Source organism: Monodelphis domestica, chromosome 2, assembly GCF_027887165.1.
Source record: "Monodelphis domestica isolate mMonDom1 chromosome 2, mMonDom1.pri, whole genome shotgun sequence".
Classification (NCBI taxonomy): domain Eukaryota; kingdom Metazoa; phylum Chordata; class Mammalia; order Didelphimorphia; family Didelphidae; genus Monodelphis; species Monodelphis domestica.
The window spans coordinates 164,995,561-165,060,829 of NC_077228.1; the positions used below are offsets into that span (position 1 = coordinate 164,995,561).

The 65,269-nt window shown below is 44.6% G+C and overlaps 2 protein-coding genes across 6 annotated transcripts; both read left to right on the top strand.

Moving 5' to 3' along the window:
• The first annotated feature begins 8,743 nt into the window (after positions 1 to 8,743).
• Positions 8,744 to 33,396, top strand: IGSF9 (immunoglobulin superfamily member 9). Of its 2 annotated transcripts, none has more exons than XM_056816174.1 (20): positions 8,744 to 8,896; positions 9,219 to 9,407; positions 17,087 to 17,239; positions 18,461 to 18,615; positions 18,914 to 19,031; positions 23,131 to 23,272; positions 23,722 to 23,867; positions 24,073 to 24,215; positions 24,369 to 24,509; positions 26,157 to 26,273; positions 26,502 to 26,652; positions 26,860 to 26,983; positions 27,582 to 27,757; positions 28,189 to 28,442; positions 28,968 to 29,052; positions 29,206 to 29,376; positions 29,945 to 29,987; positions 30,587 to 31,438; positions 32,450 to 32,577; positions 32,912 to 33,396. In XM_056816174.1, exons 1-20 carry the CDS (start codon positions 8,845 to 8,847, stop codon positions 33,088 to 33,090), a joined length of 3,519 nt encoding a protein of 1,172 aa, XP_056672152.1. In that variant the 5' UTR covers positions 8,744 to 8,844; the 3' UTR covers positions 33,091 to 33,396. The 2 variants fall into 2 exon arrangements, with proteins under 2 accessions (XP_056672152.1, XP_056672153.1); XM_056816175.1 differs by having other exon boundaries at positions 28,192 to 28,442.
• Positions 33,397 to 34,841: 1,445 nt separating this feature from the next.
• TAGLN2 (transgelin 2) lies at positions 34,842 to 43,170 on the top strand. 4 transcript variants are annotated; one of them, XM_001369750.4, is made up of 5 exons: positions 34,842 to 34,984; positions 40,612 to 40,820; positions 41,426 to 41,600; positions 42,002 to 42,104; positions 42,266 to 43,170. In XM_001369750.4, the coding sequence occupies exons 2-5, from the start codon at positions 40,641 to 40,643 to the stop codon at positions 42,405 to 42,407; spliced, it is 600 nt and encodes a 199-aa protein (XP_001369787.1). In that variant the 5' UTR covers positions 34,842 to 34,984; positions 40,612 to 40,640; the 3' UTR covers positions 42,408 to 43,170. The 4 variants fall into 4 exon arrangements, with proteins under 4 accessions (XP_001369787.1, XP_056672156.1, XP_056672155.1 ...); XM_056816178.1 differs by lacking the exon at positions 34,842 to 34,984 and adding an exon at positions 35,056 to 35,077; XM_056816177.1 differs by lacking the exon at positions 34,842 to 34,984 and adding an exon at positions 36,138 to 36,203.
• The last annotated feature ends 22,099 nt before the right edge of the window (positions 43,171 to 65,269 follow it).

Below are 65,269 nucleotides of genomic sequence, written 5' to 3' on the forward strand. Positions count from 1 at the left end.
CCCACTAAAATCCTACCACCTCTTGCCAATGAGTCTCTGTGTCCTTTAGCAAGTCACATCCCCTAAATGATTTAGCTTAGATCTAGGTGCACAGGGGATGCTCAGTAAATGCTGAGTCAATGTAATCATTGTGTCCTTGTGCCCATCCCATTGATCTAGCCCAATAGTTTTGCCAGTTAGTGGAAAGAATGCTGGATTTGGAATCAGAGGATCTGGCTTCTTATCTCTGCCCTGCTCTGTGTGTTTCAGTAAATAATTGAGAGTCTGAACCTCAATTCTTCAGCTTTAAAATGAGGAGTTGTTAGATTATAGGTACAAAATCTTCCAGTTATCTATGTTCCTATGAAGCTCTCACATACATATTTTTCCTAAATCACAGCCTTTGGATTAGACAAGGAAGCAGGGACCTATTATGGTATTTTAAAAAGCAGTAGGATCAGATCAGGGCCACACCAATACTTAGAACCCTCTTGTAGAGCTCTACTTGTATCACCCTCTCACTGATGGTTTAGACCTAGAACCTGTGTGGGGAAGGAGGAGAGTTGACCCAGCTGCTGGAGCACCAATCAGCTCCCCTGCCTCATGGGATGAGTAACTAGGACACCAAAACCTTTGGAGACTGGTGAGCTTTATATTTCATCTGCCTCTCACTATTATATCTATAGCTAACAATTTCTCCCCTCCTGATTCTCTCCCTATTGATTTATTAATCAGTCCTTGACTATAGAATAGCAAACTGACCTCATTCCCCACCTCTTGTTCTTATTCTCACTTGTTTCAGCCCTTCTTCACAACCATTTTCTATTCTTCTCCTTCCCTCTGGAATTCCTATTCTATAGTGAACAAATTTTCCTTGACCTAGACCTCTTTCTTCCACACTTCTGTCTACTAGCCTTCACTGCTGGCCCCCAAATGTCATTTCCCCTTCTTTTCTCAAGTTAAACACCTTGGTCACTGTCTTTTTTCCTTCCCTTTGCACTATTGGTCTTCAACATCCATGTTCATTCTCCCTCAAAGTGTTTAACCTGCCAAATCCTCAGTCTCATCAGACCTCATAAACAGTATGCTCTTTTACTTCACATAGGAATAGTCATAAACTAGGCTACACCATTACTCACAAGTATACCATATTCCTAATTAAATAACTGTGACATTCCTCTATCTAATGATGACCTCCTATAATATTCTATTTCTTCCTATGCTTTGCCCTTCCTAAACTCATTCTTCTCCCCTACTGACACCTCTAATCTTTTGCTCTCAATACTTCCTCAGGCCCTTATTCCTACTTTGATTCCACTTTTCTTCTCCATTCTTGACCCTAGCCAATTCAGCTCTACACTATCTTCCACTCTCTAATCCCTTACCCTCCTTGTCCTATCACCACTTACCTTTTGGTGACTCTCAGTCCTTGATTACTCTTACTATATGTGCCTACTTTTCTCCTCTTTGTGTGTTGCCAAATAGAAAGAGAGGAAGCCATACAACTGAGCTCAATGGTACATTATAAATTAATGATATCCAATTTCAGCTGGACTCTCATTGCAGGAAGGTAGTTCTTCTCTATCTAAATCCACATAAAAATTTACAAAATTTCTCTCTTCAAACTTCCTACATTTCAGCCCTTACCACCTTTCTCAGCTCAGGAGATCACCTGATGTACACTTTCTCTTCTCTCCTTCTCTTCCTCTCAAAACCTCCTGATATCATTCTCTATTCTTTTCTTCTTTGTTCCAATCTCTGAGAAGGAAGTGGCCTTTCTCCTTTTGAGGGCCAACCTCTCCCCAAATGCATTTGATCTCATCCATTCTTCTCTTTTTGAACATATTACAACTTCACTTATCCCCACTAATCTTAACTTTTATCTATCAAAACTTCCTCAGCCGAACTCCCAGAAAAAAAAGTGAAACAAAACATCTATATCTGTTCCCTCCACTCCTTCTCCTCTCACTCACTTCTAAAACAACCCTTTGCAATCTGGCTTCCAATCTGCTCTTCTCAAAGTTACCAGTGATCCTTTAATTGCTAAATATGATTGTCTTTTTTTTTCAGCATTCATCTTTCTCAACCTATTTGCTGCATTTACCACTGTTGACCACTCTTTCCTGGGTGTTCTCTCCTCTGAGTTTTCTCTCTGGGTTCTTCTACTATTTCTCTTCTGTCTCCTTTGCTGGTTCATTAGGCAGATCTTACTCCCTAACTGTGAGTATTTTTCAAATCACAGTCCTAGGCCCCCTACTCTTCTCTCTGTCTTTAACTCTGTCTCTATCTTCCTATCTTTCTCTCTTCACTCCCTCTCTCCCTCCTTCCCTTTCTTTCTTTGTTCCCCTTTTCCTCCCTCCATTCATTCTCTCCTCTCCTCTCCACTTTCTCTCTCATTTTCACAGGTTTCATTATTACTATTTCAGTGACTCACAGATCTAAATGTTTAGCCCCAGTTTCTAGCTGTAATAAGTATATCACCACCCATTATTGGACATTTCAGACTGGCTGTCCTGGAAATGTCTCAAACTGAATATTCTAAAAAAGAGAACTCATTATCTTCCCCCCCCCCACTCCCTTGTGAACTTCCCTGTTTCCATCAAAGACACTACTACCTTGACATTATCCCCAACTCCTCACTCTCCCTCATCCCACATAGTCAATTCCTTGACAAATCGTGACAGTTCTAAGTCCCCTCACCCCAACACCATTCTATCTCTCTACTCACACAGCTACTATCTAGCGTCACCTTGATAACTTTAGTGGCCTCCTAACATATCTGACTCAGTCCCTCTCAATTTCAGTTCATTCTCTACACTGTTTCCAAAATGATTTTCCTTAAGCATATTTAACTCTATTGTTTCTTAGCTGAAATACAGACAACTCTGTTTAGCTTTGCCCCAACTTATGTTTCCAGCCTTTTTGTACATTATCATTCTTGTTGAAATCTGAGATTCAGTCAAATTAGCCTTCTCCCTACTCCTTATACATGACATTCCATCTCCCATCTCTGATGTCTGGAATGCACTGCCTCCTCATTTACTCCTCATAGAATTCCTTTCTTCCTTCAAGATGCAACATGACTCCAGCTTTCTACATGAAGTCTTTCCCAATTCCCTCTTCTGCTACTGTTCAACTACTTTGTATATGATGTGTGTATAAATATTGTATATATTGTATATGTTTTATATTCATTTTGTATATACACATATCTATATCCATATGTATATCGATATAAGTACTTCCCTTCTTAGATTGTGAATCCCTTTTGAAAAGTTTTATTTATTTAGTTGTATATACATTATCTACATTGTTGAACTTCAAGATCCAGCCACACTGGGTTACTCTTTCTTCATTACAGAAAATATTCCATTGCCTATCTCCCATGTATCATAATACATAATACATTGTAGACACTATCAACAGAGCCTAGCATACAGTTTAGGCACTTAATACTTCATTGTTTGGCCTGGACGAGGGTGAGATAAAAAGGGGGGGACTCTCATTTTGACACAGATGATTTGTGATAGAATTAAAACTCAGGTTTTGACTTTTAATGTGAACCTTTAAGTTCACCTTCTTTACAAGACAGTGATTTTGACACTGGAAAATAACTTAATCTGTCTGAGTCTCAGTAACATCTAATAAATGGAGGGGAGAGAGGCTGGATGGAGAATGGGGTTAAATTAAATGATTGCTAATATACCTTCTAGTTCTAACCATCCCCAATTATAGACCTGTTTTCTCATCCTCAAATAGGGGAAAATAATATATGTACTACTTATCCCACAGTTATTGTGAGGAAAAGGCTTTATAATGCTAAAATGATAGATAAAATTTTGTCATTATTGAAGAATTTGTTCAACTCAACAAACCAAGAGTAAGGTTGACAGACAGTGATATGAAGATAACTAAGTTCTTCCCCTCAAGGTTATTACAATCTAGGAAAGGAGACAAGGCTTAGAAGTGAAAATGAAATCTCTTTGAAAAGGAAAAAGGTGTGTATATGTGCACACAGAAAAACATCATTGATTATAGGTTCTATTCAGGTTACAAGGGGTGTCATAAAGCAGTAAATGATAATTACCAGGTGAGTGACAGATACAATAAGGGAGAAATGCATGTTGGTGTATGAAAGGTCAGAAGAGGCTTCGTGGATGAGATTTGACTCGGTCTTGGAGGGTAAGTGAAGGATTCAGGGCAAACGGGAACCCCTGAGAACTAGAGTTTTCAGGTGGGAATAATGTTCACTCAACTTCCATTCTTTGTATTTAGAGCTGGAGAGGAGAGGTATCAGGATTTAGGACTGTATAGTCCCTGGGCGAGGCTGGGAAGCAGCGGGTCCCGCCTCTATACAGTACGGGTGGTGGGAGAAGGATTAGGGCTCTTGCCAACACAGACAGGTATTTCCAGTCCAGTAAGAAAGAGGGGGGAGAGCAGGAGGTGTGGTGCGGGGCGGGGGGAAAGGGGGGAATGGAAGAAGTGGGGACCAGAGGCGGGGAGGGGATCGGATGTGCTAAAGAGCAGGGTGGATCTCCTGGGAGAGGGCGGAGAGGTCTGCACCCTGCACGCAGTTCTTGCCCCTGGGGCTCAGATTTCAGCGCTGGCCCCAGCCCCAGCCTCCGCCACTCTTTCCCCCAGGGAGTAAAGGACAGCAGCACGAGATTCCAGACTGCGGAGCCAGGAGGAAGGCATTAGTAGGACTGGGACAAGCTAAGGAGTTGGCTTCTCCTGTCCTGTCACCACGAAGGACAAGGACATTGTCCGAGCTGACCCCGGCAGTGGCTGTCAAGAGCACCACGAGGGGGCGCCGAAAGTCTACGGGCCACGCTGCTAACCCCTAGAGAAACTACAACTCCCACACTAGGGCTGGGACCCGGTCGACCCAACCCCTCCCCTCACAGGCTCCCATTGGCGGCGGGCTAAGGGGGGGATCGGCGGTCTCCAGGGTAACTAGAGGCGCTCGGAGGCCCGGAGGCAGGGAGGCAGGACCGCCCCCTATTGTGTGACCGGGAGAGCGGGCAAGCGGAGTGCAGCAGGTGAGGGAGGGGGTTCTCTGGGGGAGCAGAAGTGGGGAGTGGGAGGGGGGGTGTAATGGGGAAACTCTGAGAAATGGGGAGCTCGGGTGGAGTGGGGGATGGAGGAGAGATAAAAGTTTTGGGAGAGAAAACAAAGATCAGTTTTTGTGAAGGGAAGAAGGGTTTTAACAGATCAGGATCATTCTTGGAGAGATCACAGGAAAAGAGAAGCGTTCAGAACACGGGCATAGGAGAGTGCTAGGGGGCAAGAACTAGAGAAGAGAAGAGTTCTCTAGGAGACAACCGGAGAAGAGAAGAGAACTAGGAGAAAACAGAAGATGGAGAATTAGGGGATAAGAACAGAAAGGGGGAATGCTCGGGGAGAGAACCGGAGGATTCTAGGAGGTGAAAACGTAAGAGAGAAATTCTGTGGGAGAGAATGGAAGACGGGGAATACTAGGAATACTTGAGGAGAGAGTACAAGAAGAGATGGGGACGGGAGGAAGTCCTGGGGATCAAGAACAAGAGGAGTGAGTTCAGGTGGTGAAAACAAAAAGAGGAAGTTTGGTGGAGGGAGAGAACAAGAAAGGAAGGAAATTCGGGGGGAAAGGGAACAGAAGACGGGGTTCTAGAAAAGAAGAGTCGTTCAGGAGCCAATAGAAGGAGAGAAGATCTGAGAGAGGAGAGAGCACAGGAAAAGAAAGTTCAAGGGGGAAATAGAGAAGACGAGTACTGGGAGGAAAAATCGCCGAGAGCAGTTTTAGGAGATTACAGAATAGCGTTCTAGGAGAGAACGATAGTGTTTCTAGGGAGAGGGCAGACGAAGGGAAAGAAAAAAAGGAGATGAGGGGAGTTCTGGGGGGACAAAAACTGGAGAAGGGGTCCTAGGCAGAGAGAACAGAAGGGGAGAGTTCTTGGAGGAGAGACAACAAAAAAGGGGAGCTCTGGAAGAAAACAAAAGAGGAATTCTAGGGAAAGGGAAAAGATAAAGAGAATGGAGGGGGGAGCAGAATAAGAGGAGTTCTGGGGGGGAGAAAACAGGAAAAGAAAGGAATTCTATAGAAAAGAACAGGAAAAAAGAATTATAGAAGAGAACAGAAGAAAAGGGGGGAGAAAAGTAAGTTATTGGTGGGGCAGGGGGAGACTAGAGCAGATTTTTCTAGGGGATCTGTTGGGAAAGCAAGGGAAAAACAGTTTTAGGGATTCAAGACCTGGGGATTGAGGGGGGAGGAGGCAGGGAGATTCCATGAACCTCACTATTGTTTGTTTTGGGGCTAATGGTGTCTATCATCTGGACAGTTCCCACGTTAAGTACCAAAGAATTTACTTCACAGAAAAGAGAAATGAAGTAAATTATATTGGCTTCCAGCAGGAGTCAAAACCTAAGGCTGGGGTATACTTATCCAATAGGGGAGGAAGGGTATAGAGAGGTGGAACCCTAGAGGATGTTAAGGGGACATTTGAGGTTAGACAGGAGATGAAGTGGAAATATGGAATGTTGGAACTTGGCAGAAGGAGGACTAGGCATCCTATAGAGTCAAGAAATGGGGAGGAGGGGAAGCAGCTAAATTGCTCAGCTACCTACCTACATGGAGGGAGGTTCTGCCTGTTCCCCCTCAGCTTGTGAGAGGGTGGGGGAAGTTGTCTCTACCTATTCCCTGGGGAATATGATTCATCTTTGAAATATGAACCTTTTGGGGAGGCCTTGGAGAAAAGCAGAGAGTCTTGGTACAGTTGGAATCTTGGGTACAGTTGGAATGTATCATGAAGCAAGGAGTGAGAGAGTAGCTCTTAAAAGGTATCAAATTGGCTATAGAGAAGGTAGGAAGGCTTGAATTGAAGACTAAGTGCAGGCTAATGTGATTTTTAAGCTGAGATTTTCTCACACTGGACTAGTTGGTAATCTTAAAAAAAATTTTTTTTCAATTACAAGCATTCATTTTCTCTCCCTCTTCCCTTTCTCTTGAAGTGGGAGAGGAATTTGTATCAAATATGCCTAGACAAGCAAAACAAATTTCCACATTGGCAGTGTCCAACACTTTGCCTCATTCTGCTTCTTTGGACTATTATCTATCAGGAAGCAATTAGTATATATTTCATCATTAGTCCAATGGTATCATAGTTGGTCATTTTGTAGGTCAGAGATCCTAAGTCTTTCAAAGTTGTTTGTCTTTACAATTTTATTGTTATTGTATAAACTGTCCTGGTTCTGCTCAATTTATATGTCTTTCTAGGCTTCTCTGAAATCATCTCTTTTTTTTATCATCTTGCATATATCATAATTTGTTCAGCCATTCCCCAAAGGGCATCTCCTTAGTTTTTAGTTCTCTGACACTAAAAATAACTGACATACCTATTATAAATACATTGCACATTTAAATAGATGACAATTTTTTTGCATGAGTGGTGGTAATGGAAGTATTGAAAAGATAATTTGAATAGAAACTGAGAGACTTGAATGTTTTATCTTTGACACCATTTTGTATGTTTGGGCACAAGTAAGTAATTTATGCCTCAATTTCTTCTCTCAAATTAGGGTTATAATAGGTTTTATAATCATCCTCCCTAAGCTGCTCCTCTCCAAATTTGATGATACCACAAATCCTCCCAGTTTTTCAGGGTCACAAACAGTCATATTTATTTCATCCTTGTTCCCACTCCTTACATATAATCAGTTGCCAAATCCCATTGATTCTACCTCTATAATCTCATATCTGCCTGTGTCTTTTCTAGATTCTTACCATATCACATCTGGACTATTTTAATGTCCTCCTAACTGTTCATAATCTGTTTTCATTCTCTTTTCTCTCCAATATGTTCCTCATACAAGTAATAAAATAATCTTCCTAAAGCATAGACTTGACTGTTTCATTCTATGAATGATATGATTCTATGAATCAAAATCTTTTTCTGGTTCCCTATTTTTGGGAATTAGCATTAAAATGCTAATTCTAGATAGGCACATAAAATTCTCCACACTTCGACACCAACCTATACTTGCTAGCCTTACTTCCCATTCCTGTCCTCCACTATTTATTCTAAGACTGTCTGTGTTCCTAACTGGACTTCTGTTTTTTCACTTCTTAGCTTTCTCACAAATTGCAATCCATAGCTATAGTGTCTATATATTTGTATGTATATATATATGTGTATATATATATACATATATATATATGTAATCCATGTCTGTAGTCTCCAATGTCTGCCCTTCAGAATCCTTTCCTTCCTTTGAAGTCTTTTTTGATCCCTTGCCCAAAAGTGTTTCTTCCCTCCTTTGTCCCCTCTCTACCTTATATATTTAGCTTCAAACCCATTGTATCCTCACTCTACCCCCCCCCCCAAAGAATGTAAACTTCTTGAAGGGAAGGGCAGATAAAGGCAGATATCCTTTACAGATAAAGGATAATATTGGGAAACAAGAGGCAGGAATTATAAAGTCTGGTCTTGGGAATTCAGAAATATTTGTGTGAGCTAGAGTCTCCTAGTTTTGTATTTCTCAAGGCATTCATTTTGTACTGCCTAGTATATTATCAAGTTCACTTATATATTCTTCTTTCCAGCCTGGTAGATTCTCCCTTGACTGACTTGCCTTGTTTATCCCTTTGCATTTTCTTCTTCTTTCAGATACTGGTTCCCCAGTGTGCCCCCATCCAGAGTCACCTGGGCCACGGCCCTGAGCCTTCCAAATACCAAATTTTACCAGAATCACAACTCCTGGGTGGCCACATAGAGGAATTGAAGAATTTGCTGGAAAGCAGAGAAGAGCACCCCTCAGCCAGGGACCATCCCTCGGCCCCTCCATCAGGGCTCCTTGGGGACAGGAGGGGCCGGGTGTGACAGCTGTGCTATGATTTGGTGCCTGGCCATTCTCAGCCTGCTTACGAGTCAGGGGGCTGACGGTGAGCTCCTTCTGGGGTTCATGAAGCCCAGAACTCCACATTAAACTAGAGAAATATAACAAAGGTCCAGCTTGTGAAGGAAATGAATCCCTAGTACTAGTGGGTCCTCTGGCCTTTTTGAAGGACTATAGGACCTTGAATATATACCTAGGTCAGGAGATACTCTCTGTTCCAAAGTCCAGAAAGTTGAAGGCCATAGCTCTAGAAAGAAATGTTTCTTAATTTGAATTAAAGCCTTTTCCCTAAGTCACCTACCTGTATAACCATGAACCAAGTACTGCCTGCTGTCTTCCCATTGCCTCTCTCCCCTCACTTCCCACAGGCCGTGTGAAACCTGAGACAGTGACAGTGGTGGGCCGTACTGGGGAGAGTGCCTTGCTAAGCTGTGACCTACTGCCCCCCACGGGGAGGCCCCCCCTGCATGTCATCGAGTGGTTGCGCTTTGGCTTCCTGCTTCCCATTTTCATCCAGTTTGGGCTGTATTCCCCCCGTGTCGATCCTCACTACGTGGGTAAGAACCATTCCTTAGCAGGGGTAGCCATGGCATAAAGATGGGGGCTTCCTAGCTTTTTAATCATATTCTCTTAACTCTCATCCCATTGTCCTGACTTACAGCCCTAGTGCCTAACCTTAGATCCCTCACCCTATAACTATCTTTGTTTAAATCAATAATACCCCATCTTTGGGTATTCTGTACAATTTCTGTCTCTTATCTTCCACACCTCTCCCCTTCAAACTTCTAAACTAATTCCATTCTGAAATCCTATCAGACCCTACTCCAACCTCTCAAGTTCTATCATAAACCCAATTCTCCTGCCCTCTGGACCATCCTCTGATTCCTCAACTCTTGACATAGAACGGACATAGCATTCTAGTTTGTGTCTTGGAAGTTTCCCGGGCGAAGGATGCAGAATTAAAGATCATCTTTTTGGAATTGGAAGAAACCTTAAAAGGTCATGTAGTCCAGCCCCCCAATTTCAGTTGTCAGAGCTCCATTCTATCACAAAATTAGGGTGCAGCTTGACCATGAGGGAGGAGGTACACCTAGGTTAGTGGGAAGTGCCTAAAACCTGTGGCCCAATGGTTAAATAGGATAAGGCATGCATTTCTTTCTTTTTCATGCCCTTGGACTTAGGGTACTAGACACCAAAACTCTTCCTTTCTTTCTAGGCCCTTTACTTCATTTCCACAGCTCCCAAATGACTGTTTCCTTTTGGTTCTCTGGCTGGAACCATAATTCTGTCTGACTGGAGCCTGGACCCAGGAGAAGGCTCAATCAGATGTCTCTTCTGAATTTAGGAAGTGGAGGAAGGGGGTATTTCCAAGGAAGAAAAGACAGTCTCCTTTCTCCTCACTTACCCCTGTGAGCTTTTCAACACCAGATAAGGGAAATCTATTGTTTACTGACCCATTCAGTGAATTACAATTGAAAGTATTCCCTTATAGCTATTCCCAGAGCTAAAGCCTTGGCATGGCAGTGATGAAGGCTGGAACAGGAGCATATGAAGACAAGAACTGGAAGTGATGAGGTGTCATGCAAGGGCTGGGATCCAGGAAAGATTGTTACAGCAACCACTGTTGGATAGGGATATTTTCAACCTTGATGGTGGTGGAAAAGGGGAGAATCCTAAGACTAAATAACCTTTTCCTCCACCTCTCTCTCTCCAAAGTCTTTCCATGCTGAACCTCTCTAGGAGTGGGATCCTGAGAACCCAACCTCTTTCTCTAATTTGAATCCTGGAGGGAGCGATGGGATTGGCTGAGGTTTTTGGGGGTGGTGCTAGTGGGCGAGGAGGAGACTGACAGGTAGTAGTGTTGGAATACCCAGTGATTTGCTTCTGTTGCTGTTGTTGTTGTTGTTTTTTAAACTAAGGCATCTGTTGGCTTTGGGCCCAGTTAGGGGGAAGGGACATGATCAACTTAATCGGACCCCTCTTCCTCTGTGCTTGCAAATTGATGCTCCAATTAGGACCAATAGCATACAAACAACTCCAGTCCAGCTTCACCACTGTCTAATGTAGTTAGAGTCTGTGAGGAGATCCAAACTTAAGAGTGAGGGGGCCCTCCTTGGCTGTGTAAGAAGGGCCTGCCTGGGCAGCCTCTCCTATTAGAAAGGTGGGGCTGCCTGCTAGCTGCAGAATGTGGTGGGGGCCAAGGAGCTCTGGATAAAAGAGAAAAAACTTTCCCCGTGATTCCCTTAGGGAACTGTGAAACTTAACTTCCTATCTTCCCAGCCCCCACCTCGCATCACCCACCACCACCAACACCCTTGTTTGGATGTCAGTCTCCCAAACAGATAATTTTCCCCCTGGGGCTCCTTATGGGGGTGGAGGGATGAGCAGAGATATTTTGCCAAGCAAACACCCACTGTCTACCACCTCCCACCCCTCATACACACACAAACATACCTTTTTTTCTCTCTCTATTGTTCTGGTTTCTTACTCTGCCTACTTACCTGGCTTTGTGCCTTTCTTGGCCTCATTTTTTGTTACTCCTTTTGTCCTTAAGGGCTTCTGGGGGTGATATCTCTGAGGAAAGGGCTTGGGGAATAAGGGAAGTACCTTTCCCTACTGCCTTTTACCAGAGGTGAGAAGTTGCCAGACTATAGATTGGGTTAGAAAGTCAGATAGGTTAGAGATACCTGCTGCCTGTTAACCCCTAGAAAGCACCATGTAGGCCTTCCCTTTCACCACCACACCCCCTTCCCCCTCCCACTCCCGACTACCCCTGAGGCCTCTTTTGCCTTTGTGTGGGGACTCCCAACCCCTGAGTTGCTAAGCAACAGGAGGTGGAAGTTGTTTAGGACAATGATGCTTTGTTATAAACCCTCTGAGCTAGTAAAGGGGAGATGGGCACAAATTCTGTGCTGTCAGTTGGGGGTGGGACTGGAGAGACCTGAGATCTAGGGTATATCTATAGGAAGATCAATTTAGGACCAGGATCTGGGTGGGTGGGAGGGGAATTAGTGCTATATACTGAAGAATGACAGAGGACCTGATGTTACCAGGGGAGGAGGAAGGGTATGAAAGGGAAAAGGCGTTTGGAGAAAGCTAAGATGGGGGGAGCCAGACCTAGGATCTTTGATGTTCTATGAAGAGTCAGCCTCTTTGGAGTTTACTTTGGAGTTTGGAGCTCCAGAAATTTAGAGGGATTGGAAGGGAACTTGTAGTGTTATGGTGGGATAAACCAGAGAGAATCTGCCTTATCTCCTACCCTAAAGTAAAGAAGCTCCCTTTCTCAGTTCAGCTCAAACATGGGTTTTTCAATTGGAAGATATAATTTAATTGAACAAAATTTGGTTAAATGCTTAGCAGCAATGTATATGGATGTGTGAGAATAAAAATAGAAGATAGGATGACATATCCTTGAAGTCTTTTACAGATATATAGTCAAACAATCTGAGCTCATTCTCTTCTTCAATATTTCAATGTATTCCTGATTTCACTGGCCTAAATCTAGCTGCTTCTGGTGCAGACAGATTACTACAGCCTATTCTTTTCTTGCCCCAACTTTTCCCCTGTTTGAAAAAACCCAGCACTGAGTGATACATTTTTTTCTGAGTAGAAGATGGGGAAAAAGAAGGAAGGAACTCATCCTCATCCTCACCATGAATGACGTTTCTTTGAGCAAAGGCCCAGAACTAGATTTCTTCTTTCAATTAAATAATTTATTAATTCCATCCTTCAAATGTCAGGTGCTTTACTAGGCACTGGCATATACAAAAACAAGAAGGAAACAGCCTTCTAGAAGCTGAGTCTTTTGGAGGGAAATAATGTCGCTAAATAAATATAAGTAAAAAATATTTTTTGGAACAAATTCATGATTTCATTGGTATAGAGAAATCCCCTTGAGAAAACTTCTTCTAATGCAGATAAGCAACTGCTCTATAATGTAGACTCTTAGAGAGTTACTCTGCTCGAAGTTGTTAAGTGACTTGCCCAGAGTCTCTTAGTCAAGATAGAACTTGAACTCAGAAATTCCTGATTTGATACCAGTTTCTTATCCACTACTTCAGACTGTCTCTCTGCATATATAAAATATGTACAAAGTAATTGCAGAATATTGGGAAGTGAGAGAAGTGGGAACCGCACAAATCCTAGGGGTGTGAGATCAGGGAGAGCCTCCATTAAGGAGGTAGGACTTGATAGGCTTTCATCTTTTTACTTTTATCTTATTGAAAAGGCAGTGTACCATACAGGATTATATAGAGAGCCCTGTAATGCTTTTATCAAACCAGGTTAAGGTATAATTGGGAATTTTTTAACAAAATAAATAAAAAATACAATGAAGTATAGATAATTCTAATATGTCGTTTTCAAAATCAGGATGCAGCTTCAGAGATCCTTATGTATGATTCAGTAACCCCAGTTTATCCTTGAATTTTACACCTGGCAGAATAGATAGAGAACTGGCCTAAAAGCCAAGAAATCAGTTTTAGGTTCTGCCTCTGATGCATACTGGCGGTGTCCCCCGAGGCAGTCATTGAACTTCTTGGTGCTCTAGGTAACTCTAAATTTCAGAAAAAGTACTGACATGCAAGGGGAGAGGGAATTTCGTCATGTGGGAATTCATTCCTTCTTCTGATGAAATTACAAGTCTAATCCTTACCCTAACTAGTATTTGTTGTTTAATGGTTTTTCAGTCATGCCTGACTTTTTGTGATCCCATTTGTAGTTTTCTTGGCAAAGATACTAGAGTGGTTTGCCATTTCCTTCACCAATTCATCTGGCAGTTGAAGAAACTGAGGCAAACATGGATAAGTGACTTGTTCAGGGTCACACAGCTAGTAAGTGTCTGAGACTACATTTGAATTCAGGAAAATGAGTCTCCCTGAATCCAGGTCCAACACTCTCTCCACTGCACCAATGCCAGGTTCAGAAATACTCAAAGCTGAATGCTGTTGAAGTATACCAGATTAAGGAAGTGGCTGTGTATTCTCCCTGTCCTGGGTAACTTGAGAGCTCAAATGCTTTCTTCTATTCTCTCCCACCCAGAATGCCCTTTTTCTCCCCTGCAGTCCTTCATGTGTGTCTTCTTCAAAATCCCAAGAATTTATTGCTTTCAGGAAGCTTTCTCTGGCCTCCTTTGTATCTCTTTCTACATTATTTATTTTTCATACCCTTTACATTTAACTACACAATTTGTAGTAGATTTTCCTGTATTCCTTCCCCTGTTTCAGTGGTCTTATCTTTCCCATGACTCTCTAAGGCCAAGTATTATTTCCAGCTCTTTGATAACTAGTACAGAGCTGTGCCTACCTGAGTTGCCTCCCCAAGACCAGGAAAGAGAGACCTAGTAACAGTCATCCTGTGGGGCATAGCTCAGAGGACATATGAGGATTACTGCCCCCAATGTAAGCCAGAAGGCAGGTATCATCTGTTCTGCTCTGTCAGGATGGTCAAGTGTTCTGCCTCACCAAGTATTCAGGTTAACTGAGAGTTACCACAGAAACCCTGTGGGACCAAAGGTCATTTAAATATACTCCACACTGACATTAGGAAACACAATTTGATCTTTGATAAGTCAAAAGGCATATCAGTGTCCCGAGGTCACCATCATGACATCTGTGACTAATTTTACAACCTTTTGAAGCAATCTGGTTACTTGAGATTCCTAGTGGTTTTGAGTCTCTGTTACCTGGAGTTCATGGCACATTTATGGGTTTTAGGAAGCTGTCTATAGACCTATGTTCAGGGTACTCAATAACCAGAGGTGTGGGGATATGGTTAAATATTTACTTGCCCAGCCAAGGCTTATCACCTGGGAGGGGAATCAAACAGAAAACCCTTTAAACAGGTCCACCCCATTCTGCACTGTCACAGCTCTGCAACCCAGAGCCCATCTGAGAGTGATTTACAAAGTGACAGCCCAACTGAATAAACACCTGTTAATATGGCCTTTAATATTATGAAATGGTTACATAGCAGAGTAGGGTGCCAGGCCTGGAGTCTCTTCTTCCTGAGCTCAAATGCAACCTCAAACACTGGCTGTATGATCCTGGGCAAGTCACTTAACCCTGTTTGCCTCAGTTTCCTCATTTGTAAAATGAGTTGGAGAAGGAAATGGCAAACTTCTCCAGTATCTTTGCCAAGAAAACTCCAAATGGGGTCACAATGAGTTGGACGTGACTGAGACATAACTGAACAACAATAATTAACTCTCCTTAATATGAGGAGTTTCTCTTTACAGTCAGACTATCCTAGATTTGGGATAGCAAGGGATGTGATCATAATTTTGCTTAGTGGGAATTCAAAGGGATAGAAGGAAGCAAAGTATTATAGGGAACAAAGAGTTGGAGTTGAGTTTTATAAATATCTTTGGATGCATGTGTCTATATGGAGGGTATACTTTTGAGTAGTGAGTCTACATTAAGCCATGTCACTTGTGTATCTGTAACTTAGTTTACACATTCATTCACTATGCCTTTCAATTAACAAGTATTTATTAAGGACCTACTATGTGCTTACTATTACAGCATTGCCCTGGGCTTGAGTATCCAAAAGGAAACTTTGATCCCTGCTCTCAAGGAGTATAAATTTTATTGGAAGATGCAGCACTTTTATGTTTATATTTATTTCTGTACAAGTCTAGACTTCTACTAGTCTGGAAGCTACTTAGGTCAAGAGGCTTTATCACTCCCTTCTCCCCCCCATTGTATCCCCTAGCCTGAAGTAAGTGTTTAATGCGTATGGAACTGAAAGAAAGCCGGAGTCTTTGCTTAGAATCAAAGACTGTGGGAGGATGAGAGAGGAAAAGGAGAAATGAGTCTAGGAGGTTTGGTTTATGTTAGTTTTTCTGCTACAATTCCCATAAATCCCAGTGTCTTGCCTCTGGGAATGGTTATAGGAGTTGTGTGTACATTTGAGTCAAGGTGTCTGCTTCTCTGCAAGCATGCTTGGGTATGTCTGTATCAATATCTGTGAATTGGACACTTTGAGAGCGACTAGAGGATGATGGAAAGCCTTGAGTCCATGCCCTAGAGAATCCATTGAAGAAACGAGGCATATTTCACCTAGAGAAGAAAAGAGAAGGTGGGTTGGTGAGGGCAGAGCTCAGAGAATAGGAGGAGAGAAAATGATACCTGCTTTCAGGCATCTCAAGGGCTGTCACGGAGGAGACATTAGACTATTTCTATGTAATCCACGATGGGGGAAGTCACAAAGAGGCATGTTTAAATGTCAGAAGTCCCCCAACCCCCAAACAAAAAAAAACACAACACAACTCTTCTTTAACAGAGCTCTCCAGAAGTGGAATGGATTATTTCAGGAATTGGGGGGAGAGGAGCTTCCTCTTTTCTTGGAGGTCTTTAAGCAGGGGTTAGATGATCATGTGTGGGTTGTTAGTGTTAGTTTATAGACTAGACTAAATGGTCCATGAGATCCCTTCCAGTTTTCATGTTCTGTGATTCATGATTCTTCAGATCAGTTTAAGATATGAGCATATTGGAGGAAAGGAGCCCTGTGAGGTAACCAGGCATCTGATTTTGCTTCCAGTCTGTTTGCCTGACTGACCTGGGCTCTGACCACCCTAAGGCGCTTAGGCCTCTGATAATAGCTCTGGGAGATTAGGGGCTTTGGCTGGAAAAACTTGGCTTACAGCCAGGACAACCAGCTCTATTAGAGTCACAGGGGCCCTGGTTCCCATGGTGGAAGGATATAGGTGGCAGGGTCAATAGGGGAGGGGGAATGACAAGAGATGGTACCCTAGAGGGTCTCTAGGAAACAGTTTCAGCCTCACCTCTATCACATTCATGAAGGTCTTTAGAGGCAAGGATCAAGAAGGATAATGCCTGCAAAAAGGTGAAGAAACTTAGAGCTAGTGTCTCTTTTCTCTTTCTGACTCCACTCCTAAAGTGGGGGGCCCTGTAAGTAGCACCTGGTCTGTCTGCCTTCTTATCCTGGGGCTATCTGTGTTGGAGCAGGTGTGTTTCCTTTTGTTTGGGATGAGTCCCCAGCTGCAGAAACAGGAGCTGGGGGAGGAGGGGAAAGCACATTTTTGGAAGGGGAGATGGTGAAGTAGGCATTCTGGACAAAGGGACCAGCTTTTTCAGACCTTTTTTCCCCAATTGTGGTAGTAATGCTTTGCCAGGTTTCCCAAGGTCCAAAGGGGCAAAGGGCACTCCTGGGTGTCTGTAAGGAATTTTTCAAAAGATAATACAACAACCCCTTACCATGGTTTTTCTTCTTTTAGGGCGTGTTCGGCTACAGGAAGGGGCATCCTTAATAATTGAAAGGCTTCAGACTGAGGACCAGGGTTGGTATGAATGTCGTGTGCTCTTCCTGGATCAGCCCAATCCTGAAGATGACTTTGCCAATGGCTCCTGGGTGCACCTCACGGTTAATTGTAAGGGCTGGGAACAAAGCAGTCAGGGGGAGGAAGGAAGTCTAAGATTAGAGGAAATGTCGGAGGGCAGGGGAGCTGAAAGGTGGGAACTGCTCAAAAGGGATAACAAGAAGAGGCTAACCTCCTTTCTATATAAAGTACAGTTCTCTTTTATAGCTTTTCATGGCATATTCCCCACATTTCCATGGTCTTCTCTCCTTTCATTCCTTCCCCTCCATCTTCTCTCCAATTCTGTACTCTCCCTTTCTCCTCTGATCCCTTTCTTCCCTCCTTGCACCGATAAGACAAATTCCAAGTTTGGGGTGTTAGGCACCAAATATTCGTGTATGATCTTAACCCTCTGCAAAGTGCCTTCACACACAGTATCTCCTTTGAATCTTCAAAACAGGATAGGGAGGACATTTTTATCCTCATCTTGCAGATGAGACAACTAAGCACAGATTATATATGACTTGCCCTGACTCACCCAGCTCTCCTGGAGGGATAAAGACTGGAATTGATCACTACTCTCTCCATTACACCATACTGCCTTCCCCTGGCACTTCCTCCCTCTGAAAAGCCCTACTCACCCCTTTGGCAATTCCAAACAGGTCTGATATGGGGGAGGGTGTGGATTCAGCCAGCCTGAAGGTCCCACTAATCCTAGCCTAGCTCTCAATGACAGCTCCACCCATCAATCCTGGCCCTGGGCCATGGATTGCCAGGGCTGGTAGGGAGGAGCCCTTGTGGATACCGTCCCTCCGTGGGGAGCCTTTGTGGTTTAACTGAGGGCTGAAGTAGAATCCAGAGGGCCTGGGGTCAAATCCTGCCTCATATTTTAGTGGCTGTGTGCCTGGGCAGGTTGCTTGACTTTTCTTGGCATATGTTTTCTCTTTTGTAAAATGAGAGCCTTGGACTCGATGACCTTTAAGGTCTCCCTTCTTGGTCTAAATCTGCTATGGATCCTATTGTGTATACAATTTAATTAACCTTAGGGGCAGTGGGGTTTCTGCTGGGAATAATAATACTTACATTTTTGTTGCCTGTCTTGTGTGTTGCCTTCCCCTGGTGGGGAGAGGCGGGGGCAATTCACCCAAGGCACCAGATGCTTCCTGGGCTGGTGATAGGGCGCAGTGGGGGGAAGATTCTGCGGACTCCCCCAAGATAGAAACTACTTCTTCCTCCCATTGATTGATTGACTGTCCAGAGCCTTGCACCCTCTCATTGCCTCTTTTTCAACAGCGCCTCCCAGATTCCTGGAGATTCCTCCCACAGAACTAGAGGTTCGGGAGTGGGACCCAGTGACCCTGCACTGTGCAGCCAGTGGCAGCCCGCAGCCTCATGTGGCCTGGAAGCGTGATGGGCGAGACTTGGGCCAGGGCCAGGGCCAGGTGCAGGTATGGAGCAGGAAGGGTGGAAAAGGAAAGGAATTGGGAAAGGGGTGTAGGGATTGAGCAAGCAATGGGCAGAGAGGATGAACGGGGCTGTGAGGACACCCCACCCCCCAACCCCCTGCTGCTGGAAGCAGGAGGCAGTTGGGTGGGATCTGCTCCTGGAACTGAGTGCTGTAGTCACCGGGTCTCCCTGTTCTTGGGATTCTTCTGCCCTCTCCTGGTCATCCCTGGTATCACATGACTAAGCTAGGGACTAAAGCGGAGATGAGAACTCTGTTCCTCCCTTCCATTCTTCCCCCAGGTGCAGAATGGAACCCTTAGAATTGGAAGAGTGGAGCAGTCCAGTGCTGGAATCTATACATGCCATGCCTCCAACACTGAGGGCAGCGCCACTCATACGACCCACTTGCTGGTGCATGGTAAGCAGTAGGGTTGAGAGTACATAAGGACAAGGGGGATGGGGGGGAAAGGAAAGAGATGATGATGTGATAGGAACTGGAAGAAGAGCTAAGGACTGGAAAATCAAAGACACTGACTCCTATAGAAAGGACACAGGGTCTGGGGTGAGAAGGAACTGAATATGAAAACTTTTGTGCCCTGATCTCATCTTCTCCTGTTTCTTAGAAGCTTAGCCTTTCCATCCCCTTGCCACCATCTTAATCTCTCCCTGTATAAAGGCTCCTTTCCTGTAGCCTATTAGCATGCCAATATCTCCCCCATCCTTGAAAAAACTCATCTAGCCCTGCCATCTCCTCAAGTATACCCTGTATCTCTTTTTCCTTTTGCAGCCAGAATAAATCATCCATATTCCATTTATCCTTATTTGCTCATTCTCTTTCTTCTTGACCCCCCACTACTTGAAACTGCTTTCACAAAGGTTACCAATGATCTTTAAATCACCAAGTCTAGTGGCCTTTTTTCAGTTCTCATTTTCCATGACTTCTTGGTAATTTCTGATACTGTTGACCACCCCTTCCTCCTGGGTATTCTCTTCTCTCTTTTCTCTTAAGACACTGCACTCTCCTGTGTCTCCTGTGTCTCTGGCTACTCTCCTCTTCAGTCTTCTTTGCTGCCTTGATCATATATCTTCAGCCACCTATGTACATATTCTCTCTCCCTTTATAATCTCACCAGCTTTCATGGGGTCTTAGCCTGGGGTCCATGAATTTATTTAAAAAAATATTGTGATAACTATACTTTGATGTAATTGAATATAATTTATGTCAGTTTATACATTGAAAAACACTTCTGAAAGGAGTTTACCAGATTGCCAAAAGATTCAATGACTCATAAAAGGTTAAGAATCCCTAGATTAAATTGTTATCTCTATGCAGGTGCATCTCTACCCCACATTTATAAATTTAGCCCAAATCTCTCTTCTTCTTGATTTCCTCCATTGTTAATGCTCTCTCCATCCTCAAATCAACTTGTATTTATTTACTTTTCTACATGTATTTTCCCCTATAGGCAATGAGTTTTTTGAAGATAGGGACATTTTCCTTTTGGTTTTTGCATTCCCAATATCTAGTACAGTGTTTTGCGCATAGTGAACACCTAATGTATTTTAAAAGTTCAAATTGAATATGATGTTGAGAATGGAGAAATTTTTTTTTAAATGAAGAAATCAGAGAACATATAGAGCTAGTGTCTGAAGCCTGAGGTTTGTGAAGAGGGGCCTCTTGGGCTAAGCCATTATCGTAAAAATATTATCTTGGTTTCAGGGGCATCAGTTAATCTATAAATAATTATTGAGTCTCAGCTATGTTCCCAGTCATGTTATATTTGTCATAGGAGAAACAATAGCCATGGGATCACAGGATTTAGAGCTGGATGGGACTTTTGAGATCATCTAGTCTCACCTTTTCATTTTATAGTCCCAGAGAAGTTCAATAACTTTTCTAAGATCACTCAGATGGTAAGTAAGCAAGTGATCTAGCTCCAGATTCAGGGAACATCCAACTACATTACCCTTAAGAACTAGCAGTCTGATTAGCAAGCACTAGCACACATAATGCCACTACAGATACAAGTGCTTAATAGGAAAGTGTTGGCTAGGAGTGTATCGGGACTTTTCAGGAGGAAGAATGGCTTCATAGAAGTGGTGGGACTTCAGCTGGGAATTGGAGGATGGATTGGATTTAGATAAGTGGAGAAGAGGAGGAGGTAAGGAATTTCAAGTAGGTAGGACCGATGCTGAGCAAAAGCATAGAAGCAGGAATGAATGAATGAATATTTTGTGTGCTGGGAGACCAGAATGGAATTGTGTGTTGGGGAAAGGAATAAAGTTGGTTTCATAGATTAGATGATTACTTTTTAGCACTTTTAAGGAAGGGAGGAAGGGTTCATTACACATTGTGTCAGGCTCTATACTAAGCATTTTACAAATATCTCATTTGATCCTTAAAACAAAGTTGCAAAATAAGTGCTATTATTCCCATTTAGCAGTTGAGAAAACTGAGGCAGACAGGTTACTTTTCCAGTGAGTAGGGGTCTGAGGCTGGATTTGATCTCATATCTTCCTGACTCCAAACCCAGCAATCAATCTACCACTTAGCTGCCTCAGAAGGGTTTCTTGATCAGGTATAAATTTGATTAGATGTCCTCTGAATTCCTCTGCATTTCTGAGATGATCTGACGTATATTAGGAATGACTTGAAGAATTATGATAATAGTTAGCACTTTTATAGTGCTTTATGGTTTTCCAAGCACTTTACATATATTTTTATTTGAACCTCAAAACACCCAAAGGAGGTAGGTACTATCATTATCACTATTTTTACCAATGAGAAAACTGAGGCTGAAATGTTAAATGACTTACCCCTAGTCACAGAGTTAAAATTTGTGGAGAAGAGAGAAATTACAAGGCATGCATGCCTTGTAATTTCTCTCTTCTCCACAGATTCCAACTCAGTCTTCTGAATTCTAAATCCGGCACTGGAACTATCACCTAACTGTCCACTTGAGAGCCAAAGTCTTGATGCATTAGAAATATTTAACTTCTCTGGGCCCCAGTTTCCTTATACATAAAGTAAGGTTATACTAGATGAAGCAGAGGTATCCAGGGCACATTTTGATGAAGGAGAAACATTCCTGGGGTGGAACCAGGGAATTTGAGACTCCAGCTCTGCCACCTGAGTGACCATGTACTAGTCACTCAATCTTTCAGGGTCTTGGTTTCCTCCTGCTATAAAATAAGAGGATAGGACTAGATAGCCTTAGAGTTCCTCTAGTCAAAGCCTATGATCTAACTCTTAGAACAGTGCCTAGAACATAGTAAGTGCTTAATGAATGCTCAAGGAATTGAATTGAATCTTATAATTGCTAAGATTTCTCCCACCTTTAGCTCCTATGCTCCTTTTCTTTAACCCTTACCTTCCATCTCAGAATCAATAATGTGTACTGATTCCAAGGCAGAGAAGAGAAGTAAGGGCTTAGGCAATGAGGGTTAAGTGATTTGCCCAGGGTTACATAGCCAGGAAGTGTATGAAGCCAAATTTGAACCCAGGATCTCCTGTCTCCAGGCCTGGCTTTCAATCTACTGAGTCACTTAGCTGCCCCTACTTCCTATGCTCTTAAGGCAGTTAAGAGCCATGGAATATTCTTGAGTAGCAAATGACGTGACAAAAGAGAGTTTACAGATGTTTAGTCTGGCAGTGATTGATATGCCTCATAGTTTGAGGAAAAAGGAGAGATTGGAATCAAACCATCCAGAAGACCTCTGTAGTGGATAGAGCACTGGGCATGGAGTCAGAAAGATCTCAGTTTAAATTAAGCTTTAAACATTTACTAGCTATGTGATGCTGGGCAAATCACTTAACCCCTCTTGGCCTCAGGTCTTCATCTGTAAAATGAAGGCATATTGGCGAAGGAAATGGCAAACCCCTCTGGTATCTTTGCCAAGAAAAACTCATGGACAAAAATTCATGGGGTCATATAGAATCAGAGGCTCCTATACCACAGCAACAAGGTGATGAGAGCCTGAGCTAGGGCAGGGGAAATAGGGACAAAAAATAAAAAGGGAATCTGAAAGACATTTTGAAGGAAGGAAGGAAGAAGACTGAGGATGGACATATGGACTGAAGGAGAGGGAAGGATCAAGGACAACCTCAAGCTTTGTGGACTGGGGTGGGGAGATAGAAGAATGCCTGGACTGTAGCCCTGAGTTTCTTTATGGGTTGATGGGAGCCTCTCTCATTGATCAGCCTGAGGATGCCATGGGCCATGGGTTTTACTCAAGCAATGCCCTTTGTCATCCATCTTCACTTCTGTCTTCTCCCTGATGAAAAATGGGAGAGTTAGGAAGGGGCACTGGCTTGTAGGGGAAATTGTGATTATGTATAGTAATCCAAGTGGAGATATCCTGTTGCTCTTCTATCTCCATAACAAACTTTGTAATCTGTCTGAGAGAGAATGTTGAAGGGATGGAGACAAAGATAGGGATTGGGTAGCAGAGAGTTCTTTCTTCTATGTTGAGGAGATGAGTATGGTAGAGTCCCCTTTGATGTGCTAATTCCACAGGACCTCCAGTCATCATCGTGCCCCCTGAAAATAGCACAGTTAATGCCTCCCAAGATGCCTCCCTGGCCTGCCAGGCCCAGGCTCACCCTGCCAACCTCACCTATAGCTGGTACCAGGGAAGCACCAATGTCTTCCACATCAGGTGAGACCTAGGGAGGGGGAACCCCTTCTGGATGGGACAGGGACCCTGACAACCTCTGTAAGAACCCCAAACAGCAAGGGAGGGGCAAACAAGTATTATAAAGCCAGCCCTCCCTGAATCAGTTTTCTTTATTCTTGTAAATGGATCCACACCTCAAAGCTGCCACCAGTCCCCAAATTTACCAGCTTTTCACCACTAACCCATTTTCTTGGCCTTAGGGGACAAAGTTGTCCCCTTTAATTTCCCTTGTTCACCAGAACTAAAGATTGGAAAGTTTTGTATTTTTTTCTTCTACCACCGGTCCCTTCCTGGCTTTCAAGGTAGAGATGGGAAGAAATTCACATGAGGAAAAAACTTATGGAGAACAGTCTGGGGTCCAGCTGCAAGTGCTATTCCCCCCACCTGCTCTAGGATTCTTTTACATACTCTCCACACATACTCCATTGCAGCCGCCTGCAGCCTCGAGTTCGGATCCTGGTGGATGGGAGCCTCCGGCTGCAGGCTACCCAGCCGGATGATGCTGGACGCTATACCTGTGTGCCAAGTAATGGCCTTCGCCACCCACCCTCAGCATCTGCCTACCTCACTGTCCTGTGTAAGACTTTCCCCTAGAGTTCCCTGTTCCCTGTGGCTCTGGCCTTTCCTTCTAATGCTCTTTTCTCATCACTCTCAGTGTATCATCCCTTGCCTCACATCCCCAGACTCCTGTCCCTACCCTTTCTCCTCCTCCACACCATAGTGACATAGGACATTCTGGTCCATATGTTTTTTCCCTCCCTTTGCTGCCTACTTGCCTTCAGACCCTGCCCAGGTGACAGCAATGCCCCCAGAGACTCCCTTGCCTGTGGGGATGCAAGGAGTGATACGATGTCCCACCCGTGCCAATCCCCCTTTACTCTTTGTCAACTGGACCAAAGATGGCCAGGCCCTGCACCTGGACAAGGTACTGGATTGGCGGAAGGGGAGAAAGTTCACAATGGGAGCAGGATGGGAGTTGGGGAGAGGGGACTCCGTAGAAAATGGGAGGGGGCAATATAGCCTTGCAATGTCTCCTTCAATCTCTGCCATTCTGTGCTTCCTCTGGTCCCACCCCCAGTTCCCAGGCTGGTCCCAGGCTTCAGATGGCTCCCTAGTCATTGCTCTGGGGAATGAGGATGCCTTAGGAGAATACACGTGTACTCCCTACAACAGCCATGGCACAGCTGGGCCTTCCTCTCCAACTCGTGTGCTGCTCAAGGTGAGCGATGGTGGATTTTGTCCATGGCATCTCCAGCCTCTCCTTATCCTCGGACACCTGTGGCAGAAACTCTCTGATGCCAGCTCTCCCAGACAGTGTTCCCAGGAGAGATAAAGTAGGGAAAGGGACAGAAACAAGATCCATTCTGTACAGAGCCAGGAAGTGTGGCACTTAAGACATCATCCCTGCCTTCATGGAGTCTACAATCTAATAAGAAAATGAAGTACTGCAGCCCACTGGAATACACAGTGATAAGTCACTGCCTTAGAGAACTGCAAAATAAAGGGCTAGATGAGATTTAAGCGGGAAGGTTAGTCCTGGCAGGAGGGCTGGAGGCCCTCCCCTGGAGGGCTTTTGTGGAGATAGCCTTTGAGTTGGATTTAAATTCATTTCAACAGCCTTTCAACTGAATAGTAATTTACTCAATGTTATGTATACGTACATCTTATACATAGACAAAAATCAAACAGTCCCTGCCCAAAAGGAATATTATAGCCAACTGGCTTCAAACAAGGGGTAAAGAATTACAACTAGGTGGCTCAGGGGATAGAGCACTAAGTCTGGAGATGGGAGGTAGTGGGTTTAAATTTAACTTCAGACATATACTAGCTGGGTGGCCCTGGACAAGTCATTTAACCCCAGTTGGCAACCTTACTACTCTTCTGCTATGAAACTGTTACTTAGTATTGATTCTTAGACAGAAGGTTTAAAAAAAAAAACAGTAGGTAGAAATTAAAGAATTGAAGGAAAGTAAGGGGGGCATTCTGGAATTATAAACATTATGAACAAAAGCGTGGAGATAAGAAAATGCAAAGCATGCTTTAGCTTGGCTAGAATGCATGGAGGAGGTGAGGAACCTTAAAGCCTATTCTGTTTAAGACACTGTGCTAAGTGTTATCTCATTTGATCCTCAGGACAGGTGATATTATTCTTACTTTACAGTCAAGGAAACTGAGGCAAATAGAAGTTACATGACTTGCCCAAGATCATACAACTAAAAAATGTGTGAGGCCAGATTTGAACTCAGGTCTATCTTGATTGAAGGTCCAGTGCTCTGCCCACTTCACCACTAGCTGACTCAGATAAGGGTGGTGCTAGATTGTGGAAAGACTTGAAAGCTTGACTTGGTTTAATAAACTTTCCTTTGTACATAGGGAGTCACTAAAGATTTTTGAGCAGTTTTGATATGACTTGACTTAGGCACAAGGTAAATTTATCTGGTAGGGGGAAGGAGGAGGATGCAACCCATTCTCCCTGACCATTTGAATTATTGAATAAAAAGCTGGCATTGAAGTCACCAAATCAAGAATTGGAGAACTGTTCCTGCTTATTCCTCCTGACCTGTTGAAAGCATTTTGCTCTCTTCTGTAGCAAGTGCCCTCAGTTGACTATCTATCCCAAGGAGTTATCTCCCTCCCTAGAAATAACTTACCTTCCCATATTTTCTGCCACCTCAGCTTGTGGGGACTCAGAAAAAATTAGGGAGGCTAGTGGGAGAAGAATGTGGAAAGAGAGAGAGCTAGGTGATGAGAGAGGCTGACCCATAGGCATATAAGACAGATGTATATGTTAAGAATGAGTTGGGGAAGGAGATGGGGTGCCCCCACCCCTGTCCTTCCTCCCTTCAAACCTTGACCTTCATTGCAGGCTCCTCCAGCTTTCATTGAACAACCAAAGAAAGAGTACTTCCAAGAGGTGGGGAGGGAGTTGCTCATCCCTTGCTCAGCTGGTGGAGATCCACCCCCTGCCATCACCTGGGCTAAGGTGAGACACCCAGACTGAGGGCCCCATAGTACTCAGTATTCACTTTCCTCCTACCCTTTCATCCTCAGGCATCTGGTGGGAAGAAAAGACCCAAAGGCCTCCTCTGAGGAGGAGGAGGAGGCAGGGATTCCAGGATCTCATTCTCATTTATGGGGTGGAGTAGTGTTAGGGAGGTAAGGGGTGTATGGCAGGCTTTGTCACTGAGAGTGATGGACGGTTTTTCTGCAGGTGGACCGAGGTCTTCGGGGTGAGGCCCAGGTGGATAGTAATAGCAGCCTGGTCTTGCGGCCGTTGAGTAAGGAAGCCCATGGGCGCTGGGAATGCCGTGCCAGCAATGTTGTAGCTCGTGTGGCAACTACTACTAACATCTACGTGTTAGGTCAGTGTCCACGGGGCAGGGCTTGGGGCAGAGAGCATGGGGTAGGAGAGATGGGAAATCTGGGCAGAGGGGGTTTGGCTCCAGATTCAGAATGCTGGAGAAGCACGGAAAGGGGCTTCAGGATAGAGGGCCTCTAGCAAAATCCTGCTCTAAGTCCTTCCAAATCTACTAACCCTAATTCTACCCTTTCTCCATCCTCCGAACAAGGCACCAGTCCCCATGCCGTCACCAATGTGTCTGTGCTGGCTTTGCCCGAGGGGGCCAATGTCTCCTGGGAGCCTGGTTTTGATGGTGGCTACCTGCAGAGATTCAGTGTATGGTATACCCCTCTGTGAGTATCCCCTTTCCCCCTGCTTCTTCCTGGCCAGTTCCTTGAGGTTTTTCTCTTTTCCTTAACCGCCTCAATCCCACTGCCCTTCTCCTTCATGTTCCATCCCCATTCTTTATCCCAAACTTCCCCAAATCTCTTATCTCTCTGTCCCAATGGTTCTACATCTGTAGCAGCAGTTGTGAACCAGGGACCATTGGAGATCTCCTAGATTCTTTCAGTGGGTCCATAAGGTCAAAACTCTTTTGGTAATGCTACTGACTTTCTAATTTCTAATACAGTAAATCAATACCTATAACCCACTTAAACAAAAGTTTGAGAATACTGCGTTTATTCAATGGGTTAGTCTCAGTTCCCTCAGTGAGAATGTGATCAGGAGCCAAAAGCAGAGAAGGGAGGACACTTACAGAAAGGAGTGGGTTGAAGAGACTAGAAGACATAGACTACTTGTTTGTCCTGGAACCTGAAGGCTCCTGTGGTTCTGCCACCTCCTACCCCATCCCTTGCCCATCCTGGAGGTTCTGTACAGTATTGTCTCCTCACTGCCTCTGTGCTCCAAATTCCCCAGGCCTTCGGTCTCCTTGAATCTCAATTTCCACAGGGCCAAGCGTCCTGACCGTGCCCACCATGACTGGATATCTCTGCCAGTGCCTGCGGGTGCTGCCCACCTCGTGGTAGCAGGTCTGCAACCCCACACCAGCTATCAGTTCAGCGTCCTGGCCCAGAACAAGCTTGGGAGTGGCCCATTTAGTGAGATCATCTTGTCTTCCCCTGACGGTGAGGCTTCTCATCCTAATGAGAGCTACAAAGATAAAACTGGGGTGGAGGAGAGTGGCAGAGGTAGAGGTAGGGGTAGGGCAGGGATGTGGGAAGGGTCTGAGAGGGGCTTGGGTTGGGGCAGTGAGGAATTGAGAAGGGAGTGAGCTGTTTGGGAACTTGGGCATGGAGAGGCAGTTGTAGAGGGGGCTATTGGAGAGGGGTGTTATTGGCTTACCCTATTTGCAGTCACTTTAAGGGGATGAACGTTAGGGGGAAGAAAGATCTACAAAAAGGAATGTTGGTTCAGAAAAGACAATGGGAGCTTGGGAATTGTGGCAGGATTGTGGAAAGAGAAGAGATGAGTGCCAAGGAATTGGAAGTCTGAAGAAGTAGAAAGGTTTTGGGGGTAGTGAAGCAGCTTTCTTTCCTGAATGTCCCTCTGTTCCTAGCAGGGTTCCTAACCACTGAGGAGGTCCCTAGGCTACACCCTACGGAATCCCAACTACCTCTGTCCCCACCCAGAGGGCTTGTGGCAACAAAGACACCGAGGGGTGTGCTGCTGCACTGGGAGCCTCCCTTGCTGGCACCTGAAACACTGGCTAGCTATGCCCTGGAAGGGCGGCATGGCTCTCATGGCTGGGAAGTGTTGGACAGGGCCATCAGTGGAGCTGACACTCAGCTGCTGGTGCCTGGGCTCATCAAGGTAGGAGAGAAGAGGGAAGAGAGACCAAGAAAGAGAGACAGAACCAGAGATGGGGAGACAAAAAGATGTGGAAGGGAGGGAGAAGGGAGAGGGGGAAGAGAGGATGTACTTTTAGGCACTTATTTATATGCCAGGCACCACTATATGCTAGGAATACAAATAGAAGCAAACAAGATAGGCTCTACTCATAAATGGGGAGCTGGAAGTGGGGAGAAGGGTTAGAGGAGTGGCGTGGGGGCAAGGCTGCAATCAGTGGGTGGAACAATCAGAGAGAGACCCAGAGAGAGGGTCTGGAGTGAAGTGAGCATGGCCGGGCCATTTGGAAAATGTTGGTCTGGGCTCAGGAGTCACCAGTTGGGAAGATATATCCTTTGACATTTTCCAGGCTAATCTGCTCCTTATTCACTGTTTCCTTCTCCCCATCACCTTCAAAAAGGCATTTGATCATGCGCCTGCTCTGTGTAGACCACTGAGCTGTATCTTCCTGTCCTTTTGTATCTTCCCTGTCCTTTTGCCCCAACATAGGATTCCTTCTACGAATTCCGTCTCGTGGCTTTTGCAGGCAGCTACATCAGTGACCCCAGCAACGTGGCCAATATCTCTACAGCTGGTGAGGCCTGGGGTGGGACTATCTTGGGTTTTAAGGAGCAGTAGAACCTCCTCACCTTTGGGAATGGTGAGCCCTCAGAATCTTTTGGCTTGTTCTGTTGGCATCAGCTCCCCACACTGACTTCTCTTCTCCTCTCGCTACCTCCACACTCAGGCATGGAGGTGTACCCTTCTCGAACACAGCTTCCAGGCCTACTTCCCCAGCCTGTGCTGGCCGGTGTGGTAGGTGGTGTTTGCTTCCTGAGTGTAGCCATTCTCATCAGCACAATAGCTGCCTGTGCCATGAACAGACGTCGGGCTGCCAGACTCCGAAAACGCCACCAAGGTAGGTGCTGCACCACTGCAACCTGGATCCTGTTGCCCATCTAGACTGGTTTCTCATTTGTACCTCAACTGGGGGTGGGGAGATGTACCCTAGCCTCACTTATCCTTTCCCCTAGGTCCTCCTCTTCACCCCCAAGAAAGGCTCCTCTACCCACCTGGCCCCATGCCTTGTTAAGCCCCTACCCCTTCACCTGGCCCCACTTCCAAGCCCCAGGGCAGCTCCTATTCTTCCAGGTGGTTTCCCCTAGTTTAATTCCCATTCTGCTTTAGACCCCAGGCAGAGGTTTCTACCCCATGCCTATACTTGTGATGAACAACTCCTCTTTTCCCCTTCTCTGCCCCCTACAGTTCTGTGCCATGTCCTATCCCAGAGTTCTAAAGATCCCTGCCCTGTCCCCTGCTCCTTCCCACTCCATCTAGAGGGCTTTTGGAGCTTCCCATGTTGGGGCTGGGGGCTCCATGGGGTGGGTAGGAGGAGCATGTCCCAGGGACTGGAGCATGGAGTAAACAAAAGACCAGAGTCCTCTTTCCATGGCTATCATCATGCCCCTGTTCTCACACCCTTCCAGATCTACCACTCATCTTCTCCCCCCCAAGGAAGTCACCTCCGAAGTAAGTTCTTCCATTCCCTAGTCCTGTGACCCTGCTGTGCCCTGGGCTGTGCTACTTCCTTTATTCTTCTTCAACTTAGGTGGGGAAGCAGCCAATGGGGACTTGGGGGATGGGTGGGGCTTGATTGGCACAGAGGAGTTTGAAGGGGGGCCCTGAGGAGAGGAAGCTTCACCTTTGGCCTTCCCACAGGCATTATACCAATCAGTACCCAGTCTTACCACCACTGCCATGCTAGCCTTCTCTTTCCTTTAGACCAGGGGTTCTTAACTCAGAGTTCCATGAACAACATCAACAACAAAATTATAATAGTTGCAATAGAATTGATTTCTTTTGTAATCTGTCTGTTTTATTTTGTGCATTTAAAAACATTATTCTGAGCTGGAGTCCATAGGTTTTCAACAAAGTGCCACTGGGTTTTTTGACAAAAATGGTTAAGAACCCCTGTTTAGATGCTCTGGCTTTGCCTTCTGCCTTTGTCTCCTTAGTACTGTCTTGTCCTATTCAAATTTCCCATCTCCCATCTCTGGCTCTTGGGTGGTTGGAGTTGTCCTTTGTCTCCTCTGTGCCGACATGGGCACTGATGCCCCATCCTTCCCCAGTTCTGCTCCAGGCTCGGGCAGCCCTGACAGTATGGTGAAGCTCAAACTCCAAGAGTCCCCATCTCTCAGCCTCCGACAAAGCCTGCTATGGGGGGAGCCTGCCCAGCTCCCCAGTCCTCCTGCTGCCCAGCTCCTGCCTAACCCGCTTCCCCTGGAACCAATTTGCCGAGGCCCTGATGGGCGCTTTGTGATGGGACCAGGTGCTGAGTCCCCCCAGGTTTTGCTGACCCAGATCCAAGATGAGCCCCAAAGTGAAGACCATCGCCAGGCTCGATCATTTGACTGTAGCAGCAGCAGTCCTAGCGGAGTGACCCAACCTCTTTACATTGCTGACATTAGTCCGGTGGGCCCGCCACCTAGCCCCCTGCCAGCCCCTGGCCCCCTGCTGCAGTATTTGAGTCTCCCCTTTTTCCGGGAGATGAATGTTGATGGGGACTGGCCCCCTGCTGAAGAACCCAGTCCTGCCTTACCCCTTGACTACATGGATACTCGGCCAGGGACTGAGACAACTCAATCTCGACCTCTAGACTCATCATTAGGCCTTCCTAAGGCAGTTCTGCCTGGGGGTGGGGTCAGTGGTGGGGGCTCTGATTCATCCTACACTGCTTTGGCAGACTGGACACTTCGAGAGAGGGGGCTACCTGGGCCAGCCCCTGCTGTGCCCAGAGGCAGCCTCACCAGTCAGAGCAGTGGGAGGGGCAGTGCCTCCTTTTTTCGCCCACCCTCACTGGCCCCCTCTCTTGGGGGCAGCTACCTCAGTCCCCCCTCAGGGGACACTAGCAGTTGGGCTAGTGGAGGAATTGGCCTTGAGAGGTGGCCACGGAGGGAACACGTGCTGACTGTCAGTAAGAGGTAAGGATGTTTTGTTTTGTTTTCTCAGACCAGGATCTCAATCCCAGATACCCTTTCCCTTTTCTATTGCCCTCTTTTCTCACTCTTCTCATTCTTCCTCCCTTGGGCCAAGAACTTGATTTACCTATCTTCTTCTTTTTATTTTTGTCATGCAAAACACACTTCTATATTGGCCATCGTTATAAGAATGAGCTCATACAAAACCCAAACCCCAAAAATAAAACCATAAATACTCGGATGCCAAAGATAGTATGCTTTGGTCCAAATCCATCTGACTCCAACAGTTCTTTCTCTGGAGGTGAATAGTGTTCTCCATCATATATATGTCTTTCAGGATTGTCCCAGATCGTTGCATTGCTGAGAGTAGCCAAATTTTCACAGATTAATCATCATTCAGTATTGTTGTTACTATGGACAGTGTTCTCCATGTTCTGTTTATTTTGCTCCACATCAGTTCCTGCAGCTCTTTCTAGCTTTTTCTGAAACAATCTTGCCTATCATTTCTTAGAGCACAATGGTATTTCATCACCAGCATGTACTACAATTTGTTCAGCCATTCCCCAGTTGATAGACATCCTCTCAATTTCCAATTCTTGACCACCACAAAAAGAGCTGTTATAAAGATTTTTTGCACAAATAGATCCTTTCCCCCTTTTTATGATCTCTTTGGGATACAGATTCAGTAGTGATATTGCCAGATCCAAGGGTACACACTGTTTTATAGTCCTTTGGGCATAGTTCCAAATTGCCCTCCAGAATGGTTGGACCAGTTCGAAACTCCACCAACAATGCATTAGTGTCCCAGTTCTGCCACATCCTCTTCAACATTTATCACTTTCCTTTACTGCCATATTGGCCAATCTTCTTAAATTCACTGAAGGTAGTGGCTAATCTCTGATTGTGCGAATTCCTCTGAGCCTAAGGGTACTTTCCATCACCAATCCTGGATAAGGGAGGCCATACTACCCTAAACCTTTCTCCTCCATAACCCACTTGAACATATGTCTACAGGAGGAACACTTCAGTGGATGAAAACTATGAGTGGGATTCGGAGCTTCCTGGCGACTTGGAACTCCTAGAATCCCTGCATTTGGGACAGAGGGGTAGTGGCCTCCGGGTCCAACCTGAACTGAAACTAGGTATGTGAGATCCAGGCCAAGGGATCAGGTCCCACTCTTCATCCTTCCCAGCTCAGTTCACTGGACATCTCTCTGCCCCAGGATTGTCTCTGCCTACCTCTCCAACCATGTATTCAGCTCATGTCAAACTTCCAACAAAATTTAGTTTGGAGTTGTACCCTTACTCTCTATTCTGAGACAACAGAATATTCCTGTCTTACTCACACAAGGCTGGCTTAGTCTCTCTCTCCCTCCATGTCCCTTGCTTATCTTGTCCACTAAAGCTTTGATAACCTCTAAATCCGTTGCTTAAAAATCCTTTCATCTCTCAGTCCTCTGCTTCATGCTCTCACAGGCTCCAAGGAACCAAAGGAAGGCACCTGGGACACCGCCCACCTCCCTGGGCCAGAGGAACGCTGTGCTGCACTCCGGGAAGAGTTCTTGGCCTTCCGACGTCGCCGTGATGCTACCCGGGCAAGGCTGCCTGTTCGTCGGGATCCCATTAGCCATCCAGAGCAAGCCACATTGCTATGAATCCCCTGTGGTGGTGGGACAAGGATCTATGGGCAATGTTGAAGAGGGACACCTTTAGGGATACCAGGGACATCAGTTCCCCCAGCTGGTACCTAGGCACAAACCCTGCCCGGGTAGGGGGAAGGATGTGGGTAGTAATGTCTCCCTTAGGTTGAATTGGGTTTCCCCAGGGGGGCCTCTCCTTCCCCCAGGGCAAAGTGAGGGTAGCTACAGAGATCTCAGGGTCAGCCCCTGCCCCTTCTGTGTGAATGAGGTGTGGGGAAAGTTGGGTTTTTTTAACAGGCAATTAAAGAGAGACTGAGAATACTTTGCTTGTGTGTTGGTGCCCGGCGTTGGAGCTGAAGGAGGGGGGGGGGGTAGATCTAGGAACATGAACAGCAGGGGTGGGAATCCCCCAAGATGAAACACGAGTCCCATTCTAGCCAAAGGGCGGACTCAAAGCCGGGCTGATAGGGTGATCCCTGACAGGGAACTTCTGTCCCAGCAACTACTGTCTCCTTCACTCCCAGCTCCAGCCCTACCCCTCTGCCTAAGAAGCTTAAGTCCCTTTTGAGTTCTCCTTTGAGGAGACTTTCCTGCCCCAACCCTCCTTCCTCCACCCTGCAAATGTGTTAAGGAGTTAATAACGGAGATGAAAAAAAGTGGCAATGGAAAGTGGGAGAGGAGAGTCAGTCCTGAGCTCCCAGAAGCCAACCCTACCCCGCCTCTGGGGCCCCAGAGCGGAGAGAGTGACCTCACTCCGTTACCACCTGTCCAGGCTTGAAGAAGGTGGCAGGGCAGGGCAGGCCAAGCAAATAGGATAGGATCACCTCCTTGGCCTGAAGAGCAAGGAGTCAGTTGCAGTGAAGTCAAATCAAGCATGAGGCACTTAGCATGTACTAGGCATCGGAAACGTTTGTGATGAAAGGGCAAAGACAGTCCCTGCCTTCTGGGAGCTCACAGTCCAAGAGGGGAGACTCCATAAAAACAATGTGCAAACAAATTAGATACAGGGCAATTGGAGATAAGCTCACACAGAAGACACCGGGATCAAGCTGTTGCTCAGGCCTTTTTGATTCTTCCTGACCCCATTTGGGGTTTGTTTGGTAAAGATCCTGGAGTAGTTGGCCATTTCCTTCTCTAGCTCGTTTTACAGGTGAGGACACTGAGGTCAACAGACTGAAGTGACTTGCCCAGGGTCACACAACTAGTAAACTGTCAGGCCAGAATTTGAACTCAGATTTTCCTGATTCTAGACCCAACACTCTTATCCACTGAGGTACCTAGCTACACAAACACTAAGGGGGTACTGAAAATAAGCTTTTCGCAGAAGAGAAAACACTTAATTTTAAATCAGAGGCCCTGGACTCCAATCTTGATTCAGCTAGTATCTTGGACAAATGTCTAGACTTCTTACTCAATTCCCTCATCTATTAGCCAGATAAGATCCCTATGGTTCCTTACCACCTAAAGTCTATGATTTATGATCCTCTCCCCAATCAGACCTCACTCCTACCTACTTGGGAGGGAGAGGAGTAAAAGAATTGTCTTGGACTGTGCCTCAGTTTACCCATTTATACTTATCCATGATGTGTATACATAAGGGACGGCAAGATTTGTCATACCTAATTTTTAAACACTCAGCTCCGAAGTTACCCAGTTGGATTCAGGTCTTTAGAGTTGCTAATGGAATCTGAAGCAGGTCCCTTCCAGGAGTCCCAGAACCTACCATAATAGCTCCCCGATGCTTTCGCTGTCCTGTGCCTTTAAGTCCTCCCCCACTGCCCCGCCCCGGACCCGCCCCTCGGCTGAGGCGGGATCTGCCTGAAAACCCCCGCCTTGAGAAGCCCAGTGCCACTTACTGCGCGCCGCGCCCCAGCCCACTCCGCTCTCCATTAGCGGCCCAGCTGTAAAGGTGAGCTCCGAGGGGAGGGAGGAGGGAGGCCGACCTGGGCAGCTCCGGAAGTCCCGAGCGGAGAGGCCGTGAGTCACTGACGCGGGATTTAAGGTCGGCTCCGCTCCGCTCCGTGCCCCGTGCCTCCCCACCGTCCTCCGGGGTTGGCTCCGCGCCGGGGTAGCTGGGCAGGTGGGGTCGGGGCGGCGGTCCCCGCTCAGCGCGCGGTGCTTGGGCTTCCCCGATCCAGGGAACTTGGGGTCTGTTCCCCGCTAGGGAGAGAGATCTGGGAGAAGTGCTGACCAGGATTTCGCAAAGGGAGGTGGAGGATGGTGAGAGGCTGGTACGGGAAGGGACTCTGTCTACAGTCTGCCTTGCCCGTGCTGCCCGTTAGTGCCCTCCTTGTGGCTGCCCCCTTGGCTCTCCTTGACCTCCTGCACTTGGGCTTCCCCTCATGCACTTTTCACTTCTCTAATCGTGGTGCACGTGTGGAGGGTTGTCCTTTCTCTCAACTCTTAGCTGACTTTCTTCTGGTCCACTTTTCTCTGGAGCCCGGCACTCCCTGATTTCGGACCTCCCAACAGTGATGCCCCTATGCTGCTGCCCATTTCCCCAGAGGAACAGGGGTTCGGTCTAGCCTAGTACCTGGGATACCTCAGTTATCTTATCCTTTCTTGGCCAGCATCTTTTAGAGCTTGGCCAGCATCTCTTCAGTATTATCCGGGCGGGGTGGGGCCGGGGGAGGGTTCCTTTCATACCGAGGAGCCGGGGCTGCAGTCTGACCTGTCTGGCTCTCGTAGGGGGGGGGGGGGAACGTAGGTCTGCCCTTTTCCCACCCCCCTTGCCCCCTGCTGCTGGGAAAGCCTCTGGCCGTGGCTGTTGGGCGGGCTGGCTGCCCAGACCACTGCGTCACCCTGGCGGCGGGTGACTCATCTCTCAGTAACGGCCAGGGTGTGGTTGGGGAGGGGGGGGAAGGTAAGGATTAGGGGAGATTGGAGGCCGGACTAGGCAAGAGCGGGATTAGCGCTCCTGCAGGGATGGGTGTGCAAGAGGGTACTGAGCCTCTGGCTAAGGGTCACTGACTTCTATTTGGGGCTGGGGTGGGAATGAAGCGGACTGTGGGGATCTTAGTCCCAAAGGTTAAATAGTTCCCTTCTCCGTTTTCTTAGTACCTATCTGGGGAAGTACCCATCTGCAAACTGGATTAGGCGGGCATCTGGCAGTACCTCACATACAGCAGGTGCTTAATAAATGTTTCTTGATTCTCTGATTTAATGGAACCTAGATGAAAAGGGTAGTGGTGGCATTATGGATTTCCCCTCCCAATTCCCCATTCCGCACAGCCTTGAGTCTCCCTTCCTGTCTCCTGATGAATGGGAAGGGAGTGGATATGTTGGGGTGGGGAAGGACCTGGAGGGCCCTCTGGACCCCAGAACTAACAAGTCTTCTTTGTCTTCCTTCCCTGTCACCCCCATCCTGCCTCTGCCTTCCTGTTCCCTCAGGGCTAGATCCTGACCTCATTTACTCCTCTGGGAATTTTCTTTTGTATATATTGGTACTCTCCCTGAACTCTGCTCCCACCCCCAGAAGAACCCTGAGCCTTAGTCCTCATTCCTACAGCCGAAGGGCCTTGGGGGCCCCACTGAGGAATCTTCTCTGCTTGTTCCAAGGTCTCCCTACCTATTAAATGCTCTTTTAGGTCATGGTATCACCTCCGTGGTCCTCAAAAAGTCTGTTCTCAGAGTCTTCTCACCCTTTCTCTGCATTGGAGGGATTGCCTCTGTGCCCTCCCTGTCACCCCCATCTAGCCCCTTGAACTATGTTTAGTATACAAAGTCCATAGCAACAGCCCCCGCCTGACCTCCGGCCTCCCCCCCTTTCCCACCCCTGCACACCCTCCTCCCGCCCTAGCCTTGTGGCTTCCTGTTTGTGTATCTCGAGTTTTCTCCACTGGGGGCAGGGGGGCTGCCCTGGAGGGGACATTGTAATCCGACTGCCCTCCTATCTCCCTTCCTTCTTCCTGCTTCAGTTATCCCCTTACTCTGGGAGCAGATTCCCACTCCTTCCTTCTGTAGTTCCTTTTAGCATGGTCTGGGAAGTTGACTCATCCTTCTTTCTTCCTCCATCCTAGAGCCTCCGGGCCCTTAGTCCAGCTTTCCCTCTTCCCTAGCACTGAATCTCGGGCTGGAGAAGATAAGAGGAAGATAACATAGGCCCTTGGCCTGACTTGGGGCTGAGAATGAAACTAGTAATTTGAGGAGAACATGGATATTTCCCTACTCCTCCAGCTCTTAGTAACTTGGATGGTGGTAGGGTCAGGTTCTTGCCTGCCTTTCTAGTTTAGGAATGAGGTCCTTTCTGCCTGCCTGCCCTTCATCTCCTATTCCCATCCAGCCCTTCTCCTTGTGCAACGGTGAGTAGCCTTAGTGTTCAGATTTTGTCCCCTCCCATCTTTTTTGCTGCCCTTCCGTGTTCCTGAACTACCCAGCTGCTGCCTTTCCAATGTCTACTCTGGTTTAGGCATCTCTGAGGACCCCACACTGACTTTCTAATTCAGCATGTCCTCCCCTCTGGGCAGAAATCTACTGTTTTCTCATCCAGGGTGAGAGGGAGGGACAGTACAAAGGGGTTTACTGCCAGGGTGGGCCTCTTCACCCTTAACAGCCCAGCCGGAGCTTGTCAGCTTGTGGGCCTGTGATACCTCCTTCCTTCACCCAGGATGGAGAAGGGAGAAAGAACAGCTGTTGGCCAGGATGGTTCCTTCCCAGGGCCCCTCCCTGCGCTCTGGCACCAGAGAGTGGCTAGGACTCCAAAACATAGCAGAGACACTGCAGCTGGAGCCCCCATCCTTTGCCAGCTGTGGCCCAGGCTCAGGACAATGAAAGGAAAGGGGTACCTCTGAATTTCCCCCCTCAGAGGCAGTTTGGTACAGCATTCCCGTGCATGGTTCAACCCTGGGAGGACAGAAGGATGGGTCCATCTGGGCATTACCTTCTCTTTCTTTCCCCCTCCCTGTAGTTGTTAATTATTCTCTTGCCTGGCTCTTTAGGCAGGCTGTGCCATCCTGATTCCTGAGCCATATAGCACTAAACAGGACCCTGATTGGAGGACCAGGCATGCAAAACTGAATTGGTCCTAGAAGATGGGGTTTAGAATTCAGTCTATTGTCTTCAAAATGGATCCACTTAGAATTTTGCTCTCCCTCTCCCACTTCCCCTAAACTGCTACAGCTTTCACATTCTCTAGAAAAGGTTGGAGAGTACTGGGAATTTTTAGAAGAGGAAAGAACTCATTTGCCCTCTAGCAACCTCATCCCCAAAAAGACTTGATGGTTTTCCCCAGCTCTGTCCCCTTTCCCAGCCTCTAAAGAGGTCAGGTCAGGGCTCAGACTAGAAGTTATCTCTTCTCCCTTCTCTTACTGTCCTGGTTTTCTCCTTGGAGGAAGAGTATGTGTATTTGGGGTCTGGAAGATGCTTGTTAATGAAGTTAAAAATAGTAGATGGGGGAGAAACCTAAGCCGGAAGTAAACTGTGAAACTTGAGCTGAGATAGGGAGGAGGGTTTAGATATTGAAAGGGGGCTGAGACAGGGGTTCCCCAGGCAGAACAATTCTTTGGGGCTTGGAGATAGCCCTGTTCCAAATTCCTCAACACAGAGACCTCAAGGGGAAGGGAGGTGCAAGGGATATTTCCTTGGCCAAGAATTGGGGACCCTCATTCAGATCCCACTAAGGAGAGCTGGGAATAGGAGAAAGGGGTTAGTATATCAAGATGATTGCTCACCCTCTTAGGCTTAGTTTAGAGGCTTTTGGAGCTAGTTGCAGTAAAGGGGGTAGTTTCTTAGGACACATTTGTTCCCTCACCCTCGATACTGGCAGCTGCCCTGGCAAAGAATGCTCTTTCTGTAATCCTAGAGCTATCCTTCAATTCTGGGGATGGGAGATTCTAAAGGAGAAGTTGGGAATGGGATGGCAACAGACACATGTTTCCTTATGGGGCAGTAGAGATGTATACTCTGGGCCTGCCTAGACAGGTAGCTGGGCACTGGGCCAAGGCAGGGGGTGGGGAGAGTGAGGATAGGCAGCCCCTTGGCACTGTATGGCGGTTCTAGCTCAGGCTAGCAGACAGGAAACCACCACCTAACCACTTTCCCTTCTAGCTCTTTGACTCCTGCCTCTTCCCACTCCCAATTTTCCAATATCCATCCCATCCAATTAAATCCAACCTCCACCTGGATTCTGTAGAAATATGCCAAATAGAGTCCCTAGAAAGGAGGAGTGAAAGCTATGAATGGAGTGAAAGCTATGAAGGAATGATGAAACATCATTCCTGTCTAGGGGCCCTGAGTAAATCAGTTGTAAGCTGGTTCTATTTCCTGTATTTGGGTTGTCCTCTAGAACATTGATCTGGCCTCATTGCCTGTCCAAATGCTTCCCATTTTTGCTGGCCAAAGTAAAGTACTCTGTGTTCACTGATGATTTTCTTTACTACCTGAATCTTAATATATATCTTCTGAATGCCAATAACCTGTAGGAATCTATACTATACAACTGAGCCTAAATTATATAAAGTTTACAGTACCATTTATTATTCCATGTGTGTGGACTTTTGTCTCTCCAATCAATGGTGAGTTCTTTCAAAAAAAAAATGTAAGCTCCTTGAGGGTTGGGATTATATTATGTCTTTGTCTTTGTATTTCTAGGAACTTGCCTGGTGCTTAATTAATGCCAGGTGAATGGGCAAATGAATTAATCCTTCTAGGCTCAGGTTTATTTTACATTGCCCACAAGATCCAGCACAGAACTAGGTACATAGTCATCTCTCAGGAAATGTTTATTGGCTCTTTCTTTGTTGCAGTCATTCAGTCATTTTTTAGTCATTTAATCCATGACCTTATTTGGAGTTTTCTTTACAAAGATACTGAAGGGATTTGCCATTTCCTTCTTCAGCTTGCTTTATAGATGAGGATCTGAGGCAAATAGCATTGTGACTTGTCCAGGGTCACACAGCTAGTAAGTGGCAGATTTGAACTCATAAAGATGAGTCTTCTGGATTCTAAGCCCAGTATTCTATCCACTGGTTCCTGCAGCTGCCCTCTCCCCAGGTCCATTTGCCCAGTCATACAAACAGGCTCCATTGTCATAGCTCCCTACCCTATTGGGGCCAGTCCTTTCCCCACACACAGAAAAGAGAGACCCGAGTGAAGACGAGTGGAATCAATTACTGTTCATTCAGTTCATTTATGCAGAGTTCTCATCCCTGTGGATGAAAAGCTATTGGCCACTCTCCTTGGAGGATGTTATATGTATATGGGTTATATCATCTACCCTCTAAGGAACAGTATCAGCATTTATTATGTGGCAAGTATTGGGGATATGAAACCAAAAATTAAACTAGTGCTTGCCCTCAAGGAGATTACAGGTAGCTATCATATAATGTATAATGGAATTAATTTTGGTCTAAGAGTCAATAAGCCTGAGTTGTAGGCTCAGATCTATTATATGTGACCTTAGGAAAGTCTTTCCTCCTCAGCTTCTTCATATTTAAAGTGAGGAAGCCAAGTTACAGTTGAGCCAAAAAGGGTCCCTAGAGAATAAGTAAGGTGAGTGCTTCTAGTTTACTGGAATGTTGGGGTGGTGTCTCCTCCCAGATATCTGCATCTACACATACCATCCCAGAATGGCCAACAGGGGACCTGCTTATGGACTAAGCCGAGAGGTACAGCAGAAAATTGAGAAACAGTATGATGCTGACCTGGAACAGATCCTCATTCAATGGATTACCACTCAGTGCCGCAGGGATGTTGGGCGGCCCCAGCCTGGACGAGAGAATTTCCAGAATTGGCTCAAGGATGGCACGGTAAGAGCTGGAGTTCAAGATATGGGATGAACAGGAAGAGGATATAAAAATATAATTCATATGACAGTGGCACCTTATAAATCACAAATTACATTGTAAACAGTATCTCATTTGTTATATGGAGAGAAAAGAAAGAATTCTAGTAGTGCACCAAGCATGAAGGCTGAGCTGGGAAGGAGCGTACCCAAGATGTTCAGTTAGGAACTGGCCACTCTTCGGATGAGAAAGCTGAGATCATGGGTCCTCATTTTAAAGGGCTGTTAGACCCTGCAAGTTCCACTCTGCTCTTTCCACTGAGCATAAGGTGAGAGTGACCAAATGTTCTAGGAGAAAAGTTGTAGAAAACCAGGATGAGAGCTGGAAAGCTATTGTGTTCATGAGTGGGTGTTATTTAGACAAAAGAAATTCTTGCTTTTGGTAGATTTGACTTGATGCTCCAATAAAGACAAAGTTTTCCCTAAGGATATAGGGTATCATTTCTGCCCTGTCGCCACCTCTTCTGACCCCAGAAGGCAATCGTTGGCCTAGAAAAGGCACCCAGGGTTTGCCCCTTCCATCCACTATGTGTTGGGCATCCTTTCATGCCAACTCTTGCCTTCACCCAGGTGCTGTGTGAGCTCATCAATGGGCTATATGCTGAAGGCCAAGGTCCAGTAAAGAAGATCCAGGCTTCAAACATGGCCTTCAAACAGATGGAACAGATTTCTCAGTTCCTAAAGGCAGCAGAGAACTATGGCATCAATGCCACTGATATCTTCCAAACTGTGGACCTCTGGGAAGGTGAAGCAAAAGTTGCATGGGGGTAGAGGGGCAGGGCTGAGGGGTGGAATAACAAGCTGGATGTGGTGGTGGGAGGGTGATGGTGGGATTTCAACATTTCCTTGGGCTTGATTTAGTTCTACTTTAGCTCAGAGGATGGAGACCTGCCTAAGAGCAGCTTTGGGGGGATGGTGGCTTTGAGGTTGGGGAAAAAGGAAAAGATTCAGATTACTCATGGGCAAGGATTTAAAGGGCAGGGGAGCATTTTGAAGAAGAGAGAAGGAAGGGGTCACAGTGAGAGGGGGTTGGGGGCCAAAAAGGATAAAGAGATTCAATGGATTAGTGCCTCCTTCCTACTCGATGGGGGAGACTTAGGGCTTTCTAAGGTATCTACCTTAGAAACCTTCCTTCCTCCTCTCTAGGAAAGAACATGGCCTGTGTGCAGCGGACACTGATGAACCTTGGTGGTCTGGCAGTGGCCAGGGGTGATGGGTTCTTCTCTGGAGATCCTAACTGGTTCCCTAAGTAAGTAGTGGGGCATTCCACCCTCCCCAGGCTGGGTGGGAATATTCTTGTCCATTTTCCTTCCATAGATAAAATTTATTGTAGCATTTATTCTGACAGCCCTGGCTTCCCCATTGCCCAGAATTTCCCTTGTGGCTGACCCCTGTCCTTTCTACCTCTAGGAAATCCAAGGAGAATCCTCGAAACTTCACAGATAACCAGCTGCAGGAAGGCAAGAATGTCATCGGGCTGCAAATGGGCACCAATCGTGGGGCATCTCAGGCGGGCATGACTGGTTATGGGATGCCACGCCAGATCCTCTGATCACTACTCCTCCTTACCCTCCCTTGAATGGTTAATATATTTCTTACAATGACATTCCCAGGAAGCCCGAGGAACTCTTAAGCCCCTTCTGTTCCCACTTCTTCCCATTCTGCCCTTCCCCCTCCTCATTGATGGTGCCTGCGCCTCCTATTGTGCCTACAGCTGGTGAGCCAGTGCCTTTTCCCCCTGAACTGGTTGTAATACACTCCTTCTCTCCCTCCCCCAGTCAGCAAAACTGGACCAACTGCTCTGTCCTCCCCCTCTCCTGGACCAAAACTGAGGGGCGCCTGGCCCCGTCAACATTCCTATTCCTTCTCTCACTTGGGAATTTGTACCCTCATAGCCAATCTTTAAGCCAGGGTTCAATGCCTTGAGGGGAGCTGAACATGGGACCAATTTCTCCTCCACAAGGTTGTTTTTTCTGCTCCCGCCACCCCCAGCTTTGCTACTGTGGAGACTTAATTTATAGGGAGGGGCCCGTGGTGGCTGCTGTCCTGGCCACAGCTGGACTTTGAAAGCCACACATCTGGCTTTTCCCCCCTCGGTCCCTCCCTTCTTGGCATCCCCTCCCACCCATTCCCCTCTTTACCCAGTAGCCTGGGACACATTTATGGAGTGGAGAGGAAAGTCCAGGGAGGTGGGCTGACCTTGCCTTCCTTCTCTCCTCTCCTCCCTCCCCTCCTTCCTCAAAAGGCCCACCCAAAGTCTGGAGCTTAAGGAATGTGAGTTTGCTGATCTGAATAAAGATTCCCAGTCTTTGTAAGTCGGAGCCTGGCTGTGTCTGAGGGAGCTACAGGCGGGAGGGTGCACGAGTCAGAAATGGAATGAAGAGAAGGCAGGGGCAAGGGAAATGACCCTGAGGGGTCTGTCTCTTCGCCTGTAAAATGAGAGCATTATTCCATGCAATATCTTAAGTTCATTTTCACCTCCAAATCCTGCGCTTCAATGCTCACATTCCTTTAGGATATTCCCCACACTACCTTGGAACAAAGAGGGGAATCCACCCAGACCTCTAAATTGTTCCTGGGCTAGAAAAACGAATGTGAGCGGAATAATGAGGATTTAGGGGCTTCTTTGCTAGAATGGAATTGAGAATTGCTGGAGACACTTTCCCAAGTAGGGCCAAATGAGCTGCATTTCTCTATGCAACCTGCCCCTTACTCAGATGAGTCCACTCAGCATTGGCACAGCCCTCCAACCTGGTCACACCCTAGGAGGAAGACCTTGGGGGAGAAGAACACCTATCTGGACAAAATACTGAAAATTATTTAGAGTCAAGAAGACCTGGGTTCAAATTCTCTAATACTAGTTATGTGACTTTGGGAAAATCACTTAAATTCTCAATCCTAGTTTTCTCTTTTGTCAACTGGGGGAAATTATATCACCTAGGGGCAGCTAGGTGGCTCAGGAGACAGAAAGTCTGGCCTAGAGATGGGAGTTCCTGGGTTCAAATCTGTCCTCTGACACTTCCTAATTGTGTGATCCTGGGCAAGTCACTTAACTCCAGTTGTCTAGACCTTATTGCTCTTTTGCCTTGGAATTGATACTAAGACAGATAGCAAGAGTTTTTTAAAAATTATTACCTGTTTTCTAGGGTTTTTGTAAAGATTAAATGAAGTACATTCAAAGAACAGTGCAAATCATCAAGTAAAATATGAGTTTTAACTAATATTATTTTTTACTACCTACTTATGAGATCATTGTGAATCTCAAATGAAATTACTTTTAAAGGACACTATGATTATCAGTTACTACTAAAGATGCCCTTAGGACTAGAGAACTGGCAGTTATCAAGTGGAAGAAAAGACTGCTTGAGATTGAGAGATGGTGCTTGGGAAGATGAGGGCAGCTAGGTGGGACAGTAGATCAAGTGACAGGCCTTGAGTCAGATACCCTGAGTTCAAATTCAACCTCTTACACTTGGTAGTTGTATTACCTTGGGCAAGTCACTCTACTCTGTTTGCCTCCATTTCCTCATCTGTAAAATAAGCTGGAGAAGGAAATGGCAAACCACTCCAGGATCTTTGCCAAGAAAACCCCAAATAAGGACACGAAAAGTTGAATACAACTAAACAACTCAAGAAGTCTCTCCTTCATTTTTCCTGTGGAAGAGCTTCAGATTTCAACAAACATTGAATAAGTGCCATCTTTATGCAGAACACCATACTCTGGAGCCAGGAAATGAATGCCTACATCTTCCCTCATATAGTTAAAAGTTCATAGAATAGTGTTAATAAAGTTCATTCATCTCTTAAGGTTTGCAAAAAGTGTTTTCTCTCATAACAACCCTTCGAGGCAGGTTTTTAAGTCATATTTTCCCTTTCTTTTTATAGATCAAAAAACAGGGTGACTATTTGGCTCATTGGGTAGAGAGCCAGGCTTAGAAATGGGAAGTCCTGGGTTCAAATTTGACCTCAGATACTTCTTAGCAAGTCACTTGACCCCCATTGTCTAGGCCTTCCTGTTTTTCTGCCTTGGAACCAAAGATGAGTATTGATTCTAAAACAGAAAGTAAGGGTTATTTTTTTTAACTGGAAAATATAGAAATAAATAAAGCTCTCTATAATACAATAAATTATTTCCATGTTAAATTGAAAAAATACAATGGTGATTTTTAAAAGTTTTATGAATCCAAAGTTTAGAACCCCTGTTTAAAGTTTAAACTTAGAGTGTTAGGTTAGATAATCTCTTAAAGTCCCCTTTAAAAATCCTATCATTCCTCGAGAAAGGCACGATCTTCAAGAGCAGATTGTGACCAGCCCACAATTCAGGTGTGGTAAGCCAGTCGCTGCCCAGAGCAAATATTGACTGAGAATTGGGCCATCTCCACCTGGTACTTGCCTAGCCCTTCCTTCCTCCCATGCCCGGGGCTCCTAAAGACTTCTCCCCAGGACCAGGTGCTCTTACCCTCTTCTCCTTCCTAGCCACCCTCTAATCCTTCTAATGTTCCAACTCCATTTGTATGTACACTGTTGTTTCAGTGTTGAAAGCTCTTGGGGAGAGACTTTACATCCCCCTAGCTGTTTCCATTCCATCATTTTCTGGCGACATATTCTCCCCCAAGGGATATCTCTCCTTAAAAAGAAAAGCCATCTTCCTAATTCTTGAGACTGATAAACTAGAGGATAGCTTGGAATCGGGCCTCTTGGCCCCAAATATTTCCTCTCTTGTGAATAGATTTAGAGAAGCGTGCCAAGAGACTCAACTTAAAAGAGAGGGTGGAACTGGATGGATACAGGAAGGCCAAAAGATGTGGACACAAGACATCTAGACTTGTAGATATCTCACAGGGAGAAGGGATTAAAGTTAATATCTAGTGATAGGAAGGCAACTGAGAGTCTCGGCTTTCTTCTGCCTTTCTCTCAGAATTCTCAAGGGTTGGCTGAGAGACCTTACAGATACTTCCAACTTCCCATCCCTTGTGATTCCCATATAGGATTTGGGCCCTGGAGCCAGAGCTCTCAGCCGTGGGGCTGTTCTCTTTGGTGGCTGCTTTTCTTTAATAGATGCCAATGTGCCCTGTAAGGAAATTCCAACTTTGATCTGACTCAGACCTGGAACTAAAAATTTTGAGGCTTGGGACAAGAGGTACTAAAAGTGGAACAAGCCACTGGCATAAGGCCTTGGAGGCTGGAGAAGATCCAAAACTTTTCCTTAAAAATCTATCTCTGGGGCAACTGGGTGACTTGGTGGATTGAGAATCAGGCTTAGAGATGGGAGGCCCTGGGTTCAAATGTGACCTCAGATACTTCTTAGCTGTGTGACCCTGGGTAAGTCACTTAACCCCCATTGCCTAGCCCTTATTGCTCTTCTGCCTTAGAACCAATACACAGTATTGATTCTAAGACTGGAGGTAAGGGGTTTTTTTTGTTTTGTTTTGTTTTGTTTTATAAAAAATAAATCCGTCTCTCTTTGGAGTAGCTAGGTAGCTCAGGGGATTGAGAGCCAGGACTACAGACAGGAGGTCCTAGGTTCAAATCTGACCTCAGACATTTCTTAGCTGTGTGACCCTGGGAAAGTCACTTAACCCCCATTGCCAAGCCCTTACCAGTCTTCTGCCTTGGAACCAATACACAGTATTGTTTCTGAGATGGAAGGAAAGGGTTTAAAAAAATCTCTCTTTCCCCCTACTCTTCATATATAGGTCCTACCCAGAGTGCTAAAGCAATAGGAGGAGGGTCTTATGGTAACATCTACAAGCTCAGCTGAATAGATATTCCCAAGTAGTTTTATTTGTGTGTATGAGGGAAGAGTATAGCAGAAGGTGGTATTTTTTCTAGTGGAGGTGGGAAGTGGAGGGCACCATCTTCCCCTTTTCTTTGAGAAAACTTAGCAAAAATGGCTTAAATTCTACAAGTGTGAGGGGCTGGGGCTTTGGGCAGTGGACTCAGTTGCCAATTTGATGTCTCCTAACTCTGTGGGTGATACTTAGAGTCCATTCCATTCTGGCTGACATGAGGACTTGTTCTGTGAATCTTCTCATACTATCCTTGTCACCACCCCTAAATCTGAGCCTCTATTCCAAAGGGAAACCCCAAGTCAGACTCCACAGGATGCTGAGACCCTACTCAAGCCCATGCTTTTGTCTTGGGGCTACCCTATGCTTTTTGCTACTGCTATGGAAGATACATCTGGTACATTAGTTGCAAGATCAAGGGGTTGCCAGTTGTCCCCACTTCTACAACCAAGTATGAACTGTCTATTCATATTCTTTGATCATCTATCAGTTGGGGAATGGATCTTGTTTTTATGAATCTGACTCAGTTCCTTATAAATTTGAGAAGTGAGAGCTTTATCAGAGAAACCTGCTATAAAATGTTTTGCTATTACTTCACTGTCTCCGGTATCTTAGCAAAATGTCATTTCTCCAATTATCTCTTTTAATTAAGTCTCATTTTGCTTTTATTTGCCCACACTTTTAGGTCTGAGGTGGGTCTGAAGAAAGAAGAAATATCTGGTTCCCTTTATAATAAAGTGTAGGAGCGATATTGACCAAAACTATGATGGGGAAATCAAGTTTTCTAGAGGATCTAGGTTTTGCCAGCTAAGCCGAGGGTGTGAAATACATGAAGATATTCCTCTCACTCCTTCCATGACTCTAGCATGTGGGCTTTAACCTCTTTTCCCATACCCACAATGAGTTTGATTTTTGGTAAGAGTTCTCAGAATCTGGCAAGGTGGAACAAAGCCCCCATTGTTCCAATTAGTTCAAGCTCAGGTATACCCTAAACCAATGAGTTGTTGCAGTTTCAACTCCTTTCCTTGAGTTCTGCCCTTAAAGGGGACACTTCTGAGCCCAGATAACTGGGTGATCCTTTCCCCAGGCTAGATCTTTGACTCTCTTTAGTGTTTTTCCTTCAGTCATTTCACAGATCCAACACATCTCCCTTCTGTGTCATCTTCACCTATAGTTAAGGCACTCAAAATGATCCCAGGGCTTCGATCCTAACATTATCCTATCAATGAAGCCCCATAGCATAATGATGTAGGATCACTATGTCACAATAATCTAGTGTCCCCATAGTTTAGCAACTCAGTGTCCTGCTAATCTATGTTGAAGTAATCCAGTGTTCTTAGATCTGAGATGGAGCCCAGCTGATTCATTCTCTCTACCTGAGGAGAGCTTCTCACCTCCCATCTAATTAAAGCAACAGTTCTAAAACTTTTTGATTTTAAGATCCCTTTACACTATTTTTTAAACTTATTTATTTTTAACATTCAATTCTTTTTCAATGTTGAGTTCCATATTTTCTTCCTTCCTCCCACCCCTCCCCTGTAGGCTGAGAAGGAAAGCAATACGATATCAATTGTACGTGTGAAATCATGCAAAACATATTTCCATATTGTAAAAAAGCAAGAAAAATAAAGAAAGTAAGAAAATTACATTTTAATTTACACTCAAACCATCCTCATTTCTCTCTTTGGAGGAGGACAGCATTTTTTTACCATGAGTCTTTTAGAATTGTCTTGGATCATTGTATGGATCAGAATAGTCAAGCCTTTCACCAAGCCCAGTGACTTCTTGGATCTCACTTCACCTTGCTTCAGTTCCTAGAAGTCGTGCTACATTTTTCTGAAACTACTCTCCAGGCCATTTCTTATAGCACAATAGTACTTCATCACAATCATATGCCACAATTTATTCATCCATTTCCCACATGATGATCATCTTCTCAGTTTCAAGTTCTTTGCCACCTCAAAAAGAGCTGCTATGTGATTTCATACTTATAATTAAGGGCGAGAAGGAGGGAGAGAATTCAGAACTCAAAATTTCTAAAAAATGAATTTTAAAGATAAATGAGGGGCAAGTAGGTGAATCAATGGATAGAGACTCAGGACTGGAGATGGGAGCTCCTAGGATCAAATATGGCCTCAGACACTGCTGTCTCACCCTAGGCAAGTCATTTAACTCCATTTGTCCAGCCCTTACCACTCTTCTCCCTTGGAACCAATACTTAGTGTTGATTCTAAGACAGAAGGTAAGGGTTCATATTTAAAAATATGTAGTAAAATAATACTTTAAAATATTAATATATTATATATCATGTAATATATGTTATAGATTATATTTTATAGATACAACAGCTACAATAGTATATATAATATATTAATAATACAACATAACATTATAATATAATAATATTAATAAAAGTTATAAAATATATAATGAAAATAAGTGATAATTTTTTAAAAGCTGATAAAAATATTTTTGTACATGTAGGTCCTTTTCCTTTTTATTTGATTTCTTTGGAGTACAGGTCATAGTAATGACTTTGCTTTGTCAATGGATTGTGCAGTTTTATAACTTTTTGGGAATAGTTCCAAATTATTTTTTGGAATGGTTGGACCAGTTTGCAACTGTACCAATAGTGCATTAGTAAGCCAATTTTACCACATATACACACACCCCATCCCCTCCAGCATTTGACATTTCTGATAGATGTAAGGTTGTTCCTCAGAGTTGTTTTAATTTGCATTTCTTTAATCATGACTTAGAGCAGTTTTTCATGTTACTAGAGATAGCTTTTATTTCTTTTTTCTGAAAATTTGTTGTTCATATTCTATGACCATTTATCGATTGAGGAATGGACCTTATCTTTTATAAATTTGCCTCAGTTCCCTATAAATTTGAGAAATGAGGGCTTTAGCAGAGAAACTTACTATAATGTTTTGCTATTACTTCATTGTCTATGGTAACTTTTAGCAAAATGGAATTTCCCTATTTATCTTTGTTTTTATTAGATCTGTTTTTGCTTTTACTTTAGCTGAGATCATGATTACCATCCGTGCTTTTTTTACTTCAGTTGAAGCAAAATAGATTTTCTGCCTCCACCTTTTATTTTAATTATATGTGTCTTTAGGACTTAGGTGTGTCTCTTGTAAGCAACATATGTTAGATTTTGGTTTCTAATCAACTATCTGTTCCATTTTATAGGTGAGCTCATCCCATTTATATTCACAGTTATGATTGCTGTGTATTTCCCTCCATCCAATTTTCTTCTGTTTCTTCCATTTCTTTTTTTGACATGTTTCTCTTCAAAAGTATATTTTGCTTCTGATCACTGCTTCCCTGGATTCACTCTCTCTTTTACCATGACTTCCTTTCTATTATCCCCTTCCCTTCCTATTTCCCTATTGAGAAAGATAGATTTCTATACTCAGTTGAATTATATATATATATATATATAAACCACATTTTGTGTGGTCCTGAGTATTATTCCATAATATTTTAATTGTTTCTTTTTGTCTGCTTCCAATAATATTTATATAAATTCAACTGAGTATAGTATGTATGAATGTATGTATTCTTCTCTTTTTTTAGCCAATTCTGATAATAGTGAGACTCGATCATTGTTTGCCATGCCTCATTCCCATTTCCCTTTCACTGTAAAAACTCTTCCTTGCTTGCCACTTTTATATGAGAAGAATGTCCCCCATTCTACTTCTCCCTCCCTGCTTCTCCTAGTGCCTCCTTCCTCAGTACATTTTTTAAGGTCATCTCAACATAATTGGTTCACAATCATACCCTCTGTTTATACAGACACCTTCTAACTTCCCTAAAAATGACAATGTTCTTAGAAGTTCTGTATGTGTATATATAGACACACATATATCTTGTCTTCCTATTTAGGAATGTAAATAGTTTAACTTTTTGAGTTCATTATGATTACTCTTTCATGTTTACCTTTCTATGTTTCACATTAGTTTTCTATTTGTTATATTTTCTATTCAGCTTGGCCTTTTCATTAGGAATGTTTGAAAATCCTCTATTTCATCAAACATCCATTTTTTTTCCCTTGAAGGATTAAACTCAATTTTTCTGGATAGATTATTCTTGGCTCCTTTGCCTTCTGAAGTATCATATTATAAGCCCTCCATTACTTTAATGTGAAAGCTAATACATTTTGTGTGGTCCTGAGTATGATTCCATAATATTTTAATTGTTTCTTTTTGTTTGCTTCCAATAATATTTTCTCCTTGATCTGGGAGCTCTGGAGTTTGGCTAAAGTATTCCTAGGAGTTTTGTTCTCTTTCAGGAGGTAATCAGTGCTTTTTTTCAATTTCTATTTTACCTTTTGGTTCTAAGACATCAGATAAATTTTCTTTGATAATTAAAAAAAATCATCATCTTCTTTCTTAGAATCCATACTAAGTATCAGTTCCAAGGTAGAAGTACAGTAAGGTTGAGGCAATTGAGGCTAAATAACTTGCCCAGGGTCACATAGCTAGACAATATTTGAGGTCATATTTGAACCCAGGACCTCCCACCTCTAGGTTTGTCTCTCTTACCACTGAACCACCTTGCTGCTCCTCCTTGATAATTACTGGAAATTTGATGTCTTAAGTTTTTTTTTTTAATCTTGGCTTTCAGGAGGCACAATAATTCTTAAATGATCTCTCCTTGAACTATTTTCTAGAACTATTGTTTTCTGAAGATTTCCCATATTCTATTTTTTCATATGTTTGACTTTGTTTTCATTGTTTCCTGATATCTTATGTATTCATTAGCTTCCAGTGGCCTGATTCTAATTTTTAAGAAATTATTTTCTTCAGTGAGCTTTTGTAACTCTTTTTCCATTCAGTCAATTCTGCTTTTTAAAGAGTTCTTCTCTTTAGTGGATTTTGTGTCTCTTTTACTATTTGACTTCTTCTATTTTTTAAGGTGTTATTGTCTTTAATATTTCTTGTGCCTCTGTAATCAAGCTGTTGAGTCTTTTCATGATTTTCTAGCATTGCTTTCATTTCTTTTTTCAGTTTCCCCCTTTACATTTCTTATTTGATTTTCAAAATTCTTTTTGGACTTTTCCGGGAATTCTTTTGGGCTTGATACCAATTCACATTTTTTCTTTGAGGCTTTGGATATAGAAGTTTTTTTACTTTGTTTTCTTCTGAGTTTGTGTTTTGATCTTCCCCATCTCTGTAGTAACTTTCTATGGAAAGTTCTTTACTGTTGTTGTTTGCTCATTTTCCCAGCCAATTTCCTTTTTAACTTTATCCTGAAGTTGGGCTCTGCTTCTCAGATGGAAGCACTCTCCCAAGTGTCAAGTTCTTTGTGTATCTGTCTTCAGAGCTAGTACTTGGGGTCTGTAAGTTTTCAGTTCTTCTAAAGTGGCATGATATAAGAAGAAGTGTGGCCACTGCTCTTCTGGCCTGTGCTCTGGTCTGGGAGTGACCATAAGCACTCTTTTCTATCTGGAACTGTGACCAGAATACCCACTCCTCTATGATCTACTAGATTAGCATATGTACAAAGTAACAGAGTCTTATATCCAAATGCCAACAAAGGGATTCCTTTAATCTCCTTCTGATCAGTTGTCTAACACTATCTATGGGCTGATACCTCCAGAAGCCACTGCTGCTAATTCAGTTGTCCCCAAAGCCTGCCACTGGCTTTTGGTGGGGCTCAAGACCTTGCTGCTGGCCTGCACTGCTGACCTGTGTATGGGCTTGGGGGCCTTACTACTGGTCTGTGCTTTGGTTTCTGGACTGCCCAAGGTCAAAGAATTGCTGTTGTGTTGCCAGGGCATTGCTTGTACTATACTTGGCTCTAGGAGACCTTTCTGGCCAATTGTCTAAATTGTTTTAGGACAGAAATTTGTTTCACTTCGTCATTTTATGGGTTCTGCCCCTTCAGAATTTGTTTTGAGGCATTATTTTAAAGTTGTTTGGAAGGAAATTTGGGGTTAAGTGAGTAACAACCTTTTCTCTTCCATCTTGGCTCTGTCCCCTTCAAGAAGTATTTTTTTAGGGGGCAGATAGGTAGCTAAGTGGATTGAGATCCAGGTCTAGAGATGGGAGGTCCTAGGTTCAAATATGGCCTCAGACACTTCTCAGCTGTGTGACCCTGGGCAAGTCACTTAACCTCATTGCCTAGCCCTTGCCAGTCTTCTGCCTTGGAACCAATACACAGTAATGATTCCAAGATGGGAGGTAAGGTTTTAGAAAAAAAGAAGTATTTTTAAAAAAATCTACTATGGCAAGGAATTCTGCTAGATTGGGAGCAAAAAAAAAATGCAGAGTAGCACAGTCTCTGCCTTCAAGGAACTGGATGAGTAGAGGAAAAGAGGATGATGAACAAGTGTGTGAGAGATAGATGCATTTATTCAAGGTATTTGTTTGCATTTTGGATGTATGTTTGTGTGGGTGCAGAGGCTTCAGCAGGTGTGAACAGTAGAACCTAGAGGCTGAGAGAAAAGGAGAGAACGAAGCAGAGGGCTAGGTTAGGGACCATCCACTCCAGCCCACTGACTCACTTTCTACTCCTAAAAAGTAGGGGGGGAAATCACATTTTGGTGGTGAAGCAGGGATAAGATTTGAGTCAAGTGCACCTCTAGGAGGGAAGCAGAATATAAATGCTGATGAATGCATTGGGCTGCCTTGTGGGGAGTAAGGTATGTGGTAGGGATGGAGGGGATGCAAAGTGATCTACACGTGTCTGCTGAGGACTGTGTGTTGTCCAAGTGCAGTGTGTGGTCATGTGTCCATATGTAGATGTCTATATGAGCCTGTAAGCAGGTCTCTGTGTATATTTCCGCATGGTTCTCCATAGAACAATGTGTCCCCTTCCAGTGACCACAGAGAGTTTATGAAGGGTGTGGAGAACTTGGCAAATGACCCAAGTCACAGCAAAAAGCAGGACAGAGCTGGGAGGGGCAGATCCAGAAGGGAGAGTTAGAATACTTGAGAGTAAACTTGAAGATGCAAAGGTTGTCAGCTGGCAGTGAAAATTTCTAGTCAGACAAATGTTCTAACCAGATAAATTAGAAGGAAACGGACTGAAGTTGTAGCTAGGAAAAAGGAACTTTCTGAATAAGAGAGTTATTAAGCATAGGAGAGGGGAGAATGAGCTTATAGAAGGTGGCAGAGAGAGACTATAGGAGGTGAGAGGCAGAAAGAATCTAGTGGAAACAGTCTTTGATTATGTCAAAAGCCCTTGTTGAAGTCTCAGCCCTGCCATTCACTCACTAGGTGGCCCTGGAAAGTCATTTCCCTTCTTTGGGACTCAATTTACTGATTTGAGGGAGGCAGCAGAATGAAGTAAAAGATGCCCTGGATTTGGAGTCAGAGAACCTGGGTTCAAATCCTTCCTGGACTGTTTGATCTTGGATCAGTCAATTAACCTTTGTAGACTTCAGTTTTCACATCTGTAAAATAAAGGGGTTAGGCTAGATGAAACCCACTTTAACCTTATAACCCCATGAAACTGATTCAATATGTGTATAGTCCTCACTCTTGTGAATGAGCCCATCTTTTTGTCTTAATCATATTTTAAGTCATCCTTCACAGTTTTTCAAATGTAATTTTCATTTGTAAAATATTGTAGCATTCTCATACCCAGTATGAACATCACTAATTGGGTAATTTTCTATTTTAATTCCTAAGAGGCTCTGGTTTTCTATGAGTTAAGACCACATAATATCACCGGAAAAATACTATTGTGAAAAAAATGAGACTTTGTTTTGGAAAGAATCACATTGATATGTACTCTATATATATATACTTATGTACATCTGTGTATATATGTATTTATCTGTATATATACACACACATATATATATAATATACATATATGTGGTGATAGATAAGCTCTCTTGATTATCCATCCAACTGTATATCACATAGTCTGTACACAGGACATTCTTCATCCACTTGGTTTTTCCTATGTACATAGGTCAAATTCTTTTGAATGATTATGGTTATTATTTAGGAAGTTCTGTATTGTTTGGAGGCTTGATGCAATGAGTTCAATCAAGAACACTGAAAAGACTTTATCTTCCATTGTGTCCTTTAGGATCCCTATTAACAAACTTTCCTTCATCTTTGAGTGTACACCAAGGGTCTATACTGTGTCCTCTTCTTTCTGCACACACACTCTCCTAGTGATATCATCAAGTAACATGGGTTTAATGATCATCTTGATGTAGTTGACTCCCAAATCTATATATCTCACCCTACTCTCCCCTGACTTCCATTATTTTCCTCAACCTCCAATTCCAACTCTTTCACCTTCTCAAATTTCCTATTTAAAAAACAACAACAACAAAACAAATCCTACCTTACATCTTGGAATCAATACTGTATGCTGGTTCCAAGACAAAAGAGCAGTAAGAGTAAGGCAATGGGGATTAAGTGGCTTGCCCAGTCACACAGCTAAGAAGAGTCTGAAGTCAGATTTGAACCCAGGACCCATCTCTAGTCCAATGAACCACCCAGATGCCCCCCACAACTTTCTTATTTCCATTGAAGGTACTGCCATCTTTCTAGTCAACCAAGTTTTCAGGCTCATAGTTATTCTAGACTCTTTACTCTTCCTTACCTGACATATCTACTCAATTGTTAAATCAGGTTGATTTTACCTCTATCCTATCTCCTATATCCATCCCCTTCTCTCCATTCACATGACCACTGCCCTATTCCGTTCTTCTTAACTGGTTTATTGAGACAAGCCTCCTAATAGATCTGCCTCTTCCAAGTGTCTTCCCTTGCCAATTAATTCTCCATCCAGCTACCAAAATGGCAGGTCTAACCATGCCCAAGTGGCTCCTTATTGTGTCTAGTATAAAATATATGAGGGCAGCTGAGTGACACAGTAAGTAGAGGACTAGGCTTGCAATCAGGGAGACTCGTCTTCATGAGTTCAAATCTGATCTCAGGCACTTACCATCTGTGTGACCCTGGGCAAATCACTTAACCCTGCTGGCTTTAATTCCTTGTCTGTAAAATGAGCTGGAGAAGGAAACGGCAAATCATTCCTGCATCTTTGCCAAGAAAACCCTAAAATGGTGTTGCAAAGAATAAGACATGACTGAAAGGACTGATCAACAAGTAAAATACATGCTCCTGTTTGGTATTTAAAGTCCTTCACAACCTGGATCCAGCCTACCTTTGCAAGTTTATGTTACATTCCCTCCCCCCAATCTCCAACCCCCTCCCCCTATACACACTGTATAATTCAACCAAAGTGGCTGCCTTGTTTTTCATCACATAAGAAATGCCATCTCCTGTTCCCATGCCTTTGCCCAGGCTCTCACTCATACCTCGAATCCACCCCTCCCCCTTTCCCTTCTGCCCCTTGGAATGCCTTTAGTCTCCTTTAAAGCTCAGCTTTAATTTGGTTTCTACCATGAAACCTTCCCAGATCCCCCCAGTTCCTTGTGCCTCTCCCCCATAATGACATTGTAATTATTTTGTATATATGGGCAAGCATGACATCTGCCTAATAGCTAGCTAGCATTTATCATTTTGCTTTAGAGTTTGGCAAAGTACTTTACAAATTTTACTCATTTAATCTTTACAACAGCCCCAGGAGGTAGATGCTATCATTATCCCCATTTTACAGACAAGGAAACAGAAGCACTGGGCAGGTGAGTGAGTGAGTGCTTTGCCCAGAGTTACAGAAGCAGAGTTTGTCTGAGGCCAGATTTGAAGTCGAATCTTCCTGATTCCAAGTGCTATACCCTCTCCACTGTGCCACCTAGTTGCTCTTTCTGTAGGATATAAATCCTTTGGGGCAGGAACTTTTATTTTTCTTTTTATGTCTTCAGCTCCTAGCATGACTATTCATCTTGCACATAGGAGGAGCTTAGCAAATGTTTGTTGGTGGATTGACAGATCTCTAAAAATTCCTCCTAGGTGCCAGATCTGTCCTGGATGTCCTCCATAACAGAAGTAACATCTTTGGCATCGATGCCTCCCTTTTTTATGCCTCACTAGATAGTAATAATAAATTATTGTTGGAAGGAAAGAACTCTGCAAACTTAAAAGTTCTGGAGAAATCTGAGCTATTGTGATCATTCCTTTGGAACTGACCATCCCTTGGCCATTTTGGAAGAGAGGGATGATGGGGCAAGGCAAAAGCATTTTTATAGAGGTGTGACACACGAAGAGGACAATATAGGGAAGAGGGGAGCTGGAGAAATAAATGCTCCTCTTGCACTCTCTCGGACCCTGGCCCTGGCATTCACAGAGCTACACAGTCACATCAGTGAGGAAGATACCTGGCTTGCTCTGACCTAATCATAAATCACCCTTACAACCTATTTAACAAGAACTGAGCAGCATCCACTTGAAGGGAAGAGGGTGGGGAGAGGGGAACAAGAATTGATTAAGAGTTTATTATGTGTCAGGTGATTACAAATGTTATCTCATTCAATCCTCACCCCAACCCTTATTTATTATCCTTGTTTTACAGATAAGGAAACGGAGGCAGATGAAATTTAAATGACTTGCCCATGGTCACCCAGCTAGGCTATATTTGAACTCCAGTTTTCCCGACTCCAGGCTCTATTCACTGAGCCACCCAGCAGCCTAAATGTCATTATAGAAGAGGCAGAAACATCTTTGCTACTACACACTAAGGAGGACAGGGCTTTGCTGTCTAATACAGAGGAAAACTAATATGTGTGCTGTTTCCCCTATTAGAATGTGGGACTCTTGAGAGCAGGGAACGTTTTGCATTTTTTTTCCCTCTTAAAACTGCATTTTTTTTTTAAACCCTTACCTTTTGACTTGGAGTCAATACTGTGTATTGGCTCCAAGGCAGAAGAGTGGTAAGGGCTAGGCAATGGGGGTTAAGTGACTTGCCCAGGGTCACACAGCTGGGAAGTGTCTGAGGTCAAATTTGAACCCAGGACCTCCCATCTCTAGACCTGGCTCTCAATCCACTGAGTGATCCAGCTGCCCCCAAACTGTATTTGTTTGCAATTATCACATTGTCTTGGTTAACTCCTACTGATCTCTAAAGGTAAAGGATTAAATGGGCAGAACCTTTTATTTTTTTCCCTTTCTTCTCTCCTTCTCCGTGCTTTAGGCTGGTTCATCCAGCTGCCTTCAGTATGAACATACTTAATGTTATTTGTCAGGAATGTCCCGAAGTAAAAGGAAATGCAAAGGCAGTCATTAAGTTTTCATTCTTCTACAGTGTCTCTCCAGAAAGAGGCTGTGGTTTCCAGCTGAATGTTATATACATGGTGGAGTGTTTGGCTTTTTTATTTACAAATAGTGAGCACTTAACAAATGCTTTATTCAAACTCATTCATGCAGACAGGGATGGGAGGGTCCTGCCTGCATATGCAAAAGGAGACTACACTGAATGAAATACACAGGACTGAGGGTTGTGCTTGGGCACAAGAAGATCTGGATTGGAATGCCGCCATGCTCTATAGCTGTGGGCTTAAAGGCAAATCAGTTTATATCTATGAGGCTCAGCTGCTTTATGTACAAAATGGGAATAAGAGTAATGGAGGTAACTGAGTCGGGAGGCTCCCCTGAAGCAAGGTATGGGAAGATCCCAGGCTCTGGAGTGGAAGGGGGACTTCCTGGTTTTATAGGTGAGGAAAACCTCCCACAGGGAGTGATCATCAGAGGGGGATCTGAACCTTTATCTTCAGACTCCAGAGCTGTGCTCTCTCCATTGTAAATGCCAGTTTTTATTTTTAGGGTCCACTATCATAGCATTTTCATATGATCTAAGCTGGCAGGAAACTTAAAGACCTTCTGGCATAATTTATTCAATAATTTTATTTACGTTTGTCCGTTGCCTCCCATAGAATGTATGCTCCCTGAGGGAAGGTTTTGTAAACCCAGCACCAAGCGCAGTGCCCCGCCATGGCACACAGGTAGTGGTTGATACATGCTTGTTGGTTGGTGAGAGGTCAGGAAAATGGGGTCCAGATGGTCACTTTGCCTTTGTAGCATACCTGCAACAGCCAGGGCTAGAGCTCTGCTCCCCTGACTCCCAGGCCAGAGCTGAACTAATATTCTAGCCCTCATGGGTTTGCCCCAGCCGCCATTTTGCCCTCTCAAGACCCTGGACCTTATTGCACAATGACTAACAGGAGTTCAGTTTTCAGCTGAGAGGAATATAAGTTTTTTTTTTTTTTTTAATGTGTGGAAGCTGAGGCCACAGGAGGAGAAGAAGGGAAAGTGAGAAGGCTGGGACAAACAGCAGGGTGGTTGCTTTTGGGGGGAGGGAACCGCAGAGGGGAAGGGCTTGGTGACGGTGGTGGTGGTGCCAAAGAGAGTTGGCTTTTTTTGGGGGGGTAGGGGATAGAAGGTAATAGAGACCCAAGAACAGCAGCTGGGGGAGGGGATCCCCTGCCTGTGTTCCATGAAATCATTCCCAGATGCCTTGCCTTTTATGGGGTGGTCCAGCCAAGAACTCCTGAGGATGACATTGGTTCGAGCCTCCAGGGATTTAGTTTTGGTTTGGAGGGGAGAGGAAGAAGGGCCCCAAGTCAGGTTGGGCCTCCCCATCTCAATCCCCAGTCCTCCCCACCCAACAAGCTAAGTCGTCATCTGTTAGGGAACTCAGAACTCTCCCTCAAGTTTACCAGGAACAGGGACAGGGACAACCTGGAACTAATATATTAGCCTAGAGTTTATGATCTAGAAGAAGAGAAGGCTCAGGGTAATTCTTTGGAGAATGCACTCCAGCTTTCAGGTGGAGAGACTGAGGTCTGGAAGGAAGCTGGGGACTGAGGCCTCCTCAGAGGAAAGTGAGAACTGGGCAGGGAGCTTCCCCACCCACTGCTGTTTGGGGACTGAGTTTGGGTTGCCAGGGGAAACTAGGCTATGCAATTTCCTGACTTCGGCGGTTTTCCCTTGTTGCCCTTATCTCAGCGACAGTGTCCCAGCCCCTGGGCCCAAGCTGGTCACGTAGGCTGGGTAGGGGAAGCAAGTGTGTGCCAGGCATGTGGAGGTGGGGTTTGGTTTACCCAACTAGCCTGTCGAGAATCTTTGAGGCTTGTTGGGGTGAAGGTGGAGCAGAGAAGCTGGGGAGCAGCCAAGCTGGGCTACCACCCCATGGACACAGGCAGACCATGTGGAAACGATTTTTCAGGACACATGGAGAAACTGCATTGCAGTCTCCCACCTCTAAAACCAGAACCCTCACTTTTTTGCATCCTTCAATTTATTTTCTTCTCTGTCTGTCTGTCTGTCTGTCTGTCTCTGTCTGTCTATCTCTGTTTGTCTTTGTCTATCTCTCTGTCTCTGTCTGTCTTTCTCTCTATCTCTTTTCCCCCTGGCTTTATTGCCTTTGTGATAACTCCACATTCTTCTGTTTCTCTCATACCTAGCTTCAACTTCTCAGTCCCCATCACCTCCTTCCCATTTCTTTTTTTTTTAAACCCTTACCTTCTGTCTTGGAGTCAATACTGTGTATTGGCTCCAAGGCAGAAGAGTGGTAAGGGCTAGGCAATGGGGGTCTAGTGACTTGCCCAGGGTCACACAGCTAGGAAGTGGCTGAGGCCAGATTTGAACCTACCCTCCTTCCCATTTCTGTCCCTTTCTCTAAACTTTTTTATTCTTTTCTGGTTGCCTTGTCCCACACCTTTGTCTCCTCTTCTCTCTTCTTCATCTCCTCTCTACTCCAAGTCAGACCACAAGGATATTATAGTCCCCCTAACAACGATTTTCTAGGACTATGTTTTTAGGCAGCAACAAGAAGGATTTAAAGGAAGCATAAGGTGCAGCTTCCAACCCGGAAAGTTTAAAAAGGCTACAATGGGTAATAGAAGGTGATTTCTAAGGATAGGGAGGGGGAAGAAACAGCAATTTGTTTTCAAATACAATTTCAGGACAGTTTCAGTACACTTTGGGCAAGAGGCAGGGCATTGGTGCCCTTCCAATGGAAGGAATCTAGGAGAGATCCCATACTGTCCAGCTAGATCATGAACTTGCTGGTCACACTAATCTTTAACAGTTTCAACAGTAGGTCTCCAGGGAAGGATTCTGTGATTTGATGAAAGTTACTGTGTTGGTCTGTGACGTGGAGAAAGGCATCATGGCAAGCTCATCAAATAGGCAGGTGACATGAAAGATAGAAAGGAGGGCCCACTCACTGGATGACAAAGTCAGATCCCAAACAGTCTTTCCAGGCGTGGGACTGGATCCAGTAAGAGGCAATTCAGTAACAGCAAATATAAACTCTTACAGAGTTCAGAAAATCTACCTCCCAAGTACAAGATGGGAAGGCCCGAGAAGAGGAATTTGTCTATAAAAGACCAGAGATATAGGTGGGGTTTTTGGACTGCAAGTTAAAGGTGAGTCAGCAGTGTGATATGGTGGTTAATACAATCTTGGGCTCCATTAAGGAAGGCATAGCTTTTAGAAATTAGGAATTGACTATTTCTCTGGTCTCTGTACTCATCAGTCTAGGATTTGATATTTGCATTCAGATCTGGAAGCCCAAGCTTAAGTGTAAGGAGGACATTGGTTGAATTGGATTGTGCTATGGCTGAAAGAAATGGAGATGTTTGGTCTGGAGAAAAGAAGACTCAGGGGGGACAAGGGTGGCTTCTGATTGGGGTGGTTCTCAAATATTTGAAGAGTTGTCACGCATGCATCATGGGGGCTATGAAAACTGGTGCCCCTCAGGAAGATCCAAATGAGAAGTGACCTTCCTTCCCTTCAGCTATATCAGCGTCTTAATGTACATCTCTGGTCCAATCCCTTCATCTTATAATGGAACAAACTGAGGCTCCAAATCACATAATTAAGAGAACAGGGAATTGAACTTGGGCTCTCAGTCTAGAACTTAGATATAACTGGGGCCTTAACTATTCTTTGGAACTTCCCTCAGATGATTCAGTCAGAAACCTCACTTTGGAAAGAACCTGGACTGGTTGGGGTTTGGGGTGGAGAGTGTGAAAAGGATAATCTAGACTGGGGGTTTTCAATTTTTTTCTGTGTACTTTGGCACATATACGCCTTCAGCTGTGTGGTGAAGTCACGGACCCCTTCTCAGAATAACGTTTTTAAATGCATAAAATAAAATATATGAAGATTACAATGGAAAATAACTATTGAAACAATGATCAAACTATTAAGAAAAAACCCCCAACAAACTTCAAGGACCCCTTGATCTTTAGAATAGAAGAGTCATAGCCCCTGGAAGACTCAGAATAATAAGAAAGATGGGGCACTCACAGGAAATAAAAAACCAGAAAATACCCACAAGCCTAATTGATGACAGAGTAGCTAGAAGACCCCTATCTAGTCCAACTTGCTCATTTTACGTTTGTGGAAGCTAAGGCCCAGGATAGGAAGTTGCTTTGGGTTGGTTGCATACAAGGCTCCCCCCATCCTCCTTGAGCAAATAACTATCACTAGAACAATCACTTAAACAAACTTTTGACTATCAACAAAGAAACCACATCCTCAGGCCCCAGCTCAACCAAATCTCCTATCTTCCCTCTGATATTCCTTTCCTCCCACACCTGAGGTTCCCATTGGTTTAGCTCTCCTCTGATTGCCCCTGGAATGTGCTTACTGGGTCTCTACTGAAGCATCTCTCTTCTCTGCAGAAAGTGTACTCCTGCACATTAAGTGCATTTCCACCTCACCCTTCAGCCCACCATATTGCAGGACACCCTGGGGGATCCATGCTAAGCCAGGAGGCTGGCTATGGGCCACAGTACTTTTCCTTACAAGCAAATTAATTGCCAGAGTTAGCCTGCCAGTATCCTCCCTTTTGAATGTGTGGCTTTCCAGCACAGTTAGAATTCAAATCTTGACCACAGCCAAAGTAGGGGAAGAACTCGATCAGAAGCTAGCCAGGGAGGTGCCGCTCTTGACTTGGGGCAAGGTTTGGAAGAGTCCATGGGGGATGTAAGTGGGAGTAAAACAAGGGCAGTACACCCCCCTCTTTCCACCTTCCCCTCACCGCACCCTACTCTGGAGCCTGCCAGCTGACACCACTGCCCCCCTTCCCAAACCCACGACTACAGCCTTAACTCCAGCCAGGCTACATCTCCCCTTCCAGCCCCTCTGGGGCTTCATTCCTTAGCTTTTCAGAGGGTGGAGACAGGCAATGGATGGGACTTACTGCAGGAGGAGAGGGGAGCAGGGCAGAGCAGTGGGGGTTAGGGCAGAAGGATGCTTCCTACCAGCTCTCTCTTCTTGCTATCCATCTTGACCCTCCCTCCCAGCCTTATCACCACCCCCCAACTCCAACCCCCAGACCGTAACATAGGAGGAGAATGGGGTGGGGGCGGTACAGAATAAGCTCATTAAAGGAACAGAACACAATTTCCTGGGATTTTTCGAGAGTGGAGTTTGGAAGGAGGAAGTCCCCTGAAGCTTTAGAGGCAAACGCAAATAGAAATAAAAGGAGAGAGAACAAGGGAGAAAGTAACAGGATGTAGGTGGGAAGGAATAGGTCCAAAGAAGGAGATATGTTAAGAGATGAGGGTGAGAAAAGTCCTTTGTAGGCAGGGAAGGGCTTCCATCAACTGAGACCCAGAGCCCTTCTCCAAAAAGTTTCATTTATCTTTCCTATTTCAATTAGTTTGTACCAGACTCCTGAGGCAGTCCAATTCAATTCAATAAATATTTATTCATGTTGCTTCCGGAAAGGGCCGGTTGTCCACTACCTTATGGCTCTACTCTCCAGACTATGACTTTCCAAAGTAGAATATTCTTCCCTGGTCACCACTTGCTTATGTATGTGGTCTCTCCTTATTAGAATATAAGCTCTTCCAGGGCATGAATTCAGTTTTGTTTTCACTGATTTGTATCTCTAGTACTGTGTTTAGCACACAGTAAGTGCTTAATATTTTTTATTTAACCATTTATTCATCCATCTTTCCAACCCATTGTGTGCAAGGTCCTCAGCCTAGGTACTAGGCCTTGGGTGAGATACAAAGATGAGTTAATTTGGGATTCCTGCTTTGCTGGAGATAAAGTTTAATTAGGTAATGTGACATAGGGCACAAAGAATTCACAATATTATATAAGTGCATCAGATAAGTGCAGAACAAAATGTTTTCTGAGAGGGGGAAGGGATCGTTACTAATGGCAAGGAGACATCAGGGAAGGCTTCCTTAGATAGGCTTAAAAAGCTAGGAAAGATTTCAAAAGGGGAAGAGGAGAAGCTTGACATTCCAGGCACTGGGAGAGGCAGGAAAGAACCTGGTGTGTTTGGAGGACAAGGAACAGTCCAGTGGGGGGGGGGGGGGGGGAGATGTTTGAGAAATTAGGGAATAACATGGCGTAAGGCTGGCAAGTTTGGGTGTTTGATTAGAGAAAGCCTTGATTAATTGGAATCTAAATTTTACTTCATAGGCCATAGGGAGTTATTTTAGGATTTTCAGCAAAGGAGGGATATAACCTGACCTATGAAGGTTAATTTGGCAGACACCAGGGAATGCTAGATTGGAGCATGAAGGAAAATTGAAGGAAAAAAAATCTAGATTAACAACGTGAAAAACCTGTTTGGAGGTGGTTGTGTTAGTTCAAGCAGGCAGGCAATATTTAAGGGGAAGCAAAGGGAAGCATTTATTTAGCACTTCCTATGTGCTAGGCGCTTTACAAATATCATCACATCCGATGATCACAACAACCCTGGAAGGTAGGTGCTATTATTTCCCATTGCACAGTTAAGGAAACTGAGACAAACAGAGGTAAACTATTTGCCCAACTAAGTGTTTGAGACTGAATTTGAATTCAGATCTTCCTGCCTTGAGACTCTATCCAGCTGCCTATGAGGGTTTATTAGGGCCTGAGTCTTCTATATGACTTATTGTAACTTGTCAGCAAATCTGACTTCCTTTAATTCAACTTTGACAAGAACAAGAATTAAATTTTTTACTAAGGAATTATTTTTGGAAAATAAATTGTTAAAAAACTGTAAAAAATGCTGAATTATAATACCATGGCATAATCTTCTTGACACTCTGTTTAGTTTACTGCACTTTGAATCAGGAAGACCTAGGTTCATATTCTATCTGAGATACTTGCTTTATGACACTGGACAAATGCATAACTTCTTGTCTCAGTTTCCTCATTTTAAAATGATAGGGCTGTTCTAGATAATCTCCAAAATCCTTTCTAGGGCCAAATCTATTACAAATACATAATAAATGTGCTTTACTCAATACATTAAAACAGAGGACATCAGCCTATTATTTGGATTCCCCAGAGGGGAATCTTTAAGATAACTAATACTCTGGCCTCCAGGGTACTAAAGCTTCCCCTAGCCCAGTAATGGTGAACCTATGGCACAGGTGCCAAAGATAGCACACTGAGCACTCTCTGTGGGCATATGGCCACTACCCCCCCCCAAGTTCATTACTAAAAAGGCAAAGGGACTCAAGTAGAGCTGCTCCCCTCCCCCTCTACACCATGCCTGATGACATTTCTTCACATACCCTGCCCCCTCTCTCCAGCAGTCTAATGGGAGTGCACAGGGATTTTGGTGGGCAGCTCATAGGAGGCAGAGCTGGCGGGGAGCAGAGTACTCCGGCTACTCCTCTCCCCCTCTCTACACTCACTGAGAATATTCCTCACTTCACCTGCCTCTTTTGTCCAGCAGCCCAATGAGAGCACTTTCTCTCTCTCCTGTGTGGGATGAGGGGGGC

Excerpts from the sequence above, each read along its gene's own strand:
- IGSF9 (XM_056816174.1), top strand. The coding sequence starts at position 8,845 with ATGATTTGGTGCCTGGCCATTCTCAGCCTGCTTACGAGTCAGGGGGCT. Across the intron at positions 9,408-17,086 it reads TGTCGATCCTCACTACGTGG|GGCGTGTTCGGCTACAGGAA; the intron begins GTAAGAACCATT and ends TTCTTCTTTTAG. Across the intron at positions 26,653-26,859 it reads TACTAACATCTACGTGTTAG|GCACCAGTCCCCATGCCGTC; the intron begins GTCAGTGTCCAC and ends CCTCCGAACAAG.
- TAGLN2 (XM_001369750.4), top strand. The coding sequence starts at position 40,641 with ATGGCCAACAGGGGACCTGCTTATGGACTAAGCCGAGAGGTACAGCAG. Across the intron at positions 40,821-41,425 it reads ATTGGCTCAAGGATGGCACG|GTGCTGTGTGAGCTCATCAA; the intron begins GTAAGAGCTGGA and ends GCCTTCACCCAG. Across the intron at positions 42,105-42,265 it reads GATCCTAACTGGTTCCCTAA|GAAATCCAAGGAGAATCCTC; the intron begins GTAAGTAGTGGG and ends TTCTACCTCTAG.